The 60,948-nt window shown below is 44.7% G+C and overlaps 3 protein-coding genes across 7 annotated transcripts in view; 2 read left to right on the forward strand and 1 right to left on the reverse strand.

The window, feature by feature from the left end:
* The window catches only part of nubpl (nucleotide binding protein-like), a 9,046-nt gene extending 979 nt beyond the window's left edge, over positions 1-8,067 (reverse strand). The window contains exons 1-7 of one of the 3 annotated variants that reach the window (XM_036954680.1): positions 7,887-8,067; positions 5,543-5,687; positions 5,322-5,356; positions 5,079-5,169; positions 4,922-4,961; positions 4,682-4,817; positions 3,935-4,114 (exon numbers count right to left, since the gene is read on the reverse strand). In XM_036954680.1, coding sequence (XP_036810575.1) covers positions 3,935-4,114; positions 4,682-4,817; positions 4,922-4,961; positions 5,079-5,169; positions 5,322-5,356; positions 5,543-5,687; positions 7,887-8,027 — 768 coding nt within the window. In that variant the 5' untranslated portion in view covers positions 8,028-8,067. Of the gene's footprint in view, positions 1-3,934; positions 4,115-4,676; positions 4,818-4,921; positions 4,962-5,078; positions 5,170-5,321; positions 5,357-5,542; positions 5,688-7,886 lie in introns of those variants that run through there. The other 2 variants (XM_021573970.2, XM_021573972.2) reach the window with 2 other exon arrangements.
* Positions 8,068-8,078: 11 nt separating this feature from the next.
* On the forward strand, positions 8,079-9,153 carry dtd2 (D-aminoacyl-tRNA deacylase 2). 2 transcript variants are annotated; one of them, XM_021573973.2, is made up of 3 exons: positions 8,079-8,361; positions 8,489-8,558; positions 8,718-9,153. In XM_021573973.2, the coding sequence occupies exons 1-3, from the start codon at positions 8,251-8,253 to the stop codon at positions 9,041-9,043; spliced, it is 507 nt and encodes a 168-aa protein (XP_021429648.2). In that variant the 5' UTR covers positions 8,079-8,250; the 3' UTR covers positions 9,044-9,153. The 2 variants fall into 2 exon arrangements, with proteins under 2 accessions (XP_021429648.2, XP_021429649.2); XM_021573974.2 differs by lacking the exon at positions 8,489-8,558 and having other exon boundaries at positions 8,222-8,361.
* A 24,956-nt stretch (positions 9,154-34,109) lies between these two features.
* heatr5a (HEAT repeat containing 5a) lies at positions 34,110-60,033 on the forward strand. 2 transcript variants are annotated; one of them, XM_021573975.2, is made up of 36 exons: positions 34,110-34,263; positions 35,137-35,423; positions 36,045-36,256; positions 36,628-36,736; positions 38,666-38,815; positions 40,861-41,032; positions 42,810-42,967; positions 43,176-43,425; positions 43,852-44,007; positions 44,827-45,077; positions 45,283-45,394; positions 45,582-45,734; positions 45,882-45,981; positions 46,449-46,558; positions 47,133-47,296; positions 47,573-47,736; positions 48,057-48,162; positions 48,419-48,609; positions 49,234-49,393; positions 49,609-49,798; positions 50,064-50,233; positions 50,546-50,572; positions 51,907-52,051; positions 52,262-52,441; positions 52,641-52,874; positions 53,152-53,330; positions 53,421-53,489; positions 53,608-53,787; positions 54,111-54,363; positions 55,859-56,098; positions 56,230-56,505; positions 56,720-56,995; positions 57,408-57,650; positions 57,947-58,098; positions 58,349-58,559; positions 58,721-60,033. In XM_021573975.2, exons 2-36 carry the CDS (start codon positions 35,298-35,300, stop codon positions 59,020-59,022), a joined length of 6,171 nt encoding a protein of 2,056 aa, XP_021429650.2. In that variant the 5' UTR covers positions 34,110-34,263; positions 35,137-35,297; the 3' UTR covers positions 59,023-60,033. The 2 variants fall into 2 exon arrangements, with proteins under 2 accessions (XP_021429650.2, XP_021429651.2); XM_021573976.2 differs by lacking the exon at positions 50,546-50,572.
* The last annotated feature ends 915 nt before the right edge of the window (positions 60,034-60,948 follow it).

Consider the following 60,948-nt stretch of genomic DNA (forward strand, 5'->3'; position numbering starts at 1 on the left):
ACAACGCCACATTCATTTCTCTACCATAAGCCATCTCCAACATCATTTTAGAGAATTTAGCAGTAGATCCAACCGGGCCTCAAAACTGCAGAACATGTGTAACCATGCCAGCCCAGGTACTCAACATCTGGCTTCTTCTCCTGTGGGATGATCTGAGACGAGCCACCCGGACAGCTGATGAAACTGTGGGTTTGCACAACTGAAGAATTTCTGCAAAACCTTCAGAAACCATCTGTCACGATCGTTATATAAATAAGTGGACCAAGGCACAGCGTGAGTAGAGTTCCACATATTTATTAAAGTGAAACTTCCAAAAAACAGCAAAGAAATAACAAACGTGCAAATACGTAGCGGACATAGGCACTATACAAAATCAATATCCCACAACGCAGGTGGGAAAAGGACACACTAAGTATGATCCCCAATTAGAGGCAACGATATATCAGCTGCCTCCAATTGGGAACCATACACACACACCCGCAAATATCCAGCCACTTCACACAGCCATTGAAGAGGAGTGGGACAACATTCCACAGTCCGATCAACTCTATGTGAAGCAGATGTGTCACGCTGCATGAGACAAATGGTGGTCACACCAGATACTGACTGGTTTTCTGATCCACGCCCCTACCTATTTTTTAAGTTATCTGTTACCAACAGATGCATTTTATTATTTTTTTACATTTAACCTTTATTTAACCAGGTAGGCTAGTTGAGAACAAGTTCTCATTTGCAACTGCGACCTGGCCAAGATAAAGCCTAGCAGTTTGACACATACAACAACACAGAGTTACACATGGAATAAACAAAACATAGTCAATAATACAGCGGAACAAAATAAAACAATATGTCTATGTACAGTGAGTGTAAACGAGGTAAGATAAGGGAGTTAAGGCAATAAATAGGCCGTGGTGGCGAAGTAATTACAATATAGCAATTGAAACACTGGAATGGTAGATGTGCAGAAGATGAATGTGCAAGTAGAGATACTTGGGTGCAAAGGAGCAAGATAAATAAATACACTATGGGGATGAGGTAGGTAGATAGATGGGCTGTTTACATATGGGCTACGTACAGGTGCAGTGATCTGTGAGCTGCTCTGACAGCTGGTGCTTAAAGCTAGTGAGGGAGATATGAGTCTCCAACTTCAGAGATTTTTGTAGTTTGTTCCAGTCATTGGCAGCAGAGAACTGGAGGAATTGGCTTTGGGGATGACCACTGAGATATTCCTGCTGGAGCGCCTGCTACGAGTGGGTGCTGCTATGGTGATCAGTGAGCTGAGATAAGGCGGGGCTTTACCTAGTAGAGACTTGTAGATAACCTGTAGCCAGTGGGTTTGGAGTATGAAGCGAGGGCCAACCAACGAGAGCGTACAGGTCGCAATGGTGGGTAGTGTATGGGGCTTTGGTGACAAAACGGATGGCACTGTGATAGACTGCATCCAGTTTGTTGAATAGAGTGTTGGAGGCTATTTTATAGATGACATCACCGAAGTCGAGGATCGGTAGGATGGTCAGTTTTACGAGGGTATGTTTGGCAGCATGAGTGAAGGATGCTTTGTTGCGATATAGGAAGCCAATTCTAGATTTAATTTTGGATTGGAGATGCTTAATGTGAGTCTGTAAGGAGAGTTTACAGTCTAACCAGACACCTAGGTATTTGTAGTTGTCCACGTATTCTAAGTCAGAGCCGTCCAGAGTAGTGATGCTGGACGGGCGAGCAGGAGATGGCAGGGATCGGTTGAATAGCATGCATTTAGTTTCCCCTGCGTTTAAGAGCAGTTGGAGGTCACGGAAGGAGAGTTGTATGGCATTGAAGCTCGTCTAGAGGTTAGTTAACACAGTGTCCAAAGAGGGGCCAGAAGTATACAGAATGTTGTCGTCTACGTAGAGGTGTACCAAAGAATCACCAGCAGCAAGAGCAACATCATTGTATACAGAGAAGAGAGTCGGCCCGAGGATTGAACCCTGTGGCACCCCCATAGAGACTGCCAGAGGTCCGGACAACAGGCCCTCCGATTTGACACACTGAACTCTATCAGAGAAGTAGTTGGTAAACCAGACGAGGCAATCATTTGAGAAACCAAGGCTGTCGAGTCTGCCAATAAGAATGTGGTGATTGACAGAGTTGAAAGCCTTCGCCAGGTCGATGAATACGGCTGCACAGTAATGTCTTTTATCGATGGCGGTTATGATGTCGTTTAGGACCTTGAGCGTGGCTGAAGTGCACCCATGACCAGCTCTGAAACCAGATTGCATAGTGGAGAAGGTATGGTGGGATTCGAAATGGTCGGTAATCTGTTTGTTAACTTGGCTTTCGAAGACCTTAGAAAGACAGGGTAGGATAGATATAGGTGTGTAGCAGTTTGGGTCTAGAGTGTCACCCCCTTTGAAGAGGGGGATGACCGCAGCAGCTTTCCAATCTTTGGGAATCTCAGACGATACGAAAGAGAGGTTGAACAGGCTAGTAATAGGGGTTGCAACAATTTCGGCAGATCATTTTAGAAAGAGAGGCTCCAGATTGTCTAGCCCGGCTGATTTGTAGGGGTCCAGATTTTGCAGGTCTTTCAGAACATCAGCTATCTGGAATTGGGTAAAGCAGAAATGGTGGGGGCTTTGGCAGGTTGCTGTGGAGGGTGCTGGGCAGTTGACCGGGGTAGGGGTAGCCAGGTGGAAAGCATGGCCAGCCGTAGAGAAATACTTATTGAAATTCTCAATTATAGTGGATTTATCGGTGGTGACAGTGTTTCCTAGCCTCAGAGCAGTGGGCAGCTGGGAGGAGGTGCTCTTATTCTCCATGGACTTTACAGTGTCCCATAACTTTTTTGAGTTAGTCCTACAGGATGCACATTTCTGTTTGAAAAAGCTAGCCTTAGCTTTCCTAACTGCCTGTGTATATTTGTTCCTAACTTCCCTGAAAAGTTGCATATCACGGGGGCTATTCGATACTAATGCAGAACGCCACAGGATGTTTTTGTGCTGGTCAAGGGCAGACAGGTCTGGAGTGAACCAAGGACTATATCTATTCCTAGTTCAATTTTTTTTGAATGGGGCATGCTTATTTAAGATGGTCAGGAAGGCACATTTAAAGAATAGCCAGGCATCATCTACTGACGGGATGAGGTCAATGTCATTCCAGGATACCCCGGCCAGGTCAATTAGAAAGGCCTGCTCGCATTTTTAGGGAGCGTTTGACAGTGATGAGTGGTGGTCGTTTGGTTGCAGACCCATTACGGATGCAGGCAATGAGGCAGTGATCGCTGAGATCTTGATTGAAAACAACAGAGGTGTATTTGGAGGGCGAGTTAGTTAGGATGACATCTATGAGGGTGCCCGTGTTTACGGATTTGGAGTTGTACCTGGTAGGTTCATAGATAATTTGTGTGAGATTGAGGGCATCAAGCTTGGATTATAGGATGGCCGGGGTGTTAAGCATGTCCCAGTTTAGGTCACCTAGTAGCACGAACTCAGAAGATAGATGGGGGGCAATAAATTCACATATGGTATCGAGGGCACAGCTGGGGGCAGAGGGAGGTCTATAGCAAGCGGCAACAGAGACTTGTTTCTGGAAAGGTGAATTTTTAGAAGTAGAAGCTCAAATTGTTTGGGTACAGACTTGGATAGTAATACAGAACTCTGCAGGCTATCTTTGCAGTAGATTGCAACACCGCCCCCTTTGGCAGTTCTATCTTGGTGGAAAATGTTATAGTTAGCAATGGAGATTTCAAGGTTGACAGAAATCTGTATTCCTAGGTCATGTGAAATCCATAGATTAGGGCCTAATGGATTTATTTCAATTGACTGATTTCCTTATATGAACTGTAACTCAGTGTGCATAGATAAACATCTCACAAATGTGTATTTTGTCCTTACCAAGGTCATTTGAAAAGAATTGAAGTAAGAATAAAGGGGCATTTAGCATCCAAAGCTCTTACCGGTACATTGACCTTTCTGAACATTTCTGCTCCTCTGCGTGCATCCAGCAAGGCAATATCCTGAGGAGTGGACACGATCACTGCCCCTGCTATTGGGACGTTCTGAGTGATTGATAACTGAACATCTCCAGTCCCAGGTGGCATGTCAATAACCAGGTAGTCCAGCAGTCCCCAATCTACCTGCATAGGTAACAAAAAAATGACATGGCAACCTAACATTTCTAGTAGCTGTTACTCTGATATCGCTAGTATAAAAACTAACACGGATTACTGTACTGCCCTACAAAAGCAAAGTGCATTAACAACAAAATGTTTACTGCAAAATCTCACTTCAACGTCTTTCTGTCTAAATTCTGGTACTTTATGATATATTCTGATCGACTGGCTTGTTCTTGTCTCAGAAAACAAAAAAACACGTTAATGAGATTATAAACTTGTGGATCGAGCCCTGAATGCTGATTGGCTGACAGACGCAGTATATCAGACCTTATACCACAGGCATGACAAAACATATATTTTAACTGCTCTAATTACGTTGGTAACCAGTTTATAATAGCAATAAGACACCTAGGGGGGTTGTGGTATATGGCCAATATATGGCCACTCTGCGTTGCACCGTGCTTAAGAACAGCCCTTAGCCGTGGAATATTGGACATATACCACACTCCCTCGGGCCTTGTTACTTATATATACACAAGGCCATTTCAACAGACCAAAGATTTTGGACCAAATTCGTAGTTACCGCACTTTGCCTTTGGAGGTCAGCGTACATGAACGATCAGTCTCTCCCACCTGTCTAAGTAGCTTCTCTATAGCTGACATCACCATCAGGCCCCTCCAGACAATGGGTGCAACATCCTCTACCAGAAACCCCATGGACATACTGAGGACAGAAGGATGAGAGAGGGACATGACAGTCAATGACTCAATGGTTTATTTGTTTGCTTACCTCCCCTGTCACTGGCAATTGGAGATACATTTACTCACCAAGGAATCCCAAAATTCATAAGTGGTCTCATTAGGTTGTCTGAAAACAAAGAAAACATAGGTTGTCTTTTCAGTTTGATCTCTGTAATGAATGGATACATCTAAAACATCCTTGTTATTCCTCAGGCTAGACTACATGCAGATTGATATCTCCTACTGTCAGTTAGTTCTGGGTTCCCCTTCAGGCTCATCAGCTTAGGAATTGAGGGACCGTAAACATCAGCGTCTAAGATGCCCACAGTTTTACTCTGTGTGCAGAAAAGAGACATGAAGAGACACTGAGTGGACAATGTAGTGAAAGAGAGAGAGATTGTAATGGTTCTGCATACCCATTTTGGGCAAAAATTGGCATGCAACAGTAATAATAAAATGTGCAAATTAATAATGGTGCTTTCCTTACTGGATCATTAGCTGTGAGTCCAAGGGCCAAATTCACTGTTGAGGGGAGGAAAAAGGTTGTAGGCTAGCAAATGACTACATACACTGTATAAAAATATATATTTCATAAAGATAAAAAGATCAGACCAAACCACTGTCTGTTGAAATGTATGCAAATGGTACACATTTGTGCAAATGTTTCATGAATGAGCAGCCCAGAGAGCCCAATAAGAACCTGCTTACCTGCAGTGGTTGATTTCCCAACACCCCCCTTCCCTGAGGCCACCACAATAACTTGTTTCACTCCAGCAATGGGCTTTTGTTTGGGCAAGCCACGAGCCATGTGCTGCTTCTGTCTCTCCTGCAACGATCTCTCAGGACCTGAGGTCTGGGGAGTACAGAGACATTTCATGGAATGAGCAAGTGAGTTTATCAACAACACATGATAAACTTGAATGTAACTTGTATATACAGTACCCGTCAAACATTTGGACACACCTACTCATTCAAGGGTTTTCTTTATTTTTACTATTTTCTACATTGTAGAATAATAGCGAAGACATCAAAACTATGAAATAACACATATGGAATCATGTAGTAACCAAAAAAGTGTTAAACAAGTACAAATATATTTTATATTTGAGATTCTTCAAATAGCCACCCTTTGCCTTGATGACAGCTTTGCACACTCTTGGCATTCTCTCAACCAGTTTCATGAGGTATTGGTATTTTATTAGGATCCTCATTAGCTGTTGCAAAAGCAGCAGCTACTGTTCCTGGGGTCCACACAAAACATGAAACATAATGATGTAATACAGAACATCATTAGACAAGAACAGCTCAAGGATAGAACTACATACATTTTTAAAAAGGCACACATAGCTTACATATCAGTACATACAAACTATCTAATAGGTCAAATAAGGGAGAGGCTGTGAGCTGTTGCTTTATCTGTTTTTTAAAACCAGGTTTGCTGTTTATTTGAGCAATATTAGATGGAACGGAGTTCCCTGCAATAATGGCTCTATATAATACTGTACGCTTTTCTTGAATTAGTTATGGATTTGGGGACTGGAATTGGTTCAGGATAAGTCACCTGGAATGCATTTCAATTAACAGGTGTGCTTTGTTAAAAGTACATTTCTTTCCTTCTTAATGCGTTTGAACCAATCAGTTGTGTTGTGACAAGGTAAGGGTGGTATACAGAAGATAGCCCTATTTGGTAAAAGACCAAGTCCATTTTATGGCAAGAACAGCTCAAATAAGCAAAGAGAAGTGAAGTGCAGTCACAAAAACCATCAAGCGCCATGATGTAACTGGCTCTCGTGAGGACCGCCACAGGAAGGGAAGACCCAGAGTTACCTCTGCTGCAAAGGATAAGTTCATTAGAGTTAACTGCACCTCAGATTGCAGCCCAAATAAATGCTTCACAGAGATCAAGTAACAGACACATCTCAACATCAACTGTTCAGAGGAGACTGCGTGAATCAGGCCTTCATGGTCAAATCGCTGCAAAGAAACCACTACTAAAGGACACCAATAATAAGAAGAGCCTTGCTTGGGCCAAGAAACACGAGCAATGGACATTAGACCGGTGGAAATCTGTCCTTTGGTCTGATGATCCAAATTTGAGATTTTTGGTTCCAACCACCGTGTCTTTGTGAAACGCAGAGTAGGTGAACGGATGATCTCGTCATGTGTGGTTCCCTCCGTGAACCATGGAGGAGGAGGTGTGATGGTGGTTTGCTGGTGACACTGCCAGTGATTTATTTTGAATTCAAGGCACACTTAACCAGCATGGCTACCACAGCATTCTGCAGCGACAAGCCATCCCGTCTAGTTTGCGCTTAGTGGGACTATCATTTGTTTTTCAACAGGACAATGATCCAAAACACACCTCCTGGCTGTGTAAGGGCTATCAGGTGACCTGGCCTCCACAATCACCCGACCTCAACCCAATTGAGTTGGTTTGGGATGAGTTGGACTGCAGAGTGAAGGAAAACCAGCCAACAAATGCTCAGCATATGTGTGAACTCCTTGAAGACTGTTGGAAAAGCATTCCTCATGTTGCTGGCTGAGAGAACGCCAAGCATGTGCAAAGCTGTTATCAAGGCAAAGGGTGGCTACTCTGAAGAATCTCAAATATAAAATATATTTGGATTTGTTTAACACATTTTTGGTTATTACATGATACGTGTTATTTCATAGTTTTGATGTCTTCATTATTATTCTACAATGTAGAAAATAGTAAAAGTAAAGAAAAACCCTTGAATGAGTAGGTGTTTCCAAACTTTTGACTGGTACTGTATATACATGATGTAAATCTTATAGTGTTGCTGTTAGTTATAATTAGTTATAGTTATACAGATACGTAGACAAACATGCTACATAATTGGCCTCAATGGCTTGCAATGATTAGCTAACTAGCTATGTAGGGTGAATCAGAGTGAACTTGATAGCATTTACTTAGCTAGCATGTAGCAAGCTACCTAGCTAGTTAGTTGTAGCGAACTAAACAACACTCCATGGAGTGGAGTTTAGTTCGCTAGTTAGTTGTAAACAATTTTAGCAAGAGTTAGAATATTACCTTATGAAAACGTATGAAATATTTGCAGCGTTGTGGAGCATATTGAATGTCTCTCCCTGTCCGTAACACTGTTGGTTTATTTAGGTTAGCGGTTGTTAATTTTAATAAATGTGAGAATTTACTGTAGCTACAGTGAGCCATCTTGTGTTATTGCCATAGAAAAACTAGGTTATTGGTCAAGTGCATGTCGATTTTCTATGACGTATATTTGCGTCAGGAGGAGCCTCACCCGGAAGCGAGTGTCAGAGACACGAAAGTTTTCGTTTCTCTTCTGTTATTTTCCTTCACTGTCCCTTTTAAAAGTGAGTTTTTTTACGAGTCCTCTTGTGCTTTATCATCTGAAACAGGCAGATATCATTTCAAAATGACTGAAAAGGCAGGTTCTCCACTAGCAAGAACTGTTCTTCAGCAGTGTCTCTATGCAAGGCTTCAAGTCAAACCTGCAGATGATCAGTCTGAGGCTGAATGGGTGCAGGTACTATTGAATTATCTTCTACTACTTTCTTAAATGCAAATATGGTCTGCCTGCTCAGAATAAGATTTGCACCTTGCCTAAAATAATATTTGGGGGATGGGCTGCTCATAAAATTGTATGTTTTCAGATTGACAGAGGGATGGTGGTCTACATCTGCTTTTTTAAAGGCGCTACAGAGGAAATTATTCAAAAAATCGGTATTTATTGTGCTTTTTCCAGTTTTTGGATAATACTGCAATAAAATCAACTACCTGGGCTTCACAAGACTGAACAGTAAATGTCACTGTTCTTCAAGGAATCGTAAAGCAATGTTGCTAGTACTGAATGGTTATTGATCCCTCTGCTCTACTCCACAGTGAACACTCTGCTCAACTTGAAGCTGTGTGAAGCTGACTCTGGGAAGTATGTGTCAGTGTTGGACCTGCCTGGGAACGTCCTCATTGTGCCTCAGGCTACACTGGGAGGCAAGGCCAAAGGGAAGGGCATGCAGTACCACCATAACATTGGGAAAGAAGAGGGCCTACAGCTCTATTCTAACTTTGTCTCCCTGTGTGAGAAGGAACTGGCTTTGTCCAGTAACAGTAGTGAGACTGGGATGATCGTCAAACATGGAACATATGGGAACAGACAAGTGCTGAAGCTAGATACTAACGGACCATACACACACCTGATGGAGTTTTGAACCTTCCAATACTAATGACATTTCACAGTAAATTACCAATTGCACTCTTGTCCCTGAAATGGTGGTACTGTAGATCTGATTATTAAAGCTGCCAACATTGTGTATTGTAATGCGTGTGTTTGTACCGTGTTGTTCTTTAGTGTTAAATCATACAATTATAGTGGGGCAAAAAAGTATTTAATCAGCCACCAATTGTGCAAGTTCTCCCACTTAAAAAGATGAGAGAGGCCTGTAATTTTCATCATAGGTACACTTCAACTATGACAGACAAAATGAGAGAAAAAAAATCCAGAAAATCACATTGTAGGATTTTTAATGAATTTATTTGCAAATTATGGTGGAAAATAAGTATTTGGTCACCCACAAACAAGCAAGATTTCTGGTACAAAAAAAATGAAATACTGTATATACATTAAAACAATGATGGGGAGTGGAAACAAATGCATGAGTACTTGTATCAGTTCCTCCCACTCTGGTGGTAATGTGCCTTGCATGTCAATTTCACATCGCTAAACCCATAGAAAAACATGAGTAAGTGTAAATTAGAGAACGCATCAAGTACGATTTGTGCCATAACTTTGTGTTTTAGTGAGAATGGGGTAGTTGCGTCCCAATATCGGAATATGGGCGAGTCGGTGTGTCAAAAGGAAAGTAGTGGGCGTGTCAAGCGCTCTGCTACAAGTAGTGATGGGCATTCTGGCTCTTTTCAGTGAGCCTGCTCGTTCGGCTCAACTTACCAAAAAGAGCCGGCTCTTTTGGCTCCCAAACGGCTCTTTAAAAAATATATGTTTTGTATTTTGTCAAGTCAAACAGTTTGCGATAGTTCGACTATGATTGGTGTTAAAACAATTCTAATTAAAATATTAAATGAAATCAAACTCTACCTTAACCACAATGTATTTAAAAATGCATTGGTTTGTTATGAAAAAGAATGCTATTTAACATTTGCATTTAAAGTATAACTTTTTAATGTATATAAACAAAGTGCATGTAAATCTAACCATTCAAAACTAATTGAATCTAAACAGCATAATATAATATTGCACCATATCAAAGAAAAAATAAATAACAGCGGAGGGGCTCCTCCAAATAGGATCGAACCTCCATTATGGCATCTGCTGAGGGATTCCTTCGTGCTGCATCACTCTCGTCAAACAACATCCAAACAGCAGACTTTTGTGGCACTACTGCTGGTGCTTCTGCTCCCTCTTCTTCCTGTTGCCCATATTGCCTGAGCCAGCTGACTGCTGTGGCTGTCCCTCCCTGCTGCTGAGGTTATTCTTTGAAGAGCCTCATCAATCGCTCTGGCATCACTGAAGGCTAACTTCTTAAACATGGGGTCAAGTGCAGCGGTTTCTGATAGCACGTGATTATATTCCATTCTGTGGAACTTTCTATCCATTGATTGATGAACATATGGTGTCCATCAACTCTGTCACGTGTCCTGTGGTTATGTTTGCTTCTCTCTGGTCGCTGGCTGTGATTTGCTGCAGACCCTGCAGACCCTTACACAGGAGTATAATTTTTGAGGCTGTCACATAGCTGAAAAGAGAGAACAGTAACTTATTAGTTAAGGTTCATGTTTTGTATACTGATACTACATTCTCAACTACTGCTCATTACATATATAATACTGGATTAAATAATGTAGTAATAACTGCTTACTGTACCTCTCTCACCTGATCTCCACAGTGACCTACTCAAAGGGTTCCAGGACTCTGCACACCTCCTCCACCACCTCCCATTCCTCTTGGGTCAGAGCATCAGCAGGTGCATTGACATTGAAAATGGCCAGGGTAGAGATGATGGCATCCTTTGACTCAAGAAACCACTTCAACATATTCCACCTTGTAGTGCAGTCTTGTTTAGGCCTCAGCTCAGGCATCCCCATCTGGCGTTGTGTAGACTTTAGTTTCTCAGCAGCCATTGTGCTCCTGTGGAATTATTCCACAGCTGCTTTTGCTCTTTGTCCACCGTGGGCTTCATCAACCTTCAGAGCATCTTGACTTGTCATTGACTTGTTTGTGTTATTGGCTTGTTTATTGTTAACTCCATGTGTAACTCTGTGTTGTTGTCTGTGTCACACTGCTTTGCTTAATCTTAGTCAGGTCGCAGTTGTACATGAGAACTTGTTCTCAACTAGCCTACCTGGTTAAATAAAGGTGAAATAAAAAAATCAAAAATAAAATACTACGATCAGGTTGATTGTGTGGGCAAGACATGGATGATGGGTCCATTTTAACATTTTTGGTTATGTTAGCATTGTCGCTAACATTACAGACCACTTTTCCATCTACTTGCCATTCTGGCCACTCAACAATTCCTCTGCCAAGTTCTCTGATCTGTGTCTGTCGCTGAACTCAAAGCAGTCCAGAAGACAGCTAGACATCGAAACATCTTCAATGAAGTGACATGTAACTGACATGTAAGAAGTGGTTACCCTTGATGTCCAGCAGTCAGTGGTAAGGCAAACTGCAGTAGCTTTTTGGACTCTTTCCCGCACTGAAGCCTGTGTGCTCTCATACGGTTGTGGAATAAGTGATTTTGAAAGGGTTTTCCTGCTTGGAATTGTGTACATTGGATTTAGACTATTGCTATAATTTCTCTGTCCTCCACGATCGAAAATGGCTGGAAATCGGTGGCAATCATTTCAGCCAATGCAATATCAATTTGGCCTTGTTTTGCTACAGACATAGACTTTGGCATAAACTGGTCCATAGAAGATTGCATTGCTATGGGTCGCGGAGTAGGCCTACTTGACTGAGTGGTGAGGTGCTGGCTCCACCACTATCACTAGCAGGCCCGCTAGTTTCTCGAAGCTCCGCTACAGCTAGCTTCACAGTTGGGTGTACAGTTCACATATGACGGTGTAGGTTGTATGTAGAACCGGCTTTATATGAGATTTTGTTTTGGCAAATTCTACACTGTTCTCTAATATTGTCTACATTATTAAAATGCATCGAAATAAAACATTTATTGATTTGAGTTTTTCCCTATCCACCGTGCTTCTACACCTGCATTGCTTGCTGTTTGGGGTTTTAGGCTGGGTTTCTGTACAGCACTTTGTGACATCAGCTGATGTAAGAAGGGCTTTATAAATAACTTTGATTGATGGAAATTTGATTGAAATGCTACTGTGCTTCCGATTCATTTTCAAACTGTTGTTTCCACAACTGTCCTTCCTCTCTCTCCTCGGCTGCTAAGTGTGTGACTGAGTGAGTTGGCTCGGCCCTCCCTCACGCATCTTTGGTTCATTGGTTGACACTGCGTGTCTGATTGACAGGAACAACAGGTGAGGCTGTTGGTCTGATCAGACAGTCAGAACGAATGTGTGTGCTTGAGCATTTAGGCCTATATTATTATTATTTGTTCGTTCTTTGAATTAGTTAATTCTATTCATTTAGATCTTTTGATTATTCATATCTTAATTTGTTTATATTTTTATAAATAGATTTGGCTCTTCTGATATACGAGCCGGTTCTCAACGTTCACCTACAAGAGCCGGCTCTTAGAGCTAACTCGTTTGCGAACTACCCATCACTAGTTAGAACGTTTTGATTTGGATTTATTTTTCTCCCTTTTTACCATGGAAGTACCATTCATTGAGCTACTGTACAGCGAGAATTTGGACTTGTGTTTTTAAGCCAGATGAGTCGGAGTCATATTTCACATAGTTTTATACAAATAATTGTACATTTTCAATTACAAAACTGACGATAGTTTATTTTTTATTACAAGTATTAGATGAGTGTATCGTTGCTTCATGCGTTGTATGCGTGTGCTTACTGGGACGGTCACCCTGATATTAGCTAGGTAGCTACTTCCCATGCTGTTGCACTTGCCGGACAGTAGTGCTTGTCAAGCGACAGCGAAGGGTATTGTGTCCCAAAGTGTTGTTACCGTCAATGTCTTCCCCATTGAGTAATTAGACTGTATGTATGCATTTAAAAAATATATTTTTTACTTAACCTTTCTAGGCAAGTCCGTTAATAAGAACAACTTCTTATTTACAATGTGTATCAACGTGACTTCTACATGGTTACAATTATTTATTGTATAGGCTGCTATCCCACTTGAAATAAAATAATGTTTGAGAAAATAATTGGCTGCGTAGCTACCGCCTGCGACACGACCATGATACCTAGTAGGACTTCAAATTGAAGGACTTCAAGTTGGCAGGCACAACACCAGAGCACTGGTGGCTTACTATCGACTCGTAGTGAAGCCCAATCAGCCACACAAAACCGTCTTGAGTGGCAACACATCTGCCCATTTAGCTGATTTGCTTTCCATACACCCACTCCTTTCGACTCACCCATTCTCCGGTCACTATATTGGGCTGCAGCTACCTATACCAAAGATGATGGATTATGACTCTGTGCTAACACTGGGAGTTGCTGTCTAGCTCCCGCCTATCCTTTCTTTGGATTGGTGGATATATCTCATTATTGTAATCCTTTTTTGAATATTCGATGAGGGTTGTTGACGTCAACTGCCTGTATTCAATTGAGAGAGATGGAGGAGGCGTTGGCAAAGTGTCAGTAGACATGATTAGCTAGTTTTGACAGCAGTGTACGACTGACCTTGCACTCTGCACTCCCACCGTTTGAATGAGATGGTGACGTTGACTTGTGAAAGTTGAAACAAGGAAGAAGGGTGTAGCTAGCCTGAGCGGTGAAGTAGGACGCTGAATGCTGGGTAAGCAATGATGGGAGAAGAGGAATATTGGGACAGGGATACAGAAAGGTGCATTTCTGAGAAGGTCTGGAGGGGATAAAGAGGAAGAAGAGGTTTTAAGAGAATGAGGAAAGAGGTTGGATTTGAATTTGAGGAAGATGGTGATAAAAATGAAGATGGGGTGTCGAAGAAGATTGGTGTCAAGTGCAAACAGAGTGAGCCATGCTCCAGTTCTGGAGGTGAAATGGAAGTGAAAGAGGGCGAGTTACGTGAGGTGGAAGATGTGGTGAAGAGCTCGGAGCCCAAGCCTGGCATCGATGGACATGATAAAGAAGAATCTGGTCCAATAGGAATGACATTTTTGAAGAAAGTGGATCCTTGCCTTTTGGTGGATCCATTTGTGGTTTCAGGGTGGGTTGGAAATGAGTTGGGTACAGTTGAATCAGTGAGGTAACATTTAGCGGACTTGTGATATTTGTGTGTGTTTTTTCGGACCAGAGGGAACAGGCACTCCATGTCACGCAACTTGGGTCAAAATCTGTTTCTTGCTTTGCGTTTAGGAATAGAGCACCATTGAAAGGAGTGATTTCTGGGGTAATGTTAAGTGTGCAGGTGGAGCAATTGAAGTTGAAGATTCCTGGTGTTTGTGAGTCCCGGTGGTGAGAGTGGTCAAACAGTGGAGTCACTGTCAGTCCTTTTGAATTTTGAGTCTGAGTTTTTACTTGACAAAGTCATGTTAGGATATATCAGTTATCCTGTTAGAGCTTTTGTGCCGAATCCACTGCGGTGTTTCAGGGGCAACGTTTATGGTCATGTCTAGCAGCTTGTAGGAGAGAGATTCCAAGATGTGGGAAGTGTGCTGGAGGGCATGGGATAGAGGATTGTGTATTTTAGGTGGATAAAGTTGTTTGTGTCAATTGTAGGGACGCCCATGTTGCTGGGTATCAGAGGTGTCCGGTGCGAGAGAGGCAGGTGGAGGTGGCCAGAGTCAGAGTATTGCAGAAGGTGTCGTATGCTAGGGCAGTGAATAAAGTAGAGGAACTGGTGAGGGATCCTGCAAGGATTGAGTATTGGATCTGTGCCAGCACAGAGTGATAGGCCAACAAGTGATATATGCTTCAGTAATGTTGGCTTCTTAGCGTGGAAATCTGACCTTTGGTCTGATGAGTAAGTCTAAATTTGCCATTTTTGTTTCCAACCGTTGTGTCTTTGTGAGACGCAGAGTAGGTGAACGAATTATCTCCGTATATGTGGTTCCCTCCGTGAAGCATGGAGGAGGAGGTGTGGGGGTGCTTAGCTGCTGACACTGTCAGGGATTTATTTAGAGGCACACTTAACCAACATGGCTACCACAGTATTCTGTAGCGATACGCCATCCCATTTGGTTTGCGCTTAGTGGGACTATCATTTGTTTTTCAACAGGACAATGACCCAAAACACACCCCCAGGCTGTGTAAGGGCTATTTGACCAAGAAGGAGAGAGATGGAATGCTGTATCAGATGACCTGGCCTCCACAAACACCCGACCTCAACCCAATTGAGATGGTTTGGGATGAGTTGGACCACAGAGTGAAGGAAAAGCAGCCAACAAGTGATCAGCATATGTGGGAACTCCTTGAAGACTGTTGGAAAAGCATTCCAGGTGACTACCTCACGAAGCTGGTTGAGAGAATACCAAGTGTGTGCAAAGCTGTCATCAAGGCAAAGGGTGGCTACTTTGAAGAATCAAAAATATTTGTTTACCACTTTTGGTTCCTACATGATTCCATATGTGTTATTTCATAGTTTTGAAGTCTTCACTATTATTCTACAATGTAAAAATAAAGAAAAACCCTTGAATGAGTAGGTGTGTCCAAACTTTCGCCCTGTACTGTATATACAGTAGGAGAGAAAGGGAGTAGGGGTTTGAAGGGGAGTGAGAGGTCTATGGAGGCGGAGCTGAAGAAGAAAAATAAGTTTGTGGAGAGTGTTACGTTCCCCAGTTTATGTGTTGTAGTTTGTGTATTTGCATGTGTTTATTTCAGGAAATGGCTTCCTGAAATCCCTCAAGCAGCTGATTGGTCGACTCCAGGGCTATTTGGAGAGCTGACCCCGCCCCCTCGTCAAGACACAGCTGTCTCCAATTACCCATTCCTTCAGAAGCTATATAAAAGCCAGTGTTCTGTTCAGGAGCCAGTGTTCTGTTCATTGCATAGGGATTTTTGCTAGAGGTTGATTTTGCTGGGAGTTCATTGCTGAGAGCTGGTATGTTCTGTGAGTTTGTTGCTCAGGTAGAGCTTATTTGATGTCCTTTGTTTCTTAGTTTGTTGGTGAAATTGTTTAATATTCTGTTTCATTTGTTCCCAGGGGGGAAGGGGAAGGCACCTAGGGAGTGCTTAGGCAAGGGGCCCGCGGGCATACATATTCCCGTAGTATATTCATTGTCTAGGCACTATAGGTAAGACCTGGACGGACCACCCCCTGTATTTTGGTTAGGGCACCAGGTGGTGCTAAATTAGGTAAGTAGTGGGTAGGCAGGTAAGATATAGGAGAGGGGGGGGGGCTTTGAGATTTACTTTCTTTGCTTTGGTTCCGTCCAGCCCCTTTTCCCCATATTACCGTGTAAAGGAATAAAGTCCTTGTAAACGGTACCACATTCTGCCTGTTGTCATCCTTACTCGCACCTACAGTCCATACCTTTTTCACTTCACGGAGAGTTTAGTTGTAGCAGGGTGTTGCGTTCCCTCTTCATAGAGGCGTGCGTAACAGAGAGCAACATAGTTTTCAACGCCAGAGGCAGTTCAGAGGAGGAAGGGCAAGCTAAGTCGCGAGGGAATCATGGAGGTGAGGAGGAGCATAATGTGATTCGGAAGTTTAGGGAGGAAGGGGGAGTTGGGGTGATGAGTCCGACAAGGTTGACTGCTGTGATAAAAGAGCTGATTGGATAAGTTGTCAATGCTAAATTGTTAAGAGATGGGATCTTGTTGGTGTTCTGTAAGGACATGGCGCAGAGGGAAAAAGCTCTGAGTGAAGCTAATAGGGAAGTGTAAGGTGGTGTGGAGCAGCTGGAATGATCAAGCAGGGAAGCAGTGGACTAAAGGGGTGATAACAGGAGTGCCGTTGAAGCACTGAAGAGTTAAGGTAAACTTGAGAGGAGGCGTTATTGTAAATGTTCAAAGACTGCAAGCAACAAGGGATGGAGTGAGGGTAGATAGTCCGTCTATTCTGTTACACTTCAAGGACAAGGTACAGCAAAATAAAGTAACCATAGTATATATGAGTTATTATGTGAGGGGTTATGTACCAAAGTCTTTAAGATGTTATAACTGCCAGATATTTGGGCATGTGGCAACAGCCTGTAAAGAGAAAAAGAGGTGTGCCAGGTGTGGAGGGGAGCAAGAGTACGGGAAGTGTGGGGATGGTGTACAACCAAAGTGCTGCAGCTGTGTGGGTGCTCATTGTGTGGCATATGGTGGGTGTGAGGCAATTAAAGAGGCAGTGGAGGTGCAACAAGTGAGAGTGGAGTAGGCAGGTGGGTGTTTGGAAAAGCAAAGTGGGACCAATTTCTGGAACCGAGAGAGCAAGTGGTGGCTCGGGTGGATATGACAGGGGATGTGGATAGTATGAATAACTTTGGTGAGAACAGCTTTTGTGGGGGCAGCTACTGAGGCTATACCCAGGAGTTCAGGGAAGAGGAGGAGGAAAGCAATGTGGGGCAGCGGTGAGGAGTAGGAACAGGGCATTTAGAGTACTGAAAAGGACAAATAACATCCAACATCTGAGTCTGTATAAGCAGGCCCAGGTGAGGAGAACTATCCGTCAGCCAAAGAGGTCATGTTGGCGTCGGTTCTGTGACACCATTGGAAGGACGACGCCTGTAGGAGGAGGATCGAGAGGAAGAGTGGGGTCAGAAGGGAGTGGGACTATCCAGTGTTGATGAGTGGGGAGGATATGGCAGTAACAGATGGGGAAAAAAGGCAGAGATGATGGCAAAGCGCTTGTTCAAGTGCATAGCTTGGCTAATCTGTCACAGGGACAGAGGGGGAGAGAGCGAACGAGAGAGGAGCACCCTGATGTATTGGATTGGATTACCATGGCAGAGATGAAGAGGGCAAATCAAATTTGATTTGTCACAAACGTGTTTAGCAGATGTTATTGCAGGTGTAGCGAAATGCTTGTGTTTCTAGCTCCAACAGTGCAGTAATATCTAACAATACACACAATCTAAAGTAAAGAAATAGAATTAGAATGTATAAATATTGGATGAGCAATGTGGCAGTAGGGAAGGCTGGGTTAACTTCACCTGGGAAAGATGAGGTGTGCCATGGCATGTTGGCCCATCTTAGTGATGAGGCACTGGATAAGGTATTGGGGTTGTACAATAGAGTGTAGGGGGAGGGGAAACTACCGGGCAGCTGGAATCCTGATGCCAGGGAAGTACCCAACAAGCTATTCAGCACTTTGTGTCCGTCCCAAATGGAACCCTATTCCCTATATAGTGCACGACTTTTGGTCAGAAGTTGTGCACTGCATAGGGAAAAGGGTGCCATTTTGGATGCGGCCATTGTTTTCAGTCCTGCTCAAGCCAAATGTTTCTTTCTTCAGGTGACGTGCTATGGTGTAAGGATGGCAGTTCGCTATACAGTCAGTTGTTAGGAGCACAGAGGAAGTGAAGGCGTTGGTGGTACAGTACCATGACAACAACGGCCTTGTCGGCAATCATAAGACCTGCACGGCAGTCTTCACTACTGGAGCGCAATCTCACCAGACACTAAAAAGTGGATTCATAACTGTGAGACTTGTTCAAAGAAGACATTCCCACCAGAATCGGATAAATGGCTACAATGTGTTGCCTATGGAAGTAATAGCATTGCTTCCCACAATGAAGATGTGGTAAAGGAAAAAATTCTCTGCCATCTACTGTGGTGAACAACTGTAAATGTTGTATCTCAAGCGCTGCTATCACAACCCCTAGGACCGTATTCAGGGTAGGATTGCTGATCCAGGATCAGTTTTGTCTTTATTACAAAGAATGGACAGGGATGACTACTCCAAGTCGCTTTTTGAATACAGTTTTTGAATGTATTTATCAACACAAGGGGTCCCTTGAGGGTCAGAGTCATGAAAAGTCCTGTGTTCCTTTGCACTTTACAGAGGACTGCTTCGAACCCCTTGAGGACACGGTAACTCTCAAACCAGATGCAGTTCCCACCATAGTGGTGTCTCAAGTGGTGTTTATTCTACAAAGTAATGTAGCATTATGGATAATGTAGTCAGTGCATGCATAGACGTTACATAAGAAAAATGCACTTTTCTTAGATGGATCGTCTTAAAGGGAGACAATGTTCACTCACTATAGGCTATTAGATAAGAAATCAATTCCCAAACACTCTTTTACATGGCTTTATATGCTCTTCTTGCTGAAGCCACCCTTCCCAGAATGTGTATTGGATGAAGATGGGAATATTTCTGACGTGAACATTGAAAACCTGCTCTCCATCCCAATTGAGGCCACAGAACACATAGAACATCACTATGCACTACCTCCACCTGAAACCAACAGGCAGTCTTTCAGAAAGGGGAACGTTGGTGTTCCTGCCCCATACAATGCAGAGGTCATTTTTTAAACGTTACAATCAGATTGATAATTACCTGCACACTGGGACATGGGGCAGTATATAAAATAACCAGAAAATCGTGTTGAAATAAAGAGCTAAATTCTCTCTGGATCAGACCTCTCCCCAGGCCTAAACAATTAATTTATTTCTCTCCATTTATAAGATGGAATTCTATATCACAAGAAAGGTTTCGGGCGTCCCAGAATGATCGAAGAGAGGGGGAAAGCCAAGCCTCACAGAGTGGTCCAAAAAAAGGGAGAAAGTGAACGATAGTTTAATGACGACAGGTGTCACTTTGGGCTGATCAGCAACCTGCTGTAACATACTTTTGTATATATAGTGTATGTGTACACCCCTTCAAATTAATGGATTAGACTATTTCAACCACACTTGTTGCTAACAGTATAAAATCGAGCACACAGCCATGCAACTCCACAGACCAACATTGGTAGTAGAATGGCCTTACTGGAGAGCTCAATGACTAAAAGTGGCACTATCATAGGATGCCACCTTTCAGGTCAGTTAGTCAAAAATGTTTTGCCCTGCTAGAGCTTCTCCGGGTAACGTTTAAGTGCTGTTATTGTGAAGGGGAAACGTCTAGGAGCAACAACGGCTCAGCCGTGAAGTGGTAGGCCACACAAGCTCACAGAACGGGACCGCCGAGTGCTGAAGCATGTAGCGTGTAAAAATGGTCTGTCCTCATTAACGAGTTCCAAACTGCCTCTATAAGCTTGCTGCCAGCTCTTAGCAAATTGTTGGAAAAAATTGTGTTTGACCTAATACAATGCTATTTCTCTGTAAACAAATTAACAACAGACTTTCAGCATGCTTATAGAGAAGGGCACTCAACATGTGCTGCACTGACACAAATGACTGATGATTGGTTGAAATACATTGATAATAAGAAAATTGTGGGAGCTGTACTATTAGATTTCAGTGCAGCCTTTGATATTATTGACCATAACCTGTTGTTGAAAAAACTTAAGTTCTATGTCTGTTCAAACTCTGCCATATCGTGGATTCTGAGCTATCTATCTAATAGAACTCAGTGTTTCTTTATTGGAAGCATCTCCAATGTCAAACATGATTTGTTTTTTTCACCTTTATTTAACCAGGTAGGCCAGTTGAGAACAAGTTCTCATTTACAACTGTGACCTGGCCAAGATAAAGCAAAGCAGTGTGACAAAAACAACAACACAGAGTTACACATGGAATAAACAAACACACAGTCAATAACAATAGAAAAATCTGTATACAGTGTGTACAAATGAAGTAAGGAGGTAAGGCAATAAATAGGCCATAGTGGCGAAGTAATTACAATTTAGCAATTAACACTGGAGTGATATATGTGCAGATGAGGATGTGAAAGTAGAGATACTGGTGTGCAAAAGAGCAGAAAAACAAAAACAAATATGTGGATGAGGTAGGTAGTTGGTTGGATGGGCTATTTACAGATGGGCTGTGTACAGCTGCAGCGATCGGTAAGCTGCTCTGACAGCTGAAGCTTAAAGTTAGTGAGGGAGATATGTCTCCAACTTCAGTGATTTTTGCAATTTGTTCCAGTCATTGGCAACAGAGAACTGGAAGGAAAGGCGGCCAAAGGAGGTGTTGGCTTTGAGGATGACCAGTGAAATATACCTGCTGGAGCGCATGCTACGGGTAGGTGTTGCTAAGGTGATCAGTGAGCTGAGAAAAGGCTGAGCTTTACCTAGAAAAGACTTATAGATGATCGGAAGCCAGTGGGTTTGGCGATGAATATATAGCAAGAACCAGCCAACGAGAGCATACACGTCGCAATGGTGGGTCGTATATGGGGCTTTGGTGACAAAACGGGTGACACTGTGATAGACTGCATCCAATTTGCTGAGTAGAGTGTTGGAGGCTATTTTGTAAATGACATCACCGAAGTCAAGGATCGGTAGGATAGTCAGTTTTACGAGGGTGTGTTTGGCAGCATGAGTGAAGGAGGCTTTGTTGCGAAATAGGAAGCCAATTCTAGATGTAATTTTGGATTGGAGATGCTTAAAGAGGGGGCTGGAAGGAGAGTTTACAGTCTAGCCAGACACCTAGGTATTTATAGTTGTCCACATATTCTAAGTCAGAACAGTCTAGAGTAGTGATGCTAGTCTGGCGGGCAGGTAGCGATCGGTTGAAGAGCATGCATTTCGTTTTACTAGAATTTAAGAGCAGTTGGAGGCCACAGAAGGAGTGTTGTATGGCATTGAAGCTCGTTTGAAAGGGCCAGATGCATACAGAATGGTGTCGTCTGCGTAGAGGTGGATCAAAGAATCACATCATATAGAGAAAATAGTCGACCCGAGAATTGAACTTTGTGGCACATCCCATAAAGACAGCCAGAGGTCCGGACAACAGGCCCTCCGATTTGACACACTGAACTCTATCTGAGAAGTAGTTAGAGAACCAGGCGAGGCAGTTAACAATTAGAGAAACCAAGGCTGACTCTGCCGATAAGAATACGGTGACTGACAGAGTTGAAAACCTTGGCCAGGTCGATGAAGACGGCTGCACAGTACTGTCTTTTATTGATGCCGGTTATTATATAATTTAGGACCTTGAGCGTGGCTGAGGTGCACCAGCTTGAAAACCAGATTGCATAGCGGAGAAGGTACGGTGGGATTCGAAATGGTCGGTGATGTGAAGTGTGGTGTACCGCAGGGCAGCTCTCTAGGCCTTTTACTCTTCTCTATTTTTTACCAATGACCTGCCACTGGCATTAAACAAAACATGTGTCCATGCATGCTGATGATTCAACCATATACGCATCAGCAACCACAGCTAATGAAGTCACTGAAACCCTTAACAAAGAGTGGCAGTCTGTTTTGGAATGGGTGGTCAGTAATAAACTAGTCCTGAACATCTCTAAAACTAAGAACATTGTATTTGGTACAAATCATTCCTTAAGCGCTAGACCTCAGCTGAATCTGGTAATGAATGGTGTGGCTGTTGAACAAGTTGAGGAGACTAAATTACTTTTGCGTTACCTTAGATTGTAAACATTCATGGTCAAAACATATAGATTCAGTGGTTGCAAAGATGGGAAGAGGTCTAGCTGTAATAAAGAGATGCTCTACTTTTTTGACACCACACTCCAAAAAGCAAGTTCTGCAGGCTCTAGTTTTGTCTAATTTTGATTATTGTCCAGTCATGTGATCCAGCGCTGCAAGGAAAGACCTAGTTAAGCTGCAGCTGGCCCAGAACAGAGCGGCACGTTTTGCTCTTAATTGTAATCAGAGGGCTGATATAAATACAATGCATACCAGTCTAAGAGTTGAGGAGAGACTGACTGCATCACTTCTTTTTTTACAAGAAACATGAATGTGTTGAAAATCCCAAATTGTTTGCATAGTCAACTTACACACAGCTCTGAGACACACTTATCTCACCTGACATGCCACCAGGGGTCTTTTCACAGTCCCCAAATCCAGAACAAATTCAAGAAAGCGTACAGTATTATATAGAGCCCTTATTGCATGGAACTTCATTCCATCTCATATTGCTCAAATAAACAGCAAACCTGGTTTCAAAAAACAGGTAAAGCAACACCTCACAGCACAACACCTCTCACTTATTTTACCTATTAGATAGTTTGTGAATGCATTGATATGTAGGCTACGTGTGCCTTTTTAAAAATGTATGTTGTTTTGTCCTTGAGGTGTTCTTGTCTAATAATGTTCTGTATTATGTCATTCTGTATTATGTTTTGTGTGGACCCCAGGACGAGTAGCTGCTGCTTTTGCAACAGCTAATGGGGATCCTAATAAAATACCAAAAAACCTCTGGAAGCAACATCAGCACAATAACTGTTAATCGGGAGCTTCGTGAAATGGGTTTCCATGGCCGAGCAGCCGCACACAAGCGCAATGCCAAGTGTCGGCTGGAGTGGTATAAAGCTTGCCACCATTGGACTGTGGAGCAGTGAAAACACGTTCTCTGGAGTGATGAATCAACCTTCACCATCTGGCAGTCCAACAAACGAGTCTGAGTTTGGCGGATGCCAGGAGAACGCTACCTGCCCCAATGCATAGTACCAACTGTAATGTTTGGTGGAGGATGATTAATGGTCTGAGGTTGTTTTCCATGGTTTGGGCTAGGCTCCTTAGTTCCAGTGAATGGAAATCATAAAGCTACAGCATACAATGACATTCTAGATGATTCTGTGCTTCCAACTTTGTGGCAAAGTTTGGGGAAGGCCCTTTCCTGTTTCAGCATGACAATACCCCATGCACAAAGCGAGGTCCATACAGAAATGGTTTGTCAAGATCGGTGTTGCACAGTTTCACTGGTCTGCACAGAACCCTGACCTCAACCCCATCGAACACTTTTGGTATGAATTGGAACGCCGACAGCGAGCCAGGCCTAATTGACCAACATCAGTGCCCAACCTCACTAATGTTTTTGTGGCTGAATGGAAGCAAGTCCCCGCAGCAATGTTCCAACATCTAGTGGAAAGCCTTCCCAGAAGAGTGGAGGCTGTTATTACAGCAGAGGGGGGACCGCATCTATATTAATGCCCGATTTTGGAATGAGATGTTCGATGAGCAGGTGATGTTGACAAACACGGAAGGTCCAGTGAAACGTTCTGGATCCATTCCTTATATATTTTAGTCGCTGGAGGTCTTAACCTAGAGAAGGACTATAGTATGCTTTTGTGAAGGTCCCCCCCCCCCATTTGTACCTCTTGTTTACATATGGAGGAAGCTTACTAGCTCACAAACTGCTTACAAGCTCACAAACTATTGTCCAAACCAGTTGTTAGACCTCTTGCCTAAGCTTTCTTTATGTTTTTCGTTGTTATAACTAGTTTTGCTTAGCCCCATTTATTTATTTTCCAATGCCCAACATATTCAACATATATTATTTAGTGATGGTTGTAAATCAATTGCACCTGCTGTAGTTGAAAAAAGCTTTCCAATCGTTTTTTACTGGTTCCACTGCTGTATTTCAACACTAGGTGGAGACATTGACCACTGTACTCCACACACTGAGTACCACACTATTTGGTCTTTCATTAGCACCACCAGCTGAGTTTTCCCCCTTAATTGCCTTCCCCATGCCCTATATGAACTTGTCCATTTCCTTTGTAATTATTCTGAAAAAGGTCATTGAAGGCTGAAACATCAATCTTTTAAACTTGTTTAAAATAAATAATTTTTAATGGTGAGCAAGCGTTGCGCCTTTTCCTGTCCAATGACGAGCAGGTGTCTACAAACTTTTGGTGTAATATGCTGATCTGCTGCTTCTTACAGATATATTTTTGTAAATCATTTTGTGAATAGTAAACTAAAGTTTCACTGCAATATACAGGCCGCCTTTTTATCTCTTCTGGACTCACACTGCCGTTTATGGGCCCTTTTCCCCACCGACCTACTCTCACTTCTGTTCTGATCCGGTTCCAGAGAGCCATCAGTGCCCACTACTACTGGGGCTCTATATTACCGGACGTGGCAGACTTGATCAGCAACTGTGCGTGTGGATGCTGGACGGCATCCAAGACGTATAGCTGTAGCGTGTACAGACAGCTGCAACAACCACAACAGATCAGTGGAGAGGAGCCTGGGTCTGACCTTTCAAATCAAATCAAATTTGATTGGTCACATGCGCAGAATACAACAAGTAGATTTTACCGTGAAATGCTTACTTACGAGCCCATTCCCAACAATGCAGAGTTAAAAAGCAAGAAAAATATTTGCTAAATAAAAAAGTTTAATAGTAAAACAATAAAATAACAATAACAAGGCTATATACAAGGAGTACCAACACAGAGTCAATGTGCAGGGGTACGAGGTTGTTGAGGTAATACAGTATGTACGTGTAGGTAGGGGTAAAAAGTGACTAGGCTGGCCTCCTGAGCAGCGGTCTAAGGCACTGCATCGTGGTGCTTGAGGCGTCACTACAGACCCGGGTTCGATCCCAGGCTGTGTCACAGCCGGCCATAACCGGGAGTCCCATAGAGTGGCACACAACTGGCCCAGCATCGTCCGGGTTTGGCCGGGGGGGGCTTTACTTGGCTCATAGTGGCTCTTAGTGACTCCTTGTGGTGGCCTGGGTGCCTGCAGGCTGATTTTGGTCGTCAGTTGAATGGCGCTTCCTCCAACACATTGGTGCGGCTGGCTTCTGGGTTAAGCATGTGGGTGTTAAAAAGCGAGGTTTGGCGGGTCATTCTTCAAGGACGTTTGACTCGACCTTCGCTTCTCCCGAGCCCGTTCGGGAGTTGCAGCGATCAGACAAGATTGTTTATATATATATATATATATATATATATATATATATATATATATATAAACAGTGCCTTGCAAAAGTATTCACCCCCCTTGGCATTTTTCCTATTTTGTTGCATTATAACCTGTCATTTAAATAGATTTTTATTTGGATTTCATGTGATGGACATACACAAATAGTCCAAATTGGTGAAGTGAAATGAAAAAAATATATTTATTCAAAAAATATTAAAATCAGAAAAGTGATGCGTGCATAAGTATTCACCCCCTTTGCTATGAAGCCCCTAAATAAGATCTGGTGCAACCAATTACCTTCAGAAGTCACATAATTAGTTAAATAAAGTCCACCTGTGTGCAATCTAAGTGTCACATGATCTCAGTATATATACACCTGTTCTAAAAGGCCTCAGCGTCTGCAACACCACCAAGCAAGAGGCACCATGAAGACCAAGGAGCTCTCCAAACAGGTCACGGACAAAGTTGTGGAGAAGTACAGATTAGGGTTGGGATATACTTATTTTTTTTAAACTTTGAAAATCCCAATGAGCACCATTAAATCCATTATTAAAAAAATGGAAAGAATATGGCACCAGAACAGACCTGCCAAGAGAGGGCCGCCCACCAAAACTCACGGACCAGGAAAGGAGGACATTAATCAAATAGACAACAAAGAGACCGAAGATAACCCTGAAGGAGCTCCAAAGCTCCACAGCGGAGATTGGAATATCTGTCCACAGGACCACTTTAAGCCGTATACTCCACAGAGCTGGGCTTTATGGAAGAGTGGCCATAAAAAGGCTATTGCTTAAAGAAAAAAATAAGCAAACACGTTTGGTGTTTGCCAAAAGGCATGTGGGAGACTCCCCAAGCATATGGAAGAAGGTACTCTGGTTAGATGAGACTAACATTTAGCTTTTTGGCCATCAAGGAAAACGCTATGTCTGCATCAAACTCAACACCTCTCATCACCCCGCGAACACCATCCCCACAGTGAAGCATGGTGGTTGCAGCATCATGTTTTGGGTATGTTTTTTATCGGCAGGGACTGGGAAACTGGTCAGAATTGAAGGAATGATGGATGGCGCTAAATACAGGGAAATTCTTGAGGGAAACCTGTTTCAGTCTTCCAGAGATTTGAGACTGGGACGGAGGTTCACCTTCCAGCGGGACAATGACCCTAAGCGTACTGCTAAAGCAACACTCAAGTGGTTTAAGGGGAAACATTTAAATGTCTTGGAATGGCCTAGTCAAAGCCCAGACCTCAATCCAATTGAGAATGACTTAAAGATTGCTGTACACCAGCGGAACCCATCCAACTTGAAAGAGCTGGAGCAGTTTTGCCTCGAAGAATGGGCAAAAATCCCAGTGGCTAGATGTGCCAAGCTTATAGAGACATACCCCAAGAGACATGCAGCTGTAATTGCTAAAAAAGGTGTCTCTACAAACTATTGACTTTGGGAGGGGGGGTGAATAGTTACGCACTCTCCAGTTTTCAGTTTTGTGTTCTTATTTCTTGTTTGTTTCACAATAAAAAATATTTAGCATCTTCAAAGTGGTATGCATGTTGTGTAAATCAAATGGTACAACCCCCCCCCCCCAAAAAAATATATTTTAATTCCAGGTTGTAAGGCAACAAAATAGGAAAAATGCCAAGGGGGTGAATACTTTGTGCATAGAACCAGTGCAAGTCGTGGTAAGTAGTTGAAAAGTTTCAAATTAATTACGTTTCTAATTAAATGCTAAATGTTGTTCGTAATGAGATTCGAACTGACAACCTTTGGGCTGCTAGAAGTTCGCATTAACCACCCTCCTTTCATTAAGTAACCATCTGTCTTATGTAACCATACCAAATGTCGGCCTCCCGAGTGGCGCAGCGGTCTGTCATTTGAGATTTTGGGTTCGAGTCCAGGTTCTGTTGCAGCAGGCTGCGACCGGGAGACCCATGAGGCAGCGCACAATTGGCCCAGGGTTGTGTGGGTTAGGGGAGGGTTTGGCCGGCAGGGATGTCCTTGTCTCATCGTGCACTAGCGACTCCTGTGGCGGGCTGGGCGCAGTGCATGCTGACTCCGGTCTCCAGGTGTACAACGTTTCCTCTGACACGTTGGTGTGGCTGGCTTCTGGGTTAAGTGGGCACTGTGTCAAGAAGCAGTGCGGCTTGGTTGGGTTGTGTTTCGGAGGACGCACGGCTCTCGACCTTCACCTCTCCTGAGTCTGTATGGGAGTTGCAGCGATGACACAAAACTGTGCCTACCAATTGGAAACCATGAAATTATACAAAAAAATCTATTTAAAAAACATAGCAAACGTGACATATACTAAATTTACATAATAAAACAAAATGCTCTGAGACCAGATTGCATGCCTTGTCAGTGAGGGACTGAAGAGGATAGAGAGAACCAGGTATTACCAGAGGCACAGGTCTGTGTTGTGTTTCAGTCACTTCACTGAGGACTGCTTTGACCGAACTGGAGAAACTGTGTCCCAAACCACATGCAGTGCCTAGCCAGTTCCTCTTCTGTCCTCCTGAGGTACTCATACCTTATCATATTTCAGGGCCTGTACTCAAAAAGCATCTCAGAGTATGCAGTGCTAAACTGATCCTATATTAGCACTATACTCTGACACTATTTGTGAATAAGGGCCCAGAGTTCTGTTTAAAGTGTTTAGAAATAGATAAGTGTGCTTCATACCAGTTTTGTTACGAGATGTCCCCAAGCCAATAGATAGCTCTGCTGTTATGTGTATCTGAGTGTGATACTATGTAGTATCAGTGAGCCAAGTTAGGCATTACTTACTGTGCACTGAATGGAGCTGTATGCATGCTACAGATTGATACTGAAGTAAAGACTTTCTTATCAACATTACCTTGGAGGCCAGCCTCCTCTAAAGCACCAAATAACGAGTAGGCTGCTACAACACAGGACCAAGCTTCCTTCTCCAAATATGAAGCATTAAAATCTACCCACCAATTTTGTTGTTTGTGGGGAAAAGCGGTCAGAAGATTTTGTAAGAGTTTCCTTATGGAAGGTAAATAATGATGAGAGAAAGATGATGATGGGAGAGAAGTAATTATTTGATAATAATTCAAAAGACACCCTCTGAACTGATAATCATCCCTGTCCAGATGGTGCTCCACACATCAATAAGAGGAATGTAATTCGTAAAGTTCTGCGTAACAGAAGTGTCAACAAACCCTGACTGCCTGCCATGACGAGGTTAATCACCTGAATGAGGAAAAAGTGCATGGAACTGCTGATGGGGCGCTTTTTCGAGGGCACCATGACAGGGGATGTCAACAACTGGATAGAAAACTGATGAGCTCTCAGCTTCACACCCCCTCCCGAAAAAGGCCAGGATGGAACCTCGCAATGAGTCAGAGGACATTGTATCTATCTTCAGAGATCATTGCAGAGCCAGAATCTTGCAGGTAGGGTGTTTTTGTTGTTATTGATCTGTGTGATCAATACAAAACGGATACGTAATTGTCTTTGGAGAAGCTTGCTCTATTTCTCCCTCTATTTTGTGTAGTCTGAGCCAAATCAATAACGAGTGACTTCTGTTCTCCTCAGCCCATACACTATGAGCAGTGATCATGATTATGATAGAGGTGGTGATGCAGATTTTAAAAATGTAATCTTTATTTTGACAGGGTGCCTGAACCTATTCCAGAATCTATCAACCAGCCTGTCAACGCACATGTTAATGGGAATTCTCTGGTAACAATGGTTGTAAAGCAGTGTCTGTATTTCCATCAATAGTTCAATGGTTTCATATTGAACATTCATTTTCTCCATGTATTCTGCGTACAAATTCAAGTTGGGATGGTGATCTATGTGTGCTTTATTACGAATGTGTTCCTACTGTGTATAACTATAACTCATATGTTCAATGGTCTCTCAACAATAGGGTACAGCATTCTATCACTTTGAAGTACAAAGGTCTGTAATGAAATTGTATAGATTGTTCATTGTACAGGTTGTTTCTGTTTTGTTTTAGAATAGTATTATTTGTTACAACAACTTTATTCCACAGCCATAACTGCTCTAGTTGAAGCATTGAGGGTAGAATGTGGGGTGGTGTCTTTGGAAAAAGTATTTAAGGCAAGAGTTATGTCAGGTACAGTGGGGCAACTAAAGTATTTAGTCAGCCACCAATTGTGCAAGTTCTCCCACTGAAAAAGATGAGAGAGGCCTGTAATTTTCATCATAGGGACACTTAAACTATGACAGACAAAATGAGAAAAAAAAATCTAGAAAATCACATTGTAGGATTTTTAATGAATTTATTTGCAAATTATGGTGGAAAATAAGTATTTGGTCAATAACAAAAGTTTATCTCAATACTTTGTTATATACCCTTTGTTGGCAATGACAGAGGTCAAACGTTTTCTGTAAGTCTTGTCCGGGGAAATTGTGTTATTCTGTTTACCAGTATTTTTATTTCACAAGTGTGTTATGGATTATTTATCTCATGATCACTGCAATAACAAAAGTTGTTTTGTTGGTTGATCACAATGTACTGTTGGGGCATTTAAGCCCTGAACGATGCCTGACAGGCAGTTCCGCCTCCCAGGCTGCGTGCCACCCCCAAGACCACAGCCAATTGCATGCAAAGAACAACACAGCTAACATGGTAAGTATTTTGAGCTAGCTAGTTATCTATGCTGGTTGTTAGCTTCAAAAACTGATATGTGTATGATTATAATGGAAACTTCATGTTATGTGGATAATATTTACATTTACAGTAGGTGAGCTTCATTCCTGACAGGCTGATCAGATTGTATAGCAGCCTCAGAGGCTGATAAGTCAGGATGCTGTCTTGTAGGCTGTTTCATAGGTAAAGCACCTTGCAGGCAGATTAGCTGTCAGCACTTCATAGGCTGATGCATGTCCTCTATTCCTGGCAGGCTGGGGGAGGGGGGGGGGGGGGGTCAATGTAAATAGTCTGGGTACCATTTGATTAGATGTTCAGGAGTCTTATGGCTGGACACCAAGGAACTTGAAGCTCTCAACCTATTCCACTGCAGTCCAGTCGATGAGAATGGGGTGTGCTCGGTCCTCTTCTTCCTGTAGTCCACAATCATCTCCTTTGTCTTGATCACATTGAGGGAGAGGTTGTTGTCCTTGCACCACATGGCCAGGTCTCTGACCACCTCCCTATAGGCTGTCTCGTCATTGTCGGTGATCAGGCCTACCACTGTTGAGTCAACGGTGAACTTAATGATGGTGTTTGAGTCGGGCCTGGCCGTGCAGTCATGAGCGCAGCCTGAGGGGCCCGTGTTGAGGATCAGTGTGGCGGATGTGTTGTTACCTACACTTACCACCTGGGGACGGCCCGTCAAGAAGTCCAGGATCCAGTTGCAGCTGGAGGTGTTTAGTCCCAGGGACCTTAGCTTATTGATGAGCTTTGAGGGCACTATGGTGTTGAACGCTGAGCTGTAGTCAATGAATAGCATTCTCACATAGTTGTTCCTTTTGTCCAGGTGGGAAAGGGCAGTGTGGAGTGCAATAGAAATTGCATCATCTGTCGATCTGTTGGGGCGGTGTGCAAATTGGAGTGGGTCTAGGGTTTGACCAGCCTTTCATAGCACTTAATGGCTACATACGAGTGCTACGGGTTGGTCGTCATTTAGGCAGGTTACCTTAGTGTTCTTGGGCACTGGCACTATGGTGGTCTGCTTAAAACATGTTGGTATTACAAACTCGGACAGGGAGAGGTTGAAAATGTCAGTGAAGACACTTGCCAGTTGGTCAGCGCATGCTCACGGTACACGTCTGGTAATCCATCTGGCCCTGCGGCCTTGTGAATGTTGACCTGTTTAAAGGTCTTACTCACATCGACTGCGGAGAGCATGACCACACAATCTTCCGGAACAGCTGGTACTCTCATGCATGTTTCAGTGTTATTTGCCTTGAAGCGAGCATAGAAGTAGTTTAGATTGTCTGGTAGGTTTGTGTCACTGGGCAGCTCTAGGCTGTGCTTCCCTTTGTAGTCTGTAATGGTTTACAAGCCCTGCCACATCCGACGAGCGTCAGAGCCGTGTAGTACGATTAAATCTTAGGCCTGTATTGACGCTTTGCCTGTTTGATGGTTCGTCGGAGGGTATAGTGGGATTTCTTATAAGCTTCCGGGTTAGAGTCACTCTCCTCAAAAGCGGCAGCTCTAGCCTTTAGCTCAGCGCAGATGCTGCCTGTAATCCATGGCTTCTGGTTGGGGTATGTACGTACGGTCACTGTGGGGACGACGTCATCGATACACTTATTGATGAAGCCAATGACTGATGTGGTGTACTCCTCAATGCCATCGGAGGAATCCCGGAACATATTCCAGTCTGTGCTAGCAAAACAGTCCTGTAGCTTAGCATCTGCTTCATTTGACCACTTTTTCATTGATCGAATCACTGGTGCTTCCTGCTTTAATTTTTGCTTGTAAGCTGGAATCAGGAGGATAGAATTATGGTCAGATTTTCCAAATGGAGGGTGAGGGAGAGCTTTGTATGGGTCTGTGTGTGGAGTAAAGGTGGTCCAGAGTTTTTTTTCCTCTGGTTGCACATTTAACATGCTGACAGAAATTTGGTAGAACGGATTTAAGATTCCCTGCAATTAAAGTCCCCGGCTACTAGGAGCGCTGCCTCTGGGTGAGCTTTTTTCTTGTATGCATATGGTGGAATACAGCTCATACAATGCTGTCTTAGTGCCAGCCTCTGACTGTGGTGGTTTGTAAACAGCTATGAAAAACGCAGATGAAAACTCTCTAGGTAGGTAGTGTGTTCTACAGTTTATCATGAGATACTCTACCTCAGGCGAGCAACAGCTCGAGACTTCCTTAGATCTCTGCACCAGCTGTTGTTTACAAAAATACATTGTCTTCTACCCCTTGTCTTACCAGACGCCGCTGTGCTATCCTGCGGGTATAGTGTGTAACCAGCCAGCTGTATGAAGATAGTGTAGTTGTTCAGCCCCGAGTCCGGGAAGAATAAGATGTTACAGTTTTTAATGTCCCGTTGGTAGTTTAATCTTAATCTCTTAGCTGAAGGTAAGGGAGATTTAGCTTTCTAACATTCTAATTTATAAACTGATAATGAGCTCCAAACACAAATGAAAGCATGATGTTAGCATGAAATGTATCATCCCTTGGTGTAACAATCAATAAAAACGTATGCACTGATCCATCTGCCGCCTCAGCCATACTGTCAATCTAAAATCAATACTTCCACACTCCTATTTATAGAGTTTATATCTAGTGATCTTGACAATGTCTTGATCATGAGAAAATTATCTGGGATCTCGAAAAAACAAATGTTGTTATGTCTTGATCATGAGATAAATAAGTTATGATCTCAACATAACGAGGGATTTAAAAACATGTCCTCTCTGGATTTCCGTCGTTTTTTTTTGTTTGTTACTGGGTTGGATCAGAATATATACAGTCGTGGCCAAAAGTTTTGAGAATGACACAAATATGAATTTTCACAAAGTCTGCTGCCTCAGTTTGTATGATGTATGCATATACTCCAGATTGTTATGAAGAGTGATCAGATGAACTGCAATTAATTGCAAAGTCCCTCTTTGCCATGGGACAGACTGAGGGACAGATTGATATTCTGCAAAAGGTACAGGGATTGGACTGCTGAGGACTGGGGTAAAGTCATTTTCTCTGGTGAATCCCTTTTCAGATTGTTTGGGGAATCCGGAAAAAAAGCTTGTCCGGAGAAGACGAGGTGAGCGCTACCATCAGTCCTGTGTCAGGTCAACAGTAAAGCATCCTGAGACCTTTCATGTGTGGGGTTGCTTCTTAGCAAAGGGAGTGGGCTCACTCACAATTTTGCCTGAGAACACAGCCATGAATAAAGAATGGTACCAACACATCCGCTGAGAGCAACTTCTACCAACCATCCAGGAACAGTTTGGTGACAAACAATGCCTTTTCCAGCATGATGGAGCACCTTGCCATAAGGCAAAAGTGATAACTAAGTGGCTCGGGGAACAAAACATCGATTTTTTGGGGTCCATGGCCAGGAAACTCCCCAGACCTTAATCCCATTGAGAACTTTTGGTCAACCCTCAAGAGGCGGGTGGACAAACAAAAACCCACAAATTCCAAGTATTGATTATGCAAGAATGGGCTGCCATCAGTCAGGATGTGGCCCAGAAGTTAATTGACAGCATGCTCGGGCGGATTGCAGAGGTCTTGAAAAAGAAGGGTCAACACTGCAAATATTGACTCTGCATCAACTTCATGTAATTGTCAATAAAAGCCTTTGACACTTATGAAATGCTTGTAATTATAGTTCAGTATTCCATAGTAACATCTGACAAAAATATCTAAAGACACGGAAGCAGCAAACTTTGTAGAAATTAATATTTGTGTCATTCTGAAAACCTTTGGCCACGACTTTACAGTTTACCTCTGGTTATTTTGTCTACTTATTTCTTCCCAGGAACCTCAACCCTGTTTTTCACAGTCTGGTACAACCTGTGGCACAATTTGTTGAAGGAAATGGGTTGAAAGTGTCTGTATCGATGTATTATCCTGAAATGTCAACTTTGGCACTTCAATCGATGTTTCTGCGCTCGATTATTCCTAGTTGAAAAGCGGCAGATGTGTTCACTTCGCCAGTGTAGCTACAAATAAATATTATCTTGGATCGAAACATCAACATCTCACCCGAAGTTGCATCAAATACTTAGTTAAGTTTTCGCCACAGGTACAACTTTTACGTTTATCTTTATTTAGGATGGATTTACTGATAGATACGTTTGCGTGCCAACATTAACGTTAGCTAGCTAACGTCACTATGTTTTGCTAGCTGTGGTAAAGTTAACGTTAGCTTGCAGTGCTAGCTAACCTCATATAGGAATGCATATGTTAGCTAGCTAGTAGCAGCCTGTCTTTCTTTACAAACTAGCGAAGACTGCTCTGCCTGTAACTGGCAGTTAACTAGCGTTAGCCAGCTAACTTCGTTGGGAAAAGCTGGAGAATATGGCTGGCTAGTAACGTAAGTTATCTAGCTGGCTGGCTTGAATGTTACACAATTCGGCCGGATCTTGGCTAACGTTATTGCTGTATGTCCTGCTCTCTATTTGACATTGTGCTCACGATTTGACATCTGTTACATCTGTCATCAAAGCTAGTGCTAGCTAACTGAGTCATCAGGTCATAAGAAACGAGAAGTTGGAGTGAGGGGTAACGTTATTATTTGATTAGTAACTAGTCAGCATAGGTGTAAAATAGACGTGATTCCCCTCCCTGAATGAGCCTTCTCAATAGAATAATGTATGATGATCTAGCTAACAGCACACTCTGCACTGATCCTGTGGGATGACTGTCTGAATAATTCATTGCCTGTGCTGTTCCAGATAAACTTACACTTTTTCCACTCCTCGAAAAAAAACAAGGAAGAACCGTGCCCTTCACTTGACAGCCCTACTTTGCAGGAGATTAAGATTTGGCTATTTGTCAACGTCAATATAATTGTTCTGTTTGAGTGACCTGGTTGCTGTGCATTTTATCACGAGGAGTGTCCCCTTTCACATATATTGGAGTATGAACTCTGAGTCTCTTTACTGATGTCTTGCAGGTTTTCCAGGTCTTGATGGAACAGAGCAGTTTTTTCCCGCAGTGAGAGGGAAGAAGCCGTCCTTTTCTGTTTGTGGCTGAAGTTTGGAATTTGTCCGGCTCAGAGGGAGACAGAGACTGTGGCCTAGAGCGGCTGCAAGAGGAGGGGAAGGAGGGAGGAGAATGGAACGAGCCCACAGTTTGCTCCTGAACGAGGAGGCATGCAGCCAGTTGGGAGAACACCAGAGGGCTGAATTTGTCTTTGAGTGGCTGCGCTTCCTGAAGAAGCTGCTCCCTGCTGCAGACAGGGTGAGAGGAATAAGGAAAGGAGGAGACTAGGGGAGAGCCCAGTGGGTGTTTGCAGATAATGGCCTCCCCTGTGACAGACAGCGCTTGGTGCATTCCTAAGCAGAGTCAGATCAAAAGAGAGCCATTTGAACAGGCTGAGATTAGCCCAGTGCTTTTTCTGGGATCGTCTCTTTTAGCAGGATGCCAGTCAGTATGTCTTTCTAGGCGTGATTAAAGCAGTGAGTGCTGTAAAGGCTAAATCATGGTCTGCTCTGCTGGTTCTGTGTCATGAAGAAAAAAATGAACTACAGATGAAATGTTGATGTGATTTGTCTTGCCAGTAGCCACTATCATTTAGCAAATGGTATCCACGAGTTCCAGCTGATTCTGGGGAAGTAGATATAGGGTCTCAATGCTAATATAATATCCCGAAGTATCCCATTAAAAAACATCAGTTGCTCATCATACAAAAAAAGGGTTGCCTGAATGTGAGATCTGTTTTATGTCGTTACTGTCATCTATGTCATGTTGTCAATAAATGTTGATGGTTTCATGTTGACTTTAACTCAGTGCTCTTGAATGCAAGACAAATTCTTGTGAAAGGCCAAGTAAATGAACTGAACTGAGTGTATTTTCTCCCAGGTGGATGTGAAGAAGAACCAGAAGTGTCTGGTCGAACAGTTGACTGGGATTCTGATTGGTTCTCCGGGACCCCCGACCCGATGGCTCCTAGCCCACTGCCTGGCCCTGCTCTACAGAGTGGGAGACTCACTCACCTCCAGCCACACGGTGGACAGGTGCAATGACATCATCCGCAGCAAGGACGACTCACCCAGCTACCTGCCAACTCGACTGTAAGTACAGTAGATTGCGGCAGCTGAAATCCCCATCAGTTATAGAGGGGTGATGGTGCATATAAATTATCAGACTGATTACACATTAATGATTATAATGTTTGTTACTCATGGGGATACTTTAAAGCTTCTATGACATTCCATGTTTACATGGCTGTTGAAATCACTCTTGTTATGATTAACTACTGTTCACCGAAATGGCAAATTCATACAGTAGCATTACACTAGTATGTAATGAACTTCTTTAAAAAATAAAATAATAAAAAACCAAGACTTTGGATTACACAGTGTGTGCACTGTGCAGTCAAGAGGAATGGTATTTTCAACATCTGAAAGAACTTTGTAACTGATTTCCTTTTTTTTGTCTGTAGGGCAGCCATTGCCTGTCTGGGTGCCCTTTATGAACAGCTTGGCCGTTTGCTTGTCAACACATTTAAAGAGACTTTGGCAAATTTGTTGAAGGCCATAAAGTCTGCAGAGGTGAGTGTACAATTTAAAGGATCTGCAATGGTAATGCAAAAATGTATTGATATACCACTGTGCTAGCCAGTGGCAATATGAAGGCCGGTGTTTTATGTCTGAATAGCTGATAAACACTGACTATAAGAAAACATTAAGGACACCTTCCTAATATTGAGTTGCATCCCCCTTTTTGCCCTCAGAATAGCCTCAATTTGTCGGGGCAGGGACTCTTGAAGGTATCAAGCCTTCCACAGGGATGCTAGCCCATGTTGACTCCAATGCTTCCCACAGTTGTGTCAAGTTGGCTAGATGTCCTTTGGGTGGTGTACCATTCTTGATACACACGGGAAACTTTTGTGTGTAAAACCCAGCAGCGTTGCACTTGACACAAATCGGTGCGCCTGGAACCTACTACCATACCCTGTTCAAAAGCACTTAAATCTTTTGCCTTGCCCTTTCACCCTCTGAATGGCACACATACACAATCCATGTCTCAGTTATCTCAAGGCCTTTAAGGTCTCCTCCCCTTCATCTACACGGATTGAAGTGGATTCAAAAAGGGATCATATCTTTCACCTGGATTCACCTGGTCAGTCTATGTCATGGAAAGAGCAGGTGTTCTTAATGTTCAAATTGTATTGGTCGCATAGACATATTTAGCAGATGTTATTGCGGGTGTAGCTAAATGCTTGTGTTCCTAGCTCCAACAGTGCAGTAGTATCTAACAGTTCACAACAATACGCACTAATATAGAAGTAAAATAATGGAATTAAGAAATATCTAAATATTAGATTGAGCAATGTCTGAGTGGTGTTGACTAAAATACAGTAGAATAGCATACATTATATACATATGAGATGAGTAAAGTTGTGTGTAAACATTATTTAAACATTATTAATGTTACTAGTGTTCTGTTATTAAAGTGGTCAGGGATTCCAAGTAAATGTGTATATAGTACAGCAGCCTCTAAGGTGCAGGGTTGAGTAACCGGGTGGTAGCCGGCTAGTGATGGCTATTTAGCAGTCTGATGGGCTTGAGATAGAAGCTGTTTTTCAGTCTCGGTACCAGCTTTGATGCAACTGCACTGACTTCACCTTCTAGGAGATAGCGTAGTGAACCGGCCGTGTCTCAGGTGGTTGATGTCCTTAATTATCTTTTTGGCCTTCCTGTGAGGGTGCTGTAGGTGTCCTGGAGGGCAGGTAATTTGCCCCCAGTGATGCTTTGGGCAGACCGCACTACCCTTTGGAGAGCTCTGTGGTTGCGGGCGGTGCAGTTGCTGTACCAGGTGGTGATGGAGCCTGACAGAATGCCCTCAATTGTGCATCTGTAAATGTTTGAGGGTTTTAGGTGCCAAGCCACATTTCTTCAGCCTCCTGAGGTTGAAGAGGCGCTGTTGTAACTTCTCCACCACACTGTGTGGGTGGACCATTTCAGATTGTCAGTGTTGTGTACGCCGTGGAACTTCTCCACTGCGGCCCCGTCTATGTGGATAGGGGCTACCTTTGCTGTTTTCTGAAGTCCACGATCAGCTCCTTTGTTTTGTTGAGGTTGAGTGAGAGATTATTTTTCTGGATCCACTCTCCCATGGCCCTTACCTCCTCCCTGTAGGCTGTCTCGTCATTGTTGGTAATCAGGCCTACTACTGTTGTGTTGTCTGCAAACTTGATGATTGAGTTGGAGGCGTATGTGGCCACGCAGTCATGGGAGTATAGGAGGGGGTTGAGCACGCTATTCTTGTGGGGCCCCTATGTTGAGGTTTATGCCACTGAGCAGACACTTTTATTCAAAGTGACTTAAAGTACAGTGAGTGCCTATATTTTCAGTATGTGTAGCATATGTAATCCCTGCGGGGATTGAACCCACAACCTTGGCATGGCTGTTGCCAAGCTCTTACCAATTGAGCCACACAGGACCACTGATGAATTGTGTTGTCTTTCCGTGCTCCAGTCCCAGGGCCGCTATGAGATCATGCTGAGCGTGGAGAAGATCCTGAGGGGCCTGGGGGTCAGCGCCGTGCCCTGTCACAGAGACATCTACAAGGCTACACGCGCCTGTCTCACCGACCGCTCCATGGCCGTGCGCTGTGCTGCCGCCAAGGTAGCTACTGCCTACCGCTTTCCTCCCTCCAGCTAAACTGCTGCTGCTCCAAACTCATGGAGAATACATAAACTGTATAGCCAGCTGATGGTGCTACCACGTTAAGCATATTACACATTGTTCTCATTCTACATTGTGTTAGGACATATGTCATTCAAACATGCATTCCTCCCTCCAACCATGGGGCATACACTGTATGGCTGGTGGCGCTATCAAGTTAGGCAATACATTACTGTCAGTTTATGTTCTTTTGGTCTCACTGAATCAACAAAGTTAAGACCATGGTCATTCAATTGAGCTTAATTTCACACTGATGCGTGTCTTTTTTTTGTTGATTTTTCATATACAGTTGAAGTTGGAAGTTTACATACACCTAAGCCAAATACATTTAAACTCAGTTTTTCACAATTCCTGACATTCAATTCTAGAAAAAATTCCCTGTCTTAGGTCAGTTAGGATCACCACTTTATTTTAAGAATGTGAAATGTCAGAATAATTAGTAGAGAGAATTAATTATTTCAGCTTTTATTTCTTTCATCACATTCCCAGTGGGTCAGAAGTTTACATACACTCAATTAGTATTTGGTAGCATTGCCTTTAAATTGTTTATCTTGGGTCAAATGTTTCGGGTTACCTTCCACAAGCTTTCCAAAATAAGTGGGGTGAATTTTGGCCCATTCCTCCTGACAGAGCTGGTGTAACTGAGTCAGGTTTGTAGGCCTCCTTGCTCGCACACACTTTTTCAGTTCTGCCAACAAAATGTCTATAGGATTGAGGTTAGGGCTTTGTGATGGCCACTCCAATACCTTGACTTTGTTGTCCTAAAGCCATTTTGCACAACCTTGGAAGTATGCTTGGAGTCATTGTCCATTTGGAAAACCCATTTGCGACTAAGCTTTAACTTCCTGACTGATGTCTTGAGATGTTGCTTCAATATATCCACATAATTTTCCTACCTCATGATGCCATCTATTTTGTGAAGTGCACCAGTCCCTCCTGCAGCAAAGCACCCCCAGAACATGATGCTGCCACCCCCGTGCTTCACGGTTGGGATGTTGTTCTTCGGCTTGCAAGCCTCACCCTTTTTCCTCCAAACATAACGATGGTCATTATGAACAAACAGTTCTATTTTTGTTTCATCAGATCGGAGGACATTTATCCAAAAAGTACAATATTTGTCCCCATGTGCAGTTGCAAACCATAGTCTGGCTTTTTTATGGTGGTTTTGGAGCAGTGGCTTCTTCCTTTCTGAGCGGCCTTTCAGGTTTTGTCAATATAGGACTCGTTTTACTGTGGATACAGATACTTTTGTACCTGTGTCCTCCAGCATCTTCACAAGGTCCTTTGCTGCTGTTCTGGGATTGACTTGCACTTTTCGCACTAAGGAGCGTTTATCTCTAGGAGACAGAACGCATCTCCTTCCTGAGCGGTATACCGGCTGCGTGGTCCCATGGTGTCTATACTTGCGTGCTATTGTTTGTACAGATGAACGTGGTACCTTCAGGCATTTGGAAATTGTTCCCAAGGATGAACCAGACTTGTGAAGGTCTACAATGTGTTTTCTGAGGTCTTGGCTGATTTCTTTGGATTTTTCCATGATGTCAAGCAAATAGGCACTGAGTTTTTTAGGTAGGCCTTGAAATACGTCAACAGGTACACCTCCAATTGACTCAAATGATGTCAATTAGCCTATCAAAAGCTTCTAAAGCCATGTAATAATTTTCTGGAATTTTCCTAGCTGTTTAAAGGCACAGTCAATTTAGTGTATGTAAACTTCTGACCCACTGGAATTGTGATACAATGAAAAATCTGTCTGTAAACAATAGTTGGAAAAATTATTTGTGTCATGCACAAAGTAGATGACCTAACCGACTTGCCAAAACTATAGTTTGTTAACAAGACATTTGTGGAGTGGTTGAAAAACAAGTTTTAATGACTCCAACCTAATTGTATGTAGACTTCCGACTTCAACTGTAGATAAGACGGTGTATGTAACATATTTGCCGTCCGTGTATGTTTCTAAATGTCTGTGTGATGTCTGGCAGTGTCTTCTGGAGCTGCAGAGAGAGGCTGTGTTTCTGTGGACTTCAGAGTTGGAGAACGTAGCCACGCTCTGCTTCAGGGCGTTTGAGAGCTCCAACTACGATGTGCGTGTGGCCATCTCCAAACTGCTGGGTACCCTGCTGGCCACAGCCGTAGAGCCCAAACAACCCACTGGTACAGTAGGCTACAATGGATGACAAGAGTTGGTAGAATCGCGATTGTTGAGGTTTTGGGATTAAACTGTCTGCTTTTAACTGTGTTTCTTACTTATGTGGGATTGTAGTGTGGGATTTAGAAGAAACTACACTGCTCAAAAAAATAAAGGGAACACTAAAATAACACATCCTAGATCTGAATGAATGAAATAGTCTTATGAAATACTACATAGTTGAATGTGCTGACAACAAAATCACACACAAATTATCAATGGAAATCAAATTTATCAACCCATGGAGGTCTGGATTTGGAGTCACACTCAATATTAAAGTGGAAAACCACACTACAGGCTGATCCAACTTTGATGTAATGTCCTTAAAACAAGTCAAAATGAGGCTCAGTAGTGTGTGTGGCCTCCACGTGCCTGTATGACCTCCCTACATCGCCTGGGCATGCTCCTGATGAGGTGGCGGATGTTCTCCTGAGGGATCTCCTCCCAGACCTGGACTAAAGCATCCGCCAACTCTTGGACAGTCTGTGGTGCAATGTGGCGTTGGTGGATGGAGCGAGACATGATGTCCCAGATGTGCTCAATTGGATTCAGGTCTGGGGAACGGGCGGGCCAGTCCATAGCATCAATGCCTTCCTTTTGCAGGAACTGCTGACACACTCCAGCCACATGAGGTCTAGCATTGTCTTGCATTAGGAGGAACCCAGGGCCAACCGCACCAGCATATGGTCTCTCAAGGGGTCTGAGGATCTCATCTCGGTACCTAATGGCAGTCAGGCTACCTCTGGCGAGCACATGGAGGGCTGTGTGGCCCCCCCAAAGAAATGCCACCCCACACCATGACTGACCCACCGCCAAACCGGTCATGCTGGAGGATGTTGCAGACAGCAGAATGTTCTCCACGGCGTCTCCAGACTGTCACGTCTGTCACATGTGCTCAGTGTGAACCTGCTTTCATCTGTGAAGAGCACAGGGCGCCAGTGGCGAATTTGCCACTCTTGGTGTTCTCTGGTAAATGAAAAACGTCCTGCACGGTGTTGGGCTGTAAGCACAACCCCTACCTGTGGAAGTCGGGCCCTCATACCACCCTCATGGAGTCTGTTTCTGACCTTTTGAGCAGACACATGCACTTTTCATGCCTGCTAGAGGTCATTTTGCAGGGCTCTAGCAGTGCTCCTCCTGCTCCTCCTTGCACAAAGGTGGAGGTAGCGGTCCTGCTGCTGGGTTGTTGCCCTCCTACGGCCTCCTCCACATCTCCTGATGTACTGGCCTGTCTCCTGGTAGCGCCTCCATGCTCTGGACACTACGCTGACAGACACAGCAAACCTTCCTACCACAACTTGCATTGATTTGTCATCCTGGATGAGCTGCACTACCTGAGCCACTTGTGTGGGTTGTAGACTCCGTCTCATGCTACCACTAGAATGAAAGCACCGCCAGCATTCAGAAGTGACCAAAACATCAGCCAGGAAGCATAGGAACTGACAATTGTCTGTGGTCACCACCTGCAGAACCACTCCTTTATTGGGGGTGTCTTGCTAATTGCCTATAAATTCCACCTGTTGTCTGTTCCATTTGCACAACAGCATGTCAAATTTATTGTCAGTCAGTGTTGCTTCCTTAGTGGACAGTTTGATTTCACAGAAGTGTGATTGACTTGGAGTTACATTGTGTTGTTTAAGTGTTCCCTTTATTTTTTTGAGCAGTGTATATTAAATAACATAGAATATAGTTGAAAATAAAACAATATTGACCCTTCTCTTCCTCTGCGTGTCTTCCTCCCAGCTCACAGACAGGGCTCCAGACGCAGCTCCTTGGAGGAGGTGATGGATCTGCTGACTGGGGGGTTCCTGCGTGGTGGGGCTGGCTTCCTCAGGGCCAGTGGAGACAAGCTCAAAGGGACCAGCTCTGTTAGCAAAGACATCCGCATCGGCATCACTCAGGTCAGCTCTCTCTGTCTCCATCCTACATGTTAGGCTATGAGTGTTTTTCTGACCACGTGGCCTGACTAGGAAACACTTGGCCCAGTAGGTTTTCCTGGTCCGGTCACATGGGTCAGGAAATTTCCTGGCTCTATACATGTGCTCATATGTATTGGGGCGCACTTACTCTTTTCTTTCTTGATTTTGAGTTTGTTCTTGTTCTGTCTAGTCGTGTGTGGTGTTTGTGTCGTGTCTGGGCGGCGTGTGGCTGGAGGCCAACTTCTCCGCCCTGCTGGTCCTGCTCATGGAGCTGGTGTCTCAAACACGGGCCACCCAGACTCCCGCAGACGCCGTGTGCTGCAGACGCTGCATCTCCTTCATCCTCAGGGCCACACTGGGATCTCTGCTGGGGGAGAAGGCCCAGATCGCTGCTGCCAAGGAGATCTGCCTGGCCATAGGCAAACAGAAGAGGGCCGTGGGTGAGGGGAAGCTTTAATAGACCATTACACATTGATAAGGATGGATTGCGGAAAGATGTTCTCAGAAATGTCACTTCTTGAATGGTACATAGGCTTTTCCCCAATTCGTCTTTCCTTTAGTTTTTTTATTTATTTATTTTTTGTCACGCCCTCTCCTTCGCTGTTTCTCAAAACGCATTGGACGAGAAGGCCAGAGTGGAGGGACCTCGGATCTTCTCCTCCAATGTGATGGGAGAAATAAGGGGAGGGTGCAAGGTATCTAGGAAAGGCGAATTGATGAAGTGCCAGTTTTGTTTGAGTGGTTAGAAGAATGATGATCTCATACAGGCCCGACGATGTCATTATGTGCATGTCAGCCTTTCAGATTGACAGTGGGGACTCCTGAAGTGCTTTTCCTTGGTGGTCATGGTCATCTTTTCCCTCCAGATGCGGCCATGTGTGATGGGAATGTGGAGACGCGGGTCACCACCACAGACGTAGCTGCCAGTCAGCATGTGTTGGTGTGTGCCCTGCTGGAGCTGGGTAGCCTGGTACAGGGCCTGGCCTCTACTGCTGCATCGCTACTTACTGACACCAGCACAGGTGGGGCCTGAACACACACACACACACACACGCACAGAGACTTGTTCCCAGTCTCTTGTCTCTTCAGCTCTGTCCCCTGAGGAATCTGCGTTAAATGGTCGTATTATGGAAAAGCTGTGTGTGGTTTTTATGCCATGTGGGCAGTCTCTGTATTGCATGGGAGTGTTCAGTGGTCTATGAAGATGAGTTGGTGACAAAGAGAGTAGAGAGAGTGATAAGAGATGGGGGGGGGGGGGGGGGGGGAGTTGGTGACAGCGAGGGGAGGGGAGAGAGTTGGTGACAGCGAGGGGGGGAGGGAGCGTGACAGAGAAAGAAGAGAGGGAGGGCAGAGAAACTGTGGAGGTGAGTAGGTCACAGCGCCTGGACTGCTGTGCTGACTCAGGACTCTGTGCTAAACAACATTAGTCTACATTTTCAACAACAAATATGTTTTATATAACCTTTATTTAACTAGGCAAGTCAGTCAGTTAAGAACAAATTCTTATTTACAATAGCGGCCTACCCCGGCTGGGCCAATTGTGTGGCACTCTATGGGACTCCCAATCATGGCCGGATGTGATGCAGCCGAACCAGGGACTGTAGTGACGCCTCTTGCACTGAGATGCAGTGCCTTAGACCACTGCGCCACTTGGGAGCCTTAATGAAGGTTCTATGACAGGATAAAAATAGACTAGTGGAACAGAGCCCGACGTCTTATTATATATTACCTACCAAGTTTCACAGACAAATGCTCAAGGCTCAATATACTGTGTGTGCCTGTCTGAGAGTAGTTTTGACACATTTTAACTTCTCTGCTTCTGTGGTATTCCTCCCTCCCAGCCCTGCTGGACACGGTGATCTCAGTTCTGCTCCACCCCAGTGTGTCAGCACGGTTAGCGGCTGCTTGGTGTCTACGCTGTGTGGCCGTGGCCCTGCCTTCCCAGGGGGCCGTGTTGTTGGACCGCTGTGCAGAGAGACTCAACGCCCTCAAGTCCTGCCCCGAGGCCGTGGCCGGGTACAGTTCCGCTATCGCCGCCCTGCTGGGGGCAGTGCAGCACTGCCCACTGGGCATCCCCCACACTAAAGGCAATGTAAGGACTGGGCTTCGTCTGGGTAACCTTGAGCTAGCAACAAATACACATAGGCCTGTTTATAGTCGAGGCCTTGTATGCACACTATTTGTGATTTATGTCTGTTTAATGGCTCTTCCATAGTTCAGTCAGATGCTCCACTAAATCAGTGGGAGCGGATGTAATAGTACAGGTATCTAAACGATAAGTGACCCTCTGTTCCCAGGTGGTGATGGGTCTGGCCGAGGACCTGCTCCGTTCAGCCACTCAGAACAGCCGCATCTCCATCCAACGCACACAGGCTGGCTGGCTGCTGCTCTCCTCCCTCAATACCCTAGGTATGTCCATCCACCCTCTGCTGATGTGTTTGCTGGACCAATGGAAATAAATGGCCTCATTTTAAAAAAAACTGGTGTTTTTATTCGGCAGCTAGGCATCTTCAGATCTGGGACTTTCTCACACCTTGCCAACTACTGCTGTCTTTGTGTGCAATGAATGTGAATGAAGGTTGATTAACGTCTGTAGGTCCAGCGGTGGTAGAGCACCACCTCCCCAGGATGCTGGTGCTGTGGAGGTGTGCCTTCCCTCCCTCCATCAGAGACCTGGACATGGAGCTCCGCCGTGGGGACCACTTCACCTGGCAGGTCACCCTGGAGGGCCGCGCCGGGGCGCTGTGTGGTGAGATGCGCACTCTTCTATACTCACCGTTCATTGAACACAAGCCGGGTTGTTTCAGTTGAATGCTTATGTTAGTTTAAGTTTTAACTTTCACCTCTAGGTCGATCTGATGTCTCCTAATGTTGATATGCTGTTGTTTTGTCCCAGCCATGAAGAGCCTGGTGATTCACTGCAGAGATCTCCTGACTGATGATGTCATAGGTCGTCTCCTGACCCCCCTGGCCTGTGCTGTGGCTCTGCTCACCAAGTGAGTCACACCAAGTTCTCACACCAGACCTCTGTCACAGACCATGTTCCATTGTTCGTATTCGTACACCTAAGTATGCTAAAAATAATTCTGCATAAAACTTGTTTCCATATGAGGTGGTATGCTAATGTGGATGGATATTTGACCAGAGAGACTTTAAACCTCATCACTGATGAAGACGGCCACTTAGTTCTGGCCCGAAGGATACCACTAGCGCTAAAAGTACCTCCGTGTTAGATGATCAATATCCAAGAACATTTCTGGTGCGTTGCCAAGTCCCCACTTAACAGTTCACTGTTCAAGGACACAGTCAGCCAAACTGCTTCTCTCATTCCTTCTGAGTGCGGATTGTGTACTGTGTTATTTCTAACCAAACTGAAAAAACAAGAGTATACTTGACTTGAGACTGTTTAATAAGCTGCCTTTTTTGGGGTGGGGGCTGAAACCTATATGCTTGTGTATTGCAGGGTGCCTACTCTGATCAAATCCTATGGCAACCTGATTAAAAACACCTCAGTAGTCTTCAGACTGAGGGTCTATGAGATCCTGGCTCTGTTGCCCCCAAAGACATACGAAGGTGAGAGCTCTTTTCAATGCTACTCTCTGTGACTGCAAGTCATAGACGCTTATACATTGGAAGACTAGCCCTTTGGTGGTTTAAAGGAGATCCTAATAAACATAATGGCCTTTATTTGACCCCCCCCCCCCCCTCTCCCCATTTGTTTTGTACCCTGCTGCTACTCGCTGTTTATTATCTATGCATAATCACTTTACCCCTACCTACATGTACAAATTACCTCGACTAACTTGTACCCCCGCACATTGACTCGGTACCGGTACCCCCTGTTTTTGTTATTTTATTGTTACTTTTTATTTTTTACTTTTGTTTATTTAGTAAGTACTTTTTTGAAGTCTATTTCTTGAACTGCATTGTTGGTTAAGGTCTTAACCTGTTTGAGGTTAATTGATTTGATATAAAATCACTTACCTTAACCCCAGACATCTCTCTTCTGTTCCCCCTTCCACACAGAGTTTGACAACATTCTTGTCTATGTAAATTGGCATTGTGCTCTTGATGTTGACATCAAGGCTGTGGTATTGATTGCTAACCCCAGATATGTTACCCTGATGTCTCCCATCCATCCACACAGAGAGTTTTGGCATCGTGCTGAAGCAGCTGGTGACAGACATCACTGGGCCAGAGAACGTGGTGTGTTCAGAGCTGACGTTACTACCACCCCTCTGTCACAGTGATGACCTGGCACTACTGGGCCCCGCTCTGCAGGACATGGACCAGCACTACATAGAAGAGCAGGTCTGTCAGAGACCGAAGGGAGTTGTAACCATATCATTACAAATACAACTAATGTATTGGATCTCTCTCACACTCAATCACTTGGTGCTGTGAAACCGTAGAGATTGTGTGCATCTGTGAAGGAGGACAAACAAACCTTTAGGATTGAGATGCAGCCGTTCAAACGTAGTGCTTTCTGTGTGCGTAGAGAAAGACGTGTGTGTGTGTGTGTGTGTGTGTGTGTGTGTGTGTGTGTGGAGACCTAGGTGTGTGACCTTGCTGTGTTGTCTGTTGCAGTTACAGAGGAGCAGTGTTGGGGGAGGGACCCTGGAGTACGACCCCTTCACCATCTGTGTGAAATGCCAGGATGTTCCCGCCCCCCTACCCCCACCTGCTGCCCTAACCACCGCTGCCGTACAGCTCTTTGGAGTCATTTTTCCCCACATCATCGTCCCACTGAGGTACACACACTCACTCACTATGTCTTACTCTACTTGTGAGGACTTTTAACGGACCAACAATTGATTTCCATTCCAAATCCTATTTTCCCTAATCCTAACATTAACTCCTAATTCTAAACCTAACCTAAGTGAGGACTGGCAAAATGTCCTCACTTCTCAATTTGAGTTGGTTTACTATTCTTGTGAGGACTTCTGGTACTCACAAGTACAGTATAGTAAAACTTAGTACACCCACTCTACTTTGACACAGACATGCCAACTGCCTAAGTTTCTTACTATGTGGCTCTATGTGCTTCATCGCCTGTCTCTCCTTGTTGCAGGACACAGATTCTGGAACAGTTCACAGAGTCTCTGAAGCAGTTGAAGGGTGTTCGTCAGCAGACTGTCCAGACTCATGTGACTGCCTCCCTCTGCAGTGTCCTGAAGGTATACACTCAGAGTCTGAACTCTGACATATTGGTAGCCCCGGTAGCCTTGCCTTTGGATTACCAACCTATATGATAGAATGTTTTGTTTTTTGTCTACAGACGTTGTCAATAGGTGAATGATAATGCTTTTCTTTTTCACACAATTTCATCAATGATGCAACAAGTGCAATTTCCTTTTTTATGACAAACTACGCGATTACAATTTGTGGATATCCCCACAGTTGTTAACCCCTCTCTCATTTCTCTGTGTACAGCACCTAGGCTCCAGTCGGGTAGGTTTGGGTCCAGAAGAGGTTCGGAAGCCAGCTCTGGGTCTGTTGGTGGGGGCTCTGGAGAGCTCGAACCCCCTGCTGCGCTGCATGGCTGCTGAGGGACTGTCTCGCTTGGTACAGGTGGTCAACGACCCTGCATTCACCGTCTCCATGACCCTGGTCAGCTTCGACAAGTGAGTGGTCAACCCCCAATCCCATTCCACACACACCGTAGGCTACATACCTCTTGGTATGCAGGGGTCAGCTCCAGCTCAGCCCAGTCAAAGCTCTTCTCTGTCCTGGCACCCCAATGGTGGAAGCAGTTTGCCCCCCCAAGGTAGGACCGCAAAGTCCCTGCCCATTTTCCCGAAAATATCTGAAACCCTACCTCTTCAAGGAAGTATCTTAAATGAATCTCATGGTGCTGTGATGTGGTTGTCTAAGAGTATAGTTTTGACACATTTTAACTTCTCTTCTTCTGTGGTATTCCTCCCTCTCAGCCCTGCTGGACACGGTGATCTCAGTTCTGCTCCACCCCAGTGGATCTTAATAAGAATGCGCTAATTGTCAGATCTCTGGATAAGAGCTTCTGCTAAATTACTCAAGTGTAAAATAGAAATGTACTAGCACACTGGCACCAGTCTCAAAACATCAACCAGGATTGGTGATATTGCAATGTCTTGCATGGTCTTCATTTAGGAGTCCATTTTAGAGTGTGTTCTAAGCTAATGTTGTGACGTTTGTGTGTTGGTTGGACATCCGTTTAGCAGTTGGACAATGCGTAGGACCTCAGATTGATCCCATCTCACCCCCACCAGGTTGAAGACAGCCCGGGATGCTGTGACTCGTACGGGTCATGCCCTGGCGCTGGGTTCACTGTACCGCTATGTAGGGGGCATCAGCTCTCCCCAGCACTTGTCTGCCTGTGTGGGCATCCTCTTCACCCTGTCCCAGGACAGCACCTCCCCCGAGGTCCAGGTACAGTAATGATTACCAAGCAGATTTACTTCAGAGTTTGTTTCTACCGCCACACACAAAACAGCGGTTTACAAACGTTCCAGAAGTATGAACGGACCCTTTGCATCACTTCCACAGCTTAAAAAGACATTGAAAAGGTCTAACCGGAAACAGTCTCTGTCAACATGTAGAGTTGTCTCAACCAATGACTCTTGTTTCCTCTTTGTCTGTACCAGAGGTGGGCGCTGCACTCTCTGTCCATGGTGATAGATCATGCTGGTCCTTTGTACCATGGCCACGTGGAGGCTAGCTTCACCCTGGTGCTGAGGTTGCTGCTGTCTATCCCCCCTACCCACGTAGAGGTCCACCAGAGCCTGGGCCGCTGCCTCAATGCCCTCGTCACCACCCTGGGACCTGACCTACAAGGTGACTCTACTCACCTCATAGTCACACGCTGAGTCACTGGGAAGTAGAAATCTAATACCAGAGAAAATACATTTGATTTCTTGGATTGTATTGCAAAATGTAATATTCATAATATTGCTGCACGTAATTCATAATTTCACTCAATATCCAGCTTTCACCTTTTCTATGTTCTTTTTTTTTTTTAAGACTGTAGAACTGGCACTACACAGTAGGTGTGCCGTAACCCTGGTATGTGTATTAGTGTCTGACCCATTTTGTGCCCCAGGCGAGGGCCAGTCTGTGTCGGCCCTGCGGACGTCGTGCTTGGTGGGCTGTGCGGTGATGCAGGACAGTCCAGACTGTCTAGTCGAGGCCCAGGCCATCTCCTGTCTGCAGCAGCTGCACATGTTCGCCCCGCGCCACGTCAACCTGGCGAGCCTGGTGCCCAGCCTCTGTGTGAGTAGTGGCCCCAAGCTAATCCTAAACTGTGCCAAGGTTCTAGGTAGCTAATGCTAATGAGAAGCTGTTTCATACCTAGGTCGATAATTAGCTAATGTCATTCCTGGCTAATGCTAAGCTATTGAGCTAAGGATTCTATTAGTCTCAGGCAGCAATCAGTCATGCACACACTCACTCCAACACGCCTCTCTGTCTGTCGGGCAAATGACGTGATCAATTTAGTTTTAAACTTGTTAAGCCATAATGTCCCAGTGAGTGTTTCTGTAGTGGCTTCCTCTGTAGTGACCGTGTGTATTCTCTCTCATACAGGGAATCTTGTTGGATTATTCTATGTTGGTAGGTTCTTTCCCCTGCCTGCAGGAGTTGCGGTGTCAAGTTGTATTTTGCTATTGGCACTGCTCCTACTTTCTTAGCAGTGTTTTCTTTGTCACCCTGTTGATTTTCACTTTGGTTGTCTTTTTCTTGTCATTTTGGTTCTCTTCTGTGAGTTTGAACTAACCTTATCAGGCATCCACAGCGAGCATGAGCCGATTCCCTCCCTCACAGCCCTCTACTCCACGGGTAGTGCCAAGGATTTGTTTTTGCGTCAGTGGCTCTTTTCTCAAAATCCTCCTTTCTTCACACTGGATGGCTATTCGGATCACTAGTGTAGGTCAAGGGGTAAAAACAGTCCCCCACGAGCCTCGGTCAACTGCTTGTTGCTCTATTTATCGGAGTAGTGTGTTCTGCTATCAGTTCTGAGGAATGATGCCCTTTGACCAAATTACCATACAAGCTGTAAAGACTGATCTGATGACACAGGTCTAAATAGCATCAATCAAATAGCATCAATCAAATATAAAGTAGTCACTGGCACAAGTAAAACTATCCTTCACAGTTCCTCTGATTTCCCACACTCCTCTAGCCTGGTCCCAGATCTGTTTGTGCTGTCTTGCCAACTCAGGCGTGACCGTGACCATAGGAGTTGGCAAGACGGAACCGGTAGATCTGGGACCAGGCGAATCCTCTGGAAAGGCTTCTGTTTGTGTGATATGACAGGGTGATTAACAGCATCATGGTACCAGGGAGGACTGGTCAATAGTGTCCTCTCCCAGAGAGCTAATAACATTTCTATTGCTCGTTGTTTGTCGTCTATCGTCTGTGTTGGAACTCACACCCTGTTCTATTTTCTGTTCCCCCTGGTTTGATATGATTTTCCAGTTAGCAGGCCAAATGATTTTGGATTCAGTTGTTGACACACAAACTGAAAATAATTGCTTTTAGCTGAAATATCTCTATTTCGGTTTCGCTTGCTGCTCACAGCAATTATTTGTATCCGTTCCAACATGATGTTTAGCTGAAAATGAATATGGCCACCACTTCTCTATGATAGTGTTTCTACTGGGGTTTTGAACAGAGTAGTCAGACTGTTAACATGGATGGACTGGGCCCTGTAATGAGATCTCACTCTCAGTTCACGTCTGTCCTGTTTATTAATTCAGTTGTATTTCAACCAAAGTGCTTATCTCTTCTTGATGATGGGATGTACTACTTTGACTTTAAAACAGACAGAATGGTCACCCTCTCTACCTGTGTTTAGTACCTCTATGTAGTCCTCATATGCTGAGTTGCTTAAGTGTGTGTGTGTGTGTGTGTCTCTGCGTGTGCGTATGTGCTTGGTGTGTGTGTAGGTGAACCTTTGCAGCTCGTACCTGTCTCTGCGTCGTGCTGTGGTGGCCTGTCTCAGACAGCTGGCCCAGAAGGAAGCCCTGGAGGTGTCTGAGCATGCTGTGGCCCTTGTCAAGGAGCTGCCCCGCAGGGACAACACACATCTTGGTGAGACAAAAAAAACACACACTTTGAGACACAAACACACTGAGATACAAGCCGAGATGTCTGGTCACTTACCTTCACCAGCAAATCTATACTTTTCTTGTAATGCTCAGCATGTGCAAATGGACTTTTGAATAATTAACAGACTTTAAGTAGCTTAATAATATGCTGTAGAGAAGCCCCATTGTGACCAGTGTCTCCTCTCCTCCACAGATGTGACCATTAAGGAGGTGGGCCTGGAGGGGGCTCTGTTCAGCCTGCTGGACCGGGAGTCAGACCCCCGTCTCTGTCAGGACATCCAGGAGACTCTGGTCCATATGATGAGTTCCATCGCCACGGGGAAACTGGCCCACTGGCTCAAACTCTGCAAAGACGTCCTGTCTGCCTCTGCAGGTGGGTGTGATGTCAAACGGAAGAGACGTCATTCTCTTTCTGTTACTGGGTGTAGTGTTCTACCCAACAAGGCCGATGTCAAAAGGACTTTATTTGACGCCAAATATTCTCCTTACTGATGCAATCTATCGCATGGATGTAGTTTAAGTTGATGGCTATACTACTTCACCCCAGCTGTCTCTGTGGTTTGTTGTGTCAGAATCCACAGCCCCGGTAGAGACCAACCAGGAGGAGGAGGGAGAGAGGGACGATGATGCGTCAGTCTTCCACGCCACGTCAGAGTCCAGCGGGCCCTTCACCAACCTACGCTGGTCCACGCGGGTCTTTGCTGTGGAGTGCGTGTGTCGCATCATCGCCCTGTGTGAGAGCCACGGACACCCTGCACACTTCGACATGGCCCTGGCCCAGGAGCACCGCCTGCATGAGTCCACCGGTGAGGGAAGCCATTTTGTGGGAACTTACCTACCTTATGAGCTGTTTTCAATAGTGTCCCTGCTCCGACAAAGGTCATTATAGACCGAAAGCTTAGCAAATGAAAACTCTGCTTAGACTTTTGTCAGATGGAATTTCAGTCCTTTTCCACCTGCTACTCTTCCTAACAAAAACAATGCATTGTTTAATCACACATTTTATTCGAATGGCATCTTGTGGAGCATCTAGATGCCATTTCCATGTGTTATTGAACATCTGTTCACACGTCATATATCCAGACTTCCTGGTCCTTCACCTGGCTGCCCTGATCCGCATGGCCTTCATGGCCGCCACTGACCACAGTGACAAGCTGAGGCTCTCTGGCCTACAGACTCTACTGGTCATCATCCGCAAGTTCGCTGCCATCCCAGAGCCGGAGTTCCCTGGCCACGTCATCCTGGAGCAGTATCAGGCTAACGTGAGTCTCTGTCATGTCTTCTACTACCACGGATGGGGGAATGAGCGTTCCAGGCTGATTCAAAGACTCCTCTCTCTTTTTAATGCGTAGGTTGGAGCTGCTCTGAGACCAGCCTTTACTGCAGACGCACCTCCTGATGTGACAGCCAAAGCCTGCCAGGTGTGGCCATCTAGTGCTCTGTACTTTATTTTCTACTTTTAACAAATAATGATTGAATATGGTCCTCTGATTTGAGCTATCACTGAATATATAGTCTTTCCACTGTGCTGCCTGACAGGTGTGCAGTGCGTGGATCGCCAGTGGGGTGGTCAGTGATCTGAGGGATCTGAGGAGGGTGCATCAGCTCCTGGCCTCTTCGCTGGTCAAGGTCCAGGCAGGGAAGGAGGTGCCCAGTCAGCTCTACAACGAGGGAACATCCACCATGGAGACACTGGCTGTGCTCAAGGCCTGGGCTGAGGTAAGTCATTGCTGGCTGATCCCAGTCCAAGCCTGTCATCCATCAACACTTGCATTAAAAGCCACATCCTCTACTAGTTGAACTCCTGGTTGAAGTCACTGTCATTCCAGTACAGGTTTAGTCTCGTGCTGTTTCTTTTGGCACTTTCTATATCCTCCGCTGTGTCTATGTGCAACAGAGTTGAAAATTCATCCCAGACACATGACACATACAGACACTTTACTACGGACAGTTTGTTCATCCTGACTGCTAATTGGTTGTCTGGTTTTATATCTAGACTGCACATCTAATAATATGAACACTGTGTTTGTCTCCTCTCCCAGGTGTACATTGTGGCGGTGCAGAGCAGCAGTAGACCGAGGGAGAGCCCCATCCCAGGGCCAGGCCCAGGGAGGCAGGGTGAGCAGGCTGCTTCTCCCTTGCTAGAGGAGGACTGTGGGGGGGCTGGAGGGCCAGGGCTGCTGACGCTGGTCCAGACTGACCTGGCTACGCTGAGCCGTCTGTGGCTGGCTGCCCTACAGGACTACGTTCTCCTCACCCTCCCCCAGGACTACTCGGCACAGCTACCCGCTACAGGTGAGGTCACCGTAAGGACCGCAGGCTACAGGTGGTGTTCTAGATCTGGTGGGGTTGTATGTGTTACACACTGTGAAGAGGGTAGATCATGTAGGCAAATGCTCTGTAGTGATGGGAAGTTTGGCTCTTTTTACTGATTCTGGATCTTTTTGACTCGTTCAGTCTAAAGGACTCTTTTTTTCGACCCATTTCGTTCATTTGATTCAGTCATGCTCAGAGCATGCAGGACCCCCTATCGGTGAACGATGAACTGAAAACTCAAGAGTCATGATTCTACAAAGCCTCTCGTTCACAATAAGGGGCTTATTTGAGCTGTCATTTGTGACTGAGACTTGTAAAATCATGCTTTAAACAATGTACATTTGTTGATTGCTAGGCATACAAGAAAGATTGTCTTGGTACATTTGAAACGAGGTCTAGTTTGTGGCCACAACCAGGCTAGATTGTGAACGACTCTTGGCGGAATACATTACTTGACTGCAGTGAGGGTGATGGGCACAATATTGTTTGCAAACTGCAGCCCACCAAACTATTCGTGTTGGAGTGTGTTGAGCAGAGGCTGTGTATGTTTTGGTTCTACAAAGCTGTGTCCGTAACATTCAATAAATTGCATTCATTCTTGCGCCACGCAATCTATTATCCGTTCTACACTTTTTTATTCTCTATGCTGCCTGCAGCTGGATCTATTTTGCCTGCGGGCCTTTGGACCTGTTCTGAAATGGACCTGGGGCTTTCCCACCCGGACCCAACATGGATACATTTAAAAAAATATATATTAGACCCGTTCTGTGTAGACCTGGTCGGATCCAGGGAAGCAGCAGCAAAGTCCATTTTGAAGCTACTTTATTAACCAGAGCTGATAAAGCGTGAGTGAGAGGAGGTAGAGGTGACACTGGGTGTGACTGTAGCCTAGTACCACTTTGATGACTTATGATTGGCCAACATCAACGACAAGCTACACGCGCCACTCTCGTGAGCAGCAAAAAGCAGCAGCATAAATGATACAATTTCTCTCTACTGGTCGTGTTCAGATCTATATGGATCTTTCTGGACAAGTCAGTTAAAATCACACATACCTGAGACCCGTGACAATCATATCAGATCCGACCCAGACCCGTGGACATTTTATTTAGAATTCTGCATCCGGACCCTCTCGGGTATTCGGGTCCAGGTGGATCCGTGAAGACCTCGAGCGCATATATGACCTACACAGACAGTTTGTCGGAGCACGTCACCGGAAGAGCGCGTATTAATCCTGCTGTAGAATGCATTGCGGCCAACAGGTCAAACAAATTACTAAAATGAGCGAGTCACTCTGAAAGACGAGTCATGACTCTCGAGTCAGTAAAAAGGGATTCAAAAAGAATGAATAATTTGCGAACGGCACATCACTAATGCTGTGGTTTATTAATTTAAGTGTGCACTGTAGTTAACATATGTATCGTTGATGGGAAATTGTATTGATCTAACCTGTGTGTGTGTGCACGAGCGTCAGGAGGGACATTCTACACAGCAGAGACAGCGGAGCAGGCCAGACCCCACTACTGCAGCTCCTGGGCTCCCATCCTCCATGCCACGGCCTTGTGGCTCAACAGCACTGGTTTCATCATGGTGGACGACGGCCCTGCCAACCTGTCCCGGCCCGTCACCCCCACCTCCATGGGCCAGTCCACCTCCCTGGCCTCCGTCAAGTCCCCTGAGGACATCAGCTCTGACCGACTCCACCTCATCCTGGGTGAGAAGCAAATGGACCTGACACAAGGGCACTTTTCTATGAATATCCTTCTTACAAAAATAAGCTTTTGAAGCAGGTGATCTTTGTAGTTGGAGATATTTTTTGATGCGTCGTGTTTTCCCTGTCTGTAGGCATCAGTGTGGAGTTCCTGTGCTCTCCTCACTCCCATGACCAGATGGAGAACATCTCCTCCTGCCTCCAGGCCCTGCAGGCTCTGCTAGAGGTCTCCTGGCCCCGGTCAAAAGTCGGCAATGACCAGGTGTTGAGTGTGGAACTGCTGAGCGTGCTTCACAGGCTGATAGTGACGCGGGAGGCCCCAGGGGTGCAGCTGGCCGTGCTGGAACTGGTTAGACAGGTGGTGTGTGCTGCCCAGGAGCACGTCAAGGAGAAACGCCACAGTGCTGAGGGTGAGTGTGGAGCAGGAACACTTGCCTTGTATGCGGGATCGATCAAGGAAGTAACCGCAATTTCTAAAAAGTTATGTCTCTGCCTGTGGCCCTTCTCAGTTGTTGACGGGGGGTGTTACCAACTTTAGCACATGTGTTCTACCAGTGCAAGGTAGGACATTGTATTATTTTTATTAAACGTGTGTGTGTCTCTCTCACTCTATCTCTCCCTCAGTGGATGACGGGGCAGCAGAGAAGGAGACGGTTCCTGAGTTTGGGGAGGGCCGGGACACCGGCGGCCTGGTTCCAGGCAGGTCTCTAGTGTTCGGGGCCCTGGAGCTGTGCCTGTGTGTGCTGGTGCGTAAACTGCCCCAGCTCAGCCCCAAGCTGGCCGGCAGCCCCAGCGGGGGCCAGGGAGGTTCGTCCTTGAGTCTGAGTGACAGTGACTGCAGACAAGTGGCGGCTGCTCTGGCCATCCTGTCTGACCTGCCATCCATCTGCTCTCCTGACGGTAAGCCAAACTGGGCCTGATAATCAGGACTTGGCTCAATTCAACCAAGTCAGGAAGTAAACGGACATTCCAATTTCAATCCCAATAAAGGGAATTGGAATTTCAGTTAACGTCCTAAATTAAAGTAGAATTTACCCCAGCACTGCTGCTAAATGCCAACAGCACAGAGAGTAGGTCAATATCATGATAAATCGTTAATTGAGTCATTGAGAGTGATTGATTGATTGTTATTTGATCAGTTGATCACAAATGGAAGAATACTCATTTGCAAATGAATGCGTTAAAGCCCTTTTAGAAACAACTTGATCTCGTTTAAAGGATGATCACTCAGGCTGATTAAACATTCTCGTCACTTCTCGTCTTTTCTATGATGGTGTGGTTAATGGTTAACCTCTCTCTTCTCCTCCCATAGGTAGTGTCTCCATTCTGCCTACACTAATGTACCTGTTGATGGGGGTGCTGAGGGAGTTGGTCCAGCAGCCTTGTGGTGGTGGAGCTGGGGGTGGTGAGGCTCTGGGCCTGGTAGTGCCTGCAGCCCTGCAGGCCCTGAGAGCTGTGCTCTCCTCCCCTATGAGTCGCTCAGAGAAGAGCCGCGGGGCCTGGGCCCACCTGCTGCGCTGTGCTCTCAACACCCTGCTGGACTTCTGGGATTCTGGTACGGCGTCAGGGACGGGAGGGCACTTCACATAGAAAACATAATCACACACGCACACAGTCAGTGAAGACACGGGAGGCCCCTTCATTCAGAAACCAGCCTTCAGCAAATGTCATGGCCTTTTGGTTTGAAAGTCTACACATACGCAATCAGATTTTAAGTTCTTCAATTGCTTTCCAAGTTTAGCCTTGGGTTTAGAAATCAAAATGTGGTTTAGAATGCATAATTAAATTAGAAGTTAAATAAGATTCCAGCTGGATGTATGATTCGCTTTGTGTTCTCGTCTCTGTTGACAGATAAGCCCAACCCTGTGGTGGATGAGGTCAGTCTGTTGACAGCTCTCACCATCTTCCTGCTGACTGCCAGTCCTGAGGTCACCACAGCCCAGCCATTGCAGACACGCTGCATAGACAAGTTTAAAGCCAGCCTGGAGTCTAAGGACCCTGTGGTAAGTCAGCACTAAGTAGTTCCAACAAAATACAAGGAGGGGGAAAAAGCACCTTTTTAGGACTCCTTGGTGACACTGTTTTTATGATGACTCAAAGTATTTTAAATATTCAACTTTTCAAGTTACTGTTCAAAGTTCCTCGGTATTACATTCTCTTCAAGCATTCAATGCAAAGAGGTTCTTCCCAATAATTAGCATATTTAAAGGCTGTGTCCACAGCTGATTCTACACCTTCTTTACGCTTCCTCAGGTGCTCAGCAGGAGTTACCAGTTGCTGATGTCAGTGTTCCAGAGCAAGACAGGGGTGGCGGTGCCCTTCATCCAGGGCCTGGGGAGCTGTGTGGTGGGACACCTGCAGGGGGTGGAGAGGAGGAGGCCCCAGAGCTCCAAAGAGCTCCAGGCCATCCAGGATGGAGTCAGGGCCCTAGAGGCTCTGGTGTTCGCTGCCGACGAGATGCACCGTGAGTAGGCTAGGTTACCTCAGACTCTTGACTGCTGTGGTCATTCGAGTGGTGAAGATTATTCGTCTTTTTCTGAATAGGTTATTTTCCTTTCCAGTTTTTCTGTCTCTGTCCCATGATGAGGTCTTATTCGGGTTGTGTTTTGACCTTTTGACCTCCAGGTCCCCAGCTAGTGGCCATTCTCCTTCCCATCCTCATCTCCTTTCTACTGGATGAGAATGCCCTGTCCTCTGCCCCCGCGTCCGCCCGCACCCTGCACGAGTCAGCTCTGCAGGACCTGATGCGCATCGGCCCCCAGCACTCGTCCGTCTTCAAGGCCCTCATGGCCTCTTCGCCCCACATGAAAGCCAGGCTGGAGGCTGCTGTAAAGGGCAACCAGGAGAGTGTCAACGCCAAGGCCACACAACTTCAAGTACCCAGCAAGACCTCGCCCAGCATTCAACTCAAGACCAATTTTCTGTGAGCCTTTATATAGTGAAATTAATGCTTAGTTATCGTGAGCGGACAAGAAATAGCCACACGTAATATTATAGTGTCGTTATCATAGTAGCATACTTACCGCATTAGGATTGTAATAATCACTAAAGCCAGGCACAGATCAAGGACAGGACAGTGCAGTATTTCATCATTTTAGTTTGGCATGCAGTCAAAATTAAGTTTTGGACGTTAAGTTTAATTTCATGGTACAATAGGTGTTAATTTGAACTGTTTAACCTCTATGAGGGAATGACAACAGAGTAAAGACAATGTTATCATTGGACGTAGATTCCTAACCAGGGAGCTCAAATGCTGCTGGTAGGTCTTACAGACAGCAAAGGTCTGGGGTTGGAGTCGTAGCCCATCTGGGGTGTATTCATTAGTGCAAAGTGTAGCAAAACATTTTGCAACAGAAAACAAAAACAAGTGCTTCTTAAGGAGAAATTCAGGTAGGTCCCTCCACGTTTCGGCCCATTTTTCTTTTGTGTGAATACACCCCTGTTCAATCAATGAGGGAAACATTAGTTCACTTCTAACCATATAATTTCCATTCACATCTAAACTTTGCGTGGCATCCACATGCTTGGATGTCTACATTATTAGTTTTGTGTTAGATTACATATCATTTGAATGGCTGTCATCATATTAAGTAGAGAGGCAGTATGTATGTATATACACACACACACAAACACACTACCGGTCAAAAGTTTTGGAACACCTACTCATTCAAGGGTTTTTCTTTACTTTTTACTATTTTCTACATAGTAGTGAAGACATCAAAACTATGAATTAACACATATGGAATCATGTAGTAACCAAAACAGTGTTAATATATTTTTATTTGTTTATCTTCAAAATAGCCGCCATTTGACTTGATGATAGCTTTGCACACTCTTGGCATTCTCTCAACGAGCTTCACCTGGAATACTTTTCCAAAAGTATTGAAGGAGTTCCCACATATGCTGAGCACTTGTTGGCTGCTTTTCCTTCACTCTGCGGTCGAACTCATCCCAAACCATCTCAATTGAATTGAGGTTGGGTGATTGTGGAGGTCAGGTTATCTGATGCAGCACCATCACTCTCCTTCTTGGTCAAATAGCCCTTACACAGCCTGAAGGTGTGTTGGGTTATTGTCCTGTTGAAAAACAAATGATAGTCCCACTAAGCCCATACCAGATGGGATGGCGTATCGCTGTAGAATGTTGTGGTTGCCATGCTGGTTAAGTGTGCCTTGAATTATAAACAAATCACCGACTGTGAGGGGCAAAGCACCATCACACTACCACCTCCATCACACCATGCTTTACGGTGGGAAATACACATGCAAAGATCATCCGTTCACCCACACCACGTCTCACAATGACACGGCGGTTGGAACCAAATATCTCCAATTTGGACTCCAGACCAAAGGACAAATTTCCATCGGTCTAATGTCTGTGACTTGAACTCTGTGAAGCATCTATTTTCTGAGGCTGGTAACTAATGAACATATCCTCTGCAGCAGAGGGAACTCTGGGTCTTCCTTTCCTGTGGCGGTCCTCATATGAGAGCCGGTTTCATCAAAGCGCTTGATGGTTTTTGCGACTGTACTTGAAGAAAGTAATTGAAATTTTCTGGATTGACTGACCTTCATGTTTTAAAGTAATGATGGTCTGTCATTTCTCTTTGCTTATTTGAGCTATTCTTGCCATAATATGGACTTGGTATTTTTCTGTAGCCCCCCCCCCCCTTGTCACAACACAACTGATTGGCTCAAATGCATTAAGGAGGAAAGAAATTCCACAAATGTGTTTTTAAGAAGGCACACCTTTTAATTGAAATGCATTCCAGGTGACTAACTCATGAAGCTGGTTGAGAGAATGCCACGCGTGTGCAAAGCTGTCAAGGCACAGGGTGGCTTTTTGAAGAATCT

The sequence above is a fragment of the Oncorhynchus mykiss genome, chromosome 19 (genome assembly GCF_013265735.2).
Source record: "Oncorhynchus mykiss isolate Arlee chromosome 19, USDA_OmykA_1.1, whole genome shotgun sequence".
Lineage (NCBI taxonomy): Eukaryota > Metazoa > Chordata > Actinopteri > Salmoniformes > Salmonidae > Oncorhynchus > Oncorhynchus mykiss.

Excerpts from the sequence above, each read along its gene's own strand:
- dtd2 (XM_021573973.2), top strand. The coding sequence starts at position 8,251 with ATGACTGAAAAGGCAGGTTCTCCACTAGCAAGAACTGTTCTTCAGCAG. Across the intron at positions 8,362-8,488 it reads CTGAGGCTGAATGGGTGCAG|ATTGACAGAGGGATGGTGGT; the intron begins GTACTATTGAAT and ends GTATGTTTTCAG. Across the intron at positions 8,559-8,717 it reads GGAAATTATTCAAAAAATCG|TGAACACTCTGCTCAACTTG; the intron begins GTATTTATTGTG and ends TCTACTCCACAG.
- heatr5a (XM_021573975.2), top strand. The coding sequence starts at position 35,298 with ATGGAACGAGCCCACAGTTTGCTCCTGAACGAGGAGGCATGCAGCCAG. Across the intron at positions 50,234-50,545 it reads GCCTGGTGCCCAGCCTCTGT|GGAATCTTGTTGGATTATTC; the intron begins GTGAGTAGTGGC and ends TCTCTCATACAG. Across the intron at positions 56,099-56,229 it reads CCGACTCCACCTCATCCTGG|GCATCAGTGTGGAGTTCCTG; the intron begins GTGAGAAGCAAA and ends CCCTGTCTGTAG.